Source organism: Mesocricetus auratus, unplaced genomic scaffold, assembly GCF_017639785.1.
Source record: "Mesocricetus auratus isolate SY011 unplaced genomic scaffold, BCM_Maur_2.0 Super-Scaffold_100001, whole genome shotgun sequence".
NCBI classification, from domain to species: Eukaryota; Metazoa; Chordata; class Mammalia; order Rodentia; family Cricetidae; genus Mesocricetus; species Mesocricetus auratus.
In genome coordinates, this window is record NW_024429187.1 from 2,342,593 (window position 1) to 2,414,681 (window position 72,089).

Here is a 72,089-nt window from a genome sequence, read left to right on the forward strand (position 1 = left end):
TACATAGATCGATTATTCATTCATTCATTCATTCATTCAGTAAAATATATTTGACAATTATTTCAATGTTGGCTACAAGAAGTAAAAAAATGGATGTGATTTCTTGTGTGGCAAGGCGTCTGATGTGCTGAGAGGGAGATATGATAAACATGAATAATTCCTGTCCTGAAATGATCTGTCTTTACTTTTGTATGACAATGATAAAATTTCACAACACCCCGATGTAAACAGACAGAAGATCACAGATTATAATACCTTAATATGGACCACTGTGCTAGGATCTTGAATCCTTTGTCAGAGCTTAATCTTCCTTGGATCTTTACACACAAAGCAGGTTAACATCAGAGACCAGGTCAGGGATGGAAAGCAGAGAATGGTCTCAAGAGTGAGAACAGTCAAATGTGAAAAGCTGTCGTGCCCTCCATTTGGTCTTTCCAGTCACATTGCTTTCATATTCACTCACCTGAGCAAACATGTCTATGTTCACCACAAAAATTAAACCTCAAACTAGCAAATCATATTCTCCAAAAAAAATTTCTCAAGTTTCTTCTTTGGGTGAAAACTAAATGTTATTTTAAAAAATAGATAATGAACAAATAAGTAATCTGTTGTCTAAAGACAAGTTTTAAAATGATTGGTCATCCCCGGGGAATCTGACCAACAATTCTTTCCTGCCGTGTGTGTGTGTGTATATGTGTGTGTGTGTGTGTGTGTGTTATACACACATTTGTCAATATATTAGTCCCACCCAAAGCAAGCCTCTTCCAGAAACAAGATCGTTGAGAATTCTCTCACCTGAGAGGACTGTTCACCTTTTGGATGCAGTCAATGCAGTTCACCAATGCAGCAAAGTTTCCCATTGCCAAATGTGATTCTTCTAGCTTACTTTTTATGTTTGTTAATGTAAATGTGTTTTTACAATGTGAATATTGTGCCTGCATAGGTGGTATATGCACACATGTGTGTTCTGGTGAGAGTGCCCATGCACACATGTGAAGACCCAAGGAAGACGTCAAGTGTTCTGTGCTATCATTCTGTCTTATTCCTTTAATACAGGTTCTCTCACAGAACGTGAAGGAAGGCTGTAGGCTTTCAAACCCAAGTGATGCTCTTCTCTACAGTTCTCTGCCAACATAGATACACAGTAAATACAGATTGGGGAACTTGAAAGGATGGCACTATGCATTATGTATATGCACAGCTTCTTCCTTTAAGTTCAGCATATTTATTGAAAACACTTTCATGATACAAATTTGTCATCAAATTTATAACTACAAGGATACAAATTGAATTATAAGACATGGTTCAGGAAAAGTAATGCATTGAAATCTATGCATCTTAATGAGTAAAAGAGAATCTAATGTGTCATATTCAACATAAAACATGAACAAACATGTCTACTTCCTGATAGAAAAAACAGATAGCACTGTAGAAGTTTATAAGGTCATATATCTTGATGAATTTCTTTAAAGTGGGTATTGAATATTCTTTAAATCATTGTATTGACATTCAAGTAATTTCCAATTAATTTTTATCATTGGTTATTCTTAAGGAATCACAAGATGTAATACAATATCTTTAAAGATATTTCTATTGTTTTTAATTATGTGGATGTGGCTGAATGAAGCTATATGTATATGAGAACAGGAACCCAAGGAGGTCAGAGGCATTGGAGACCCCTGTAGTTTGAGAAAGAGCTTCATAATTGTGAATTTTCCTATAGTTTTTTGCACAATATATTGTTTGTGTGAAATAAATAATTGTATGTTGCTTTGGGTGACATACACTCATACACAAACACAACATAAATTATATACTCTCACTTAATAAATGTAAACTAAATCAAGGTAAAGCTTTAGAAATCACTCAAGTGCAAAGATGAAAATAAAAATAATCCCTAACTGGAAAAGGTACAGGAAACAAAATTATAGAGACTTCATCAGTTTGATTACCTTGATTACTGCTATAAGGCATTTTGTAGTTTTATTGATTCTTGAACTTGAAGGTTTCCAGCCAGATTATTACCTGTGACTTAGCCAACACACAGGCCTCTTCTTCTGCTTCTTGTTTCCTAAATCAGGACAATAAATGGCTTAAAGAAACAAACTGATGGTAGCCTGGCATTGAGTAACCCAGTTCATTATGCAACTTACCGATCATACCTGATGTGATTACACACAAAAATATATGACAAATAGAAAGAGAAAGGAGCGTACAGATTTCAAGTTCTTCCCCCTGGACAACAGCACTAGGATCTTGGAACTATTTGTCATGAAGCCTCACATAATGGGGGAAATTTTCACAAGGGATATCTTAGCAGTGAGTAACAGAATAGAGGCGTTATGAGGATACAGAGTTTCCTAAAGTAAATACAATAACATTTGATGTATTTCCAGAGTTCCACATTTTGGTTTTACATGCATTGTCACATGCAAGATTAGAAAACATGGAATTTTGGGCTGAGGGGTGGCTCAGTGGATCAAGTGCTTGCTATATAAGCATTAAGACCTGAGTTTGTATCCCAGTAACCAAAGCAAAGAAGTTAACAGGGAAATGTCTTTAATCCCATCCCTGTGAAGCTGATTAATAGATTCTGGAAGATGAAGGCTCATGGACGCTAGCCAGCCAGTGAGTGCAAGGTTAAGTAAAATACCCTTTTTCAAAAATTAATATGTGAGGCTAGATGAAGACATTCAAAATCAAACTCAGACATACACATGTGTACACGTGTACCCATAGGAATGCTTCTGTATACACACACCTATAACACACACATAAACACACACACATACATACACACACATATACACACACACACACACACACACACACACACACACACACACACAAATACACATACACACGAAATGAAGAGGCAAATTTCCCCAACAATATCACCAGAGGACACTCTTCATCTCTCTTTTCAGATGAAGAAATTTGAGACTTCAGAAACTTCAACAAATAAAACAGGTTGAAACTAGCAGTAAATCATTGCTATAAAGGTTCCTTCTATCATAGGCAACCAAAGCAATCATCCTCACTTGTCCATGACATCAACCTGGGTAGACTACAGTGGAATATTAGTGTATGAGTTTCCACAAAGCAATTCTGAAATGGCAAAGGAGTAAAAATAGCATCACCAGGGTTATGTTTTTTTCTTTTGACAAAGTCAAAACAATTTCTAAATATAGAGGTATGAGCAAATTTTCTAAATACAAAATCTGCCATTAACTGGATGGAAAACATGCTCAGTAGTAACATCAAGTCTTTAAAACAAAGAGCAAAGCCCTATATCACTGGTTGTAATTTACTATCTCCTGACCACAAGCTTTATCATTAACTGGTTTTGGAGGGATATAAAGTTCCTGTTACTTTTACAGTCTGTGGCCAAGACGAAGGTAGAAAGTAACAGAAACTGTGATAAAAACCAAATCCAGTGTTAGTTATGAGAAACATTTTTATCTCAAAACAGTGCAAAATAACTCCAAATCATGGACTGTATGCCCTTACCACAAATAATAAATTTTCATTGCTGGTGCTAAGGTGGAAGCTGAATTCTCATTTGCTAGCATTCAAATAAGAACATATTCTCTTTCACTGTTTTGCAGGTTTTGCCTTGCCTAACCTCTTTTTTAATTTGAATTTATTGTTTAGAAGTCAAATAGTAAAACTTTAAAACCTAGTTTATGGAGGATGCAGGAAATGGAGAAAGTGATGGGTGATCCTTGGTCCTCATGAGATGACATGAGTGCTTCTTCAAAATCAATAGTTTATTCCAGCATAGGATAAATTTAAAGGAACTATGTCATTTTCCTTACTACTGCCACCTTGTTTTATGTGAGATTTCCCTAGATGTTTCATTCGTCCTGCAGAGGTGTGAAGATAATTAGTATGCAATACAGCATTATTATTTACAACCAAGAAGCACACATATAAATACACTTACCAGTCCAAGACAACAAAGCCTATGGATCACTAAGATAGAAATATATTCTCTAGGCCTGGCCATAAATTCTGCTCTGAGCTTGTGAACACTGCACATGGACAGATGTCTTGTCAGGGTGCTCTTTGTAGATTATGGAGGGCCCTCCAAAACAAAGCCCACTCATCATATGTTCTCTGGATGGCCCACCAGAACGTTGGAAGCCTGGCATAGAAAAGCTGAACACACTGTCATTCTAGGCGCCAAAACTGTACAGTTTAATCTGAGTTTTGTACCTTTTGTTGAAAAGTCATGCTATATATTTCTGTTTTTATTTCCCCACATACTATATTATGTTCTTAATGTTGTTACAACTTTAACTTTTATATATATTTAGCTTTTAACCTGTTTATTAACATTCATCAAGCCTATAAAACATTTAAAATTATTACTGTGTATTGTATATCAATTGTCAGTTTCAAGAACTGGATGAAGAAATTGTGATCCTAATTGTAGTATCTGATAATTCATTTCATACATTAACACAATTACCTCTAATTTTTCATGTCATTCATATTTCTAAATGCATCCATCATTATTTTTATATGTGTTGCCAAGAAGACTGAGACAAGCCACACTGAAAAAAATACCTATTAGAGAACCCAAGCTGTAAAGTGAACTTGGACACCAAACCAGCTGCCTGGGAGAGCTTTATTTATACCAACTGAGGCATCCATAAAGGATATTTCCCATCCTGTTGAATTGTGTGTATGCTACGCAATGTGTCTCAGATCCCCAGATGTGTGAGTTGTCACCCAGCTGGTATGGGTTTTGGTGATGCAACTGTCTCTGAGTCATTTATGTTCTTTTAATTAACCTTTCACCCATATTCCCTCAAGCAACCCCAATAAAACTCATTTGTTCAACAACATGGATTTTGGTGATATACATACTTTGGTCTGCCATGAGTTCCCTATGTGGTGTGAGTAGACATGTGTATTGAAGCTCCTCAGGCAAAATTTCATCACGCAACACTTACACACAGGTTTTTAGCCATTGAGTCACCTCGCCTGGCTCTATATATTTATCTTTGAGTGTTCTCATTTGAGAGTAGTGCTCCAAAAATTTTATTTAATTGGTACATTAAATATTAGTTCAGAGCTCACCTTTATACAATAAGAAACTAAAATAATGATCAAAATATCAAGAAATTTTTGAAATGAAAATTGTCTGTCTTCAATATGCAAAATATAGAAGTTTGGTCTCCAAACAAGTAAATAACACTAGGATTCTCTCACCAACCAAGATGGAAAGCATTAGATTAGACAACATTGGTTAGTATCTAGCAGTCATTTGACCATCTGTGAACTTTTTATGCTTCTCCTCCAACCCTTTTTTGGTGATACAATCTCACTAAGTTGACTGGGTAGACACTGAACTTGTGATCTTCCTGATTCTGTCTCCTGAGAAGCTGGGACTATGTCCCTGCACTACTGGACTCAGCTTATTTTCTTACAACTTTATTTGCCACTTTCAACTAATTTTCATTTCTTTCTTTTCCATAAGACATCTGTATATAAGACATAGTAAATGAAATATATAGCTAATTATATTATATACATATATTTATATAATTTGTATGTGTATGTATATGTAGTTATGTGCATAGCCATATATAGTTATATAACTTTAAAATGTGCAAAATATATAATTTTGTTTGATATAACATGTTACTTATAACAAAAATGTAAAGTTTAGTAAATATGTGCTGGTCTACAGACTTAGTAAAATTCATTTAAGGGCTTCTGTCATGTTTGATCAAATTCTATGACATATCAGGGGTTCAAAGTTGTGTTTTCTTTTTTATCTGAGAATTTTCCTATTCAGTCCTGTGCTAGATTGATAGAATTTCTTGTATTCCTTTTTCTTACTAAGAATTCCAAGAACCCGTTTATTTGTTCAATAAATAAGAAACAGGAGCACATATCCAACAGACATCATAGAATTTCATGTTTTATAAAGAAACTTTAAGGAACCCATGTGTACTTGTTTGTACACTGATAGCCTCAGCGGTTACCCTATGTTTGTTATACAATACCAACTGTCATACATGAAAACATTTGCACACAAGTAACATTATACAGACTGAGTAGATTATATCTATATATTTAGGGCTGTGTGTGTGTGTGTGTGTGTGTGTGTGTATACAACAACAATCAAAGTAAAAGTGGCAACTATTTTGAAAGACAACAAAGAAGTGTGTGGGAGGGTTTGGAAATGGAAGGAGGAAATTATGTAATGTAATTATAATATAATCTCAAAAGGTAAGAAATTATTTCAAAGTCATCAACTTAATTTTTGCTTACCAAGCTATTATTTATATATTTTCTCAACATAATCATATTCTATTAAATAAATAAACCTTATCATGTCCCTTGTATTTTTCTCAGGCTTCTACTTAAAAACAACTATAGATGAGTTTTAAAACAGCTTGGTCATGTAGAGAGACCTTGTCTCAGAAAAAAAGGGAAGAAAAGAAAAAAGGAAATAAAAATGAAAGAGAAGAGAATATAGACAGAAAGAAAGAAAAACAGAAAGGAAGGAAAGGCCATGTAGCAGAAAAGGAATTATGCAAGAAATAGAGGGAAATGTCCAGATTGCTTGTCCAAAGCCTCATAGGGATGGGAGATTATCTGACTGAATCAAAAAGAGCAGTTACATAGAAAGCTGAGAAACTGAAAGCCAGGAGTGAGTCAGAGGCTGGCAGCTTTAGAGGTAATGTGTGTGGAAGAAGCAGAGACAGAGTACCATGAGAGACTAATAGACAAAGTAGAAGAGATTAATTTTAAGGAAGCCATGACCAAGAATAAAAAGTTCAAAAAACATGAAACAAAGATGAAATATGTATTTCTTCAATAAGGAATGGGGCAGGCACTGCTTTCCAAGGAGCATCTGAGAAGGAAATAAATTACCTAAGTGTAGGCAGAAGTTTCCTGTCTTAATGCTAGTTGACCCCAAACACCCAGTAGCCACTTCCCAAATTACCACACAAAGGCTTAATAGTACTCATAAATGCTCAACCAAAACTCAGACTTATCACTAACTAGCTTTTACATTTTCAGTTAACAGATATTCTCTATTTATGCTCTGCCACATTTCAGTACCATTTTCCAGTAAGGCATGTCCATGCTTGCTGCTTGCTCTCTCCATGTCTTACAAGTATCTACTGACTCTGCCCTTCTCCACCTCATCATCCTCAGTTTGATCACCCTGTCTTTATTTCCTGCTTGGCTACTAGTCAGTCAGAGTTTTTAAAAACCAATTCTAGTGACAAATCTTTCCAGGGTAGTAGAGGATTACTCCACAGCACCCAAGTAAGCAGGAAGGGCAAGCAAGCAACTTCCAAAAAATGTGAGAAATGACAGAAACAGTTAGCTGCCTAGATAGTCACTGAAGGTTCCTTTGCAAATTTGGGACATCCTTGGTCTACAGGCCTAACATATCTGACAGACTTTTCTATGAAGCAGGGTTTTTGAAGGACTGTCCTGCCTTGTCTTGGCAAAGTTCAGCAGTCACTTTCTTCTGTGTCCTACTTATCCAAATTAGACAGCATACTGTCAGCCATCAAGGAAAGGGCAGTTTCTCATCCTGAGCAGTTTGTTGTCAAAACCAAACTTTGGGTGGTATTTGTCAGTTTAGTTGTGTTACCATAGTCCTGGTGGAATTGTCAATGTACGACAACATTCTCCTTTTAGAGACTTCAGTCATCACTATTAGGTATGGTCATGGTTTACTGCGGAAAACTGAAACATTTTAAATATCATATACATCAGATCTCAAATAAGTTAAAGGACATTTGTACATCCAGAGTACAAAAACTTAATTCCTATTTATCTGATAGAGATGAAAGCCCAAAATCATGTACATGAAACTAGATGAAAATTTTTATATAATTAGTTACTATTCTATATGACCGTTAATATCATGACAAAAAAGTTTTAAATACATACACATTCATTTTACAAATTTTGAAGTAATATTTGTACCTTAAGAAAAGAGTTAAAGATTCAAAATAAAGCCAAAGTAGTATGAGATCAGTGGCAATAAAATAGCCCTTAATTTTGGATTTTCTTCTATCCTGTATCAGGTGGGTTTTCTGACATGAGACAGTGACTTTCGATTTTCATTTAACAAGCATGCTCAAGTTTAAAGAAGAAGAGAGTCACACTCCAATTCCAAAGATAGCTTTGATTATTAATTGAGCTAGGACTGCAAGAAGACCATTTGTTATATATGTTTGTACAGTTATCTCCAAGATGGCCTTAACTTCTAGTAAATATGTGATTACAGAATCAGCCTTTTCAGAACTCAAAGTACATGCCAATTGAAATTCTGAATATGCATATATGGTATAGTGTACATATTTTAATTTTCCAAATTCACAAAATGAAACACATCCATTTGCCAAATTTCATTTCTTTGAGTACCTTTTATGTTATTTCCTGAAGGTAAAGGAGTTTGATTGTACGAAAAATAAATAGGACAATTGTTTATAATTTCCTTGGCTTGTTGCCAAATGACAGAACAAACTTTTTTCAACTCCTCACTATTGACATGATGTTTTTAATGAAATTCTGAGGCTCTTGGTAATCATTACCTTGTGCTAAAAGGCCTGGTAGACCCATACAGGATCTAATATGTGCAATGTGTAATGGATGATTTCTATTTCTGATTATGTCTTGTAACTGAATAAATAACAAAGTCAACTCTGTATCATCTGGAATAATTTCAGTCATTTCAATATGTAAAACAAATCTTTCTGCATATTAAGTGTCAGTAACTATGTTAAGAAATTGTAGCATGAATAATAAAAACTCAGAAACAGATATTGGAGATCAAGCTAAAATTCAGAGAAGCAAAGCAGCTAAGTGTAACACAAAAAAATAAAAAACCCAGAGACTGATGTTGGGCTTCAAGCTGAAGAACAGAAGAGCAAAGTAGCATGCCACTAGCTCTTACAGCTACCTCAGGCTGAGTGGGATGATCCTGCTGTCTTTCCACAATATGGCTGGAGAATCTTCAGGGTAGCTGGAGAATGAATGGTTCCTACTCAAGAAAACCCTGCTTCAATCTTTTATACGCCTATAGTTCTGGGATTAAAGGCATGTGTTTTGTTACTCTTTAGACTGATTCAATCTCATGTATCCCTGGGTGGCCATGAACTCAGATCGATCCGTCTACCTCTTAATCCTGAGTTTTAGGATTAAAGGTGTGTACTAACACCTCCTAGCTTCTGGTTATTGGGATTAGATGTGTGTGCTTGGCTTTTATTACTTGAGGCCGACTTTGATTTCTGAATCTTCAGGCAAGCTTTAATAAATCATAAATAGTATATCAACACAGCCAAGCTACCAGAGAGCTCTTACCTCTACCAGGGATAGGATGGTCTTGACCTCAATGTGGCTAGAGACTAATTGCATAAGACTGACTACTGAATGTCCTGCTTCTATCTTATATATCTCTCTACTTTAAAATTTTACTTATTACTATAACTATTACTGGTGTGTGTGTGTGTGTGTGTGTGTGTGTGTGTGTGTGTGTGCTTTATTGCAGGCACATGCATGACATAGTGAAGGTCAGAGAACAAGTTTTACGAGATGGTACTCTCCTTCTAGCTTGTTCTGAGGCAGGTTTTCTCTTGTAGTTTCTCCTACTTCATTGGTAGTCTGGGATGGCTAGCTTATGAACCTCCTGATAAATCTACTGTATCTCCATCCTATCTTTCCTGAGAAATGTTGAGGTTAGATTGGCAATTCATAGAATTCATTATTTGCATGTAAGTGCTTTTAATCATCTTAATTGGCTCTATATTTTTATCTTTGAGAGTATTTCATTAGATATTACTTTTTTATAAACTTTTGTCTCATTGTTATAGGTACAGAACTCACCTTCATATTAAGAAGCTATACAGGACCTGCACAATGGCAATCCCAACTGACACATTATGTGGGTAGTAGAAATCTCACAAGAGCCCATCGTTAGATGAAACACATACACATATGAGCAATACAAATTGGTGCAGCAGAATATATATATATATATATACTATTGAAAGAAAAATTAAATGTTATTCAAAAAAAGTTATAAATTGAAGATGGAAGGGGGATTTGGGAGGAGACATAGGAGAAGTAGGAGGGGGGAGGAGGATGGTGGAAATTAGGTAAATACTGCACTATGAAATTGTCAAAAATACTAATTAAATTTGAAAAGAAGCTTAAAAATTACAAAAGCCTCAGTAAATTTATTAAATGAAAAATTTATACCAGTATTCTAACAAAATGATCCTAAATATTGCAATGTGATCACCAACAATCCCCATAATTCTGTCATTAACCAAGGGAAGTATGGATACTGAACCATGCCTGCAGTCATTTCACTATTGTGTTCTTGTTTACCTTTATCCCACACGCCTTTTCAGAGAGTATTACTAAGTTCACCAAACAGACTTTGAAATCTTTAGCTTTCTGCTTCTTTGTCCTGAGAAGCTGGGAATTCTGTATTAGTTATTCTTGAGCAACTTATCAACTCTGGTAAGTTACAGAAATTGTCCAACATATCAGAATTCATAAATACGTTATATTAGTCAATGAAAAGTAGACACACAATGAGTTTAGATCAATACAGATTTATTGAACTTAATATTGCAAGTAATATTTTATACAGTACAAATTATATATTTAGATCATAAATTCTGACTCATTTATGATATTTTTAATTTTTAGGTATATTTATTTTCAGTGTATGAGTATTTTGCAGCATGTATGTATTCATGCCTGTTACTAAAGGAGGTCAGAAGGGGACATTGGCCCATCTGGAAGTGAAGTTAGAGATGGCTGCTGGGAGAGCTGACACTGTGATCCTAAGAATGGGAGAGCCATCCTTGACCCCCACCAGCTGCAATATTCGGAGAGCAGGCCCTGTATCTCATCAGAGCAGCACAATAGAGCCAACCTGCTAACAGAGGCCTGGGAAAGCTTTCCCCATCTCCCGTCTGATAGACCAGCCCTACAAGTTCCCAGGCCCAGATCCAGGGTTATGACTTGGCCTGCCCCAACATCCAACCAACTAAGATTTGCTGGAACACGTGAAAGGACCTGACCTAGACCCAAAGATTCAGGATCTCCACAACAGAGGGTGGCAGTGGGATGTTCTGAAACAGTCCTAGAGAGTTTCCAGCATTGATTGTGTAGTGCAGACCAGGGGTCTTGAACCAGACCAATGACTCTTTGCAATGAATATTTCAAGTAGAGATGTATGAACAAAGGAGTATGACATGTGAACTTGTTGAGTTCCACTGTAGCTTCCATGACAATTTTTTATTGTTTCCCTATTTTTATTTTTTTTTCATTTATTTTCTTCCTTTCTTCTCTCTAATTTTGTTTTGTTTGAGGTAGGAGCAGAGGGAAGATGTGAAGGGACATATATTTTAAAAGTATATAAACATTCTTTAAAAAGGTAAAAAAATGTAAACCTGATTGTAGACAATTTAACATCAATTGTTTTAATTATAAAATATCAACTATGTTGCCAATTGCACAAAGTTAAGACTTATTTTCTCAGCATATGTACATCCTATTAAATGGATATTTCACTTTCCCTCTTCTTCTTAAGCATCCACTTAAAAACTAATACATAGTAGATTTGTTAAGTGACAGACAGGTGGCTGAAGTACAAGGTTAAGTTTCTACTGGTTTTGTGTCATGGCAATGACTACCCTGCTGGGGTGTGCAAATCACCTTTCCACGGGTCCTTCTTCTGTGAGCTACCACACCTGCTTCTATGTCTACCTACTCCTCCTGTCTACCCCCTTATCATGTGGACAGACACTGATCCTATTAGATTACAGTTTCACTCTATGGTATTATTTATACCTTAGGATATCAGCAATTTGAGAAATATACAGTTTCAGAACTAGCAAATTGTCTCTTATATTCTTCCTGTGCCCCATCCACTAATATTATTCACAAGTAGAAGGTATGCATTAAATAATACTGATCTTTTTGTGTTTTTAATATGCAATGACACTACGTAGCTAAATGCATAAGACCAAATTTTGTTTACAAATTAAGTTTACAGTTACAGTCTTCAGCACTTTAGGAGTATCAGTCAGTTTTCCTTCCAGTATGCAACTTTCTAAAAAGATTTCTCATGTGAATATTCTTTCTACGACTATAACTTTTAGACATTTTTTTGAATTTGACTTTTACCTTGGTGGTCTTAATGCTGTGTAATATAACTTCTTATCTGACTTTTCCTAGTGAGATATCAACTGATGCCTATTTACTCCAGGGAAGGGGCACCCACAACAGAACAAAGAAACAACTCCATTCAAGTCCAGTTCAATGAACCATTGAAGTTTTTTGGATTACTTGCAGGGACATGGGTGAGGGTTACTTACAAGAGCATGGAGTCATAAGGGCAGTTTCATCCCTGAAAGTCCACCCACCACCCACCTGGGTGTTGACAACTCATAGAAGTTGCATCACTGCAGCTCTCTGAACATCCTGCAGACAGTTGAAGCAGTTCCCTCTCTTATCAACTGCATACAAATACTTAACACTTTGCATGTTTTTTTTTTTTTTTTGGTTTTTACGAGACAAGGTTTCTCTGTATTGTTTCGGAGGCTATCGGTCCAGCCTGGCCTCGAACTCACAGAGATCCGCCTGCCTCTGCCTCCCGAGTGCTGGGATTAAAGGCGTGCGCCACCACTGCCCAGCCCACTTTGCATGTTTAAGCCATTTCATACCATAAACCAAACAAAAAGGATACGTACTTAAGAGTATTATTTAGCTAAATAAGCCACAAGAATAATTATTTGCAGGTGGTATTATTGTGTATCCACAAAAGACAAGAGAACAAGCTTTAGGCACAAAATTCGTATCCTACTTTACTCAACAAGCATTTCTGAGAAGGTTGATAGTAACCGCCCTCTTGGCAGGATCTAGAAATCACCCAGGAGACAAATCTCGGGGCATGTGTAAGCGAGGCATTTTACCTCAGGTTACCTGAGGTAGGGAATCTCACTCTCACTGTGAGTCACAATATCCATGATTCTAGTTCCTGACCTAGAAAATGAGAAGGCAAGCAAAGCACCAGCATTTATCTCTGCTTCCTGGCTATGCATACAACGTGACCAGTTCCCTGTCTGTCCCATAGTCATGCCTTCCCTGCCATGATAAGGTGTACCTTCAAAATGTCAGTCAAAACAAGTTCTCATTTCTTCCTCAAATTGCTTTTGCCAGGCATTTTGTCACAGAAATAAGAAAAATAACAACACAGATACCAATGTATCCAACAAAAGTCATACCTAAGCTTTCCGTACAAAATTAAGTTATTAAGTATCACAGAAAGAAACCAGGAGGCATAAGTCAAGCACAAAGATTTATCATTCTTTTCTGTGTTTTTCCCACCAGATTTCAGCTATTACTGTGAGCAGCTTCTTCTCCTAGATACTTCATCTGAATTTGTGTGACAGCCTCCCACTGTAAAGATTATTGCTCTAATTAACTCCAAGGAAAGTTGGTTTCTATACAAGAGAAGCAGCATTCCGCCATTGTGAATGACAAATGATCTGTAAATTAACAATATAACATCTTAGCCGGTCAGTGGTGGCGCACGCCTTTAATCCCAGCACTCGGGAGGCAGAGGCAGGCAGATCTCTGTGAGTTCGAGGCCGGGCTGGTCCACCGGCCTCCAAAACAATACAGAGAAACCCTGTCTCATAAAGCAAAAAACAAACAAACAAAAAACAAATATAACATCTTCCTTTGGTAGATGCCTATGACTCAATTCTCATTTGAAATCATCTGTTTCTACAATTATCTCCAAACACATACACACACACACACACACACACACACACACACACACACACACACGAAATACATTCACATTTTTTTAAATTTATAGGTTTAAAAAGTTTTACTGAAGATAAAATCTAGGCCAAACATAAACTTAGGAGTCTAAAGGTACTTTTGTGTCAAAATAAGCATTGAAGAAACAATCTCACATTTTCTAAAAATTCTCAATGGTCCCTTACTAAGGGCTTGCAGCAAAAGGCATGTGACCACTCAGGCATGCTAAGCAATCTAAACTTCCCTTCTCTGACCCAAATTATTTTAAATAATTCACCTATTTGATTAAGTTTGTGTATATTTTGCCTACATTTCTATACTTATACATGTACAACAAAGTTTGTGTTAGTTAAATGTTAGTCACTTCTATATTAGTCTAAATTTTCATGCTTATGCTAACTTGTTTTTTGCCACCTGAGAAAAATTCAGTACATGATTATATAAAATAAAATACTACCACCAAATTCCTACCATGATATTTGACAAAGACACTATCATAGGCACACTTGGCATTTATGAGCATAAAAACTAAAATGTATTATGATACATACATAGAAAATTGCAATGCATTTCCCAGTGAAAAACATGCTTTAAGAATTCTTGATTACTAAGTTAAATAATATACACAGGAAACAGGATAAACTGAAAGTATTTTTATTTTTCAATTGGGTTGTGTGTGTGTGTATGTGTGTGTGTGTGTGTGTGTGTGTGTGTGTGTGCGTGCATGTTTGCCACTCACAGCTCTACTGGTACATGTGTATGAAGATGACAGAAAAATTTTTTGGAATAAATTCCATCCTCAGAACCTCTTGAAAGTGGAAGGAAATACTTTGAAAGGTAAAAGTGATTACTCACTGGTTCAGAATTTCTTTTTTAAGGTTTTTAAATTCTGAAAAAAATGAATTAAATTCATCTTATGTCTGAGACTATATTTTATACTTTATTATGTGACATTTTAGAAAATAAACATTATCCATATATTGACACAATTACAGTTTTCCATTTTTAGAGCTTCACTAAAGATACATATCTCACATGTTATTCATTGATCATTTTTAAATCTTTAAAAGTTTAGTAAAACTTTTAAAATAAAATAAAATAATGATTCCAGTACTTATGTTTAAGTGGTTCAAATTCATGTCTTTGTGTAGCAATGCACATGCTTGCATCTTTTCTGCAGAGCTGTGATGTGTGCTTAATCTACCCAGAATCTTCTAAATCCTAATGTTACACACACCTGAACAATTTTGAAAGTGCAAGTTTATGCATAAAAGACTTCCTTATTTTATGCCCCACACCCACTGCAGACTCTATTCCCTTTCAGTGCTGCTGATTAGCAGATGTGGGAACTACAGCATGCAGGCTTTCTTTCTCTCCTCGCAGCTCTCATAAGAGCCCAGTTCACCCCATGTCCTTGGAATTGACCATTAGTAACACCCTAGAAGAGGTGCAGGCCAAACAAATAGCAACTGTTACATCACATACTGATATTCTTAGATCCTTTTTCTAGCAGTGTCATTCTATCATACCTACTCAGCCAGAAATACAGAAAAGGATAATATTCCTGTCTAGTGAGTTAGATGGTGTCAGCTAATCCCAGGTGCACACATGCAAGATACAATGCTTTCCCGATTCCTTACTTGCTGACATGGATGTTAGCCACATTTTAGACTGGCTTGCAGTGTCTCTCATCATAATAGATACCTCAATACTATCTGCATCTCTAGCAAACCCTTTGCTTGAAAGAGTATCTCCACCCTTACCATTCCCAACACATGAGAACTATCCACTGATTTTTTTCTAGAGTAATTAGCTGATCCCCAATATGCTTTAGGGAGCAGACCGTTTTGGATCTTTGAGCCTGCACTTCAGCCACCTCAGCACAGAAAGCAAGGATTGACTCAGCTTCCTGTTCTCTAGAATCAGGACACATGAATGGGCCGAGGGAAAAGCCAGTCCCATTGACAGTAAAAACAAAACTATGAGACTTTTATGCTTAAAGTCAACATTCCAACATAGTGAAAGAAGAGACAGAAAGAAAGCTGTGTACAGTAACAGGAAGGCAACCACAGTTTGCAAGGCCTTTACGTGGGCTGTGGTGCTGGCATCTCTGGAACCTTTGGCATGGAGCTGCATGTTCTTCAGATGTCTCCACAGGGAGAAGATGAGGAGGAGAAACATTGTCAGGGTCACAGTGAAGGGAATGACTGTAAACATAGTGTTAACAAGTAAAATGAGTCTAGAAAACTGAACAGAGTTACTAGAGATAGCACTGTAGGACATATTTGCTTCATGTCCATCAATCCAAATATCAACACATCTGTTTATGACTAAAGTGTTTACAAACAAGATGAGCAAAGATACCAGCAGTGTCAATGATACCACTTTTTTTACTCTCCACTTGAGATAAAGAAAAATATAGTTTGAAAAATTAGCTATCTTGAGAAAATAAAAGATGCTGAGACATGTAGCAAGCCAGACGCTGAAATGATTGGTCACTGTCCAAAAAATGTTGATAGTTCTCATCAATTTTCCAGGTATCATTAAAGTTGTGTAGATGGATGAAACCAATAAACTTGCAGCTAATGACCAGAACAGACCGATTCTGGAGATGGCCAGACCAGTGAGAATCTGATCCACTGAAGAGATCTTTCTTCTCTTGACCAAGTCCATAATGTTCACCAGTGCCATGAACACATTTCCTAAATTTCCTATTATGAATTCCACACTTAAAATAAATGTTAATGTGGCATGTAGGATATAACTCATTGTCACTAGAAGGATGCTTCAGTTCATGATACACTGTTGAAGATGCATTAATTAGTCTTCTAAAGTGCTATGAAATTCTTGAACCCTCAAAGTATTCACTGTCATGAGCACCTATATACAGTTTCAATCAAATAAAGATTCACTAATAATTTGGTTCACAGTTTTCTGTACAACATTTTACAATTTCCAAGGCAGCTAAGCTAGACTTCATCCAGATATTATGTGCCTTACACAGGGCACCCTGGGGTCTCTTTTTGTAGCTGTGGAAGAAACACTGTGCTATCATCAAAATAAAGATGTACTTATATGTATTGTTTTTGCAAATTTTTCTTTATGCATACTTTAGTCTGAATATTTTATTTCTAGATCACATAATGCAAGAGAATTGTAACTCATAGCTGGAAATCAAATCCAGATGGACATATAGAAGAAAAACAATATTAAATACATCAAAATGATATTTGTCCAGAGAACTATGAATGTTTCCAAAGGTTCTTACAGCAAGCTATCAGAATTGCCAAAAAGTCTCATAGGTATCATTGTCGCTCAGATATTCTGTACTAAGAATAATAATCGCCTTACTTTTTACAGAGTCATGCATGCACACACACTGCTACCCACTAGAAGAAAAGCATACAAATGCCGTTGACTCTCCATTAAAAAAATGTTTTAACATTAGTGGTTTTGTGCATATAACTCATGATTATACTGCTGTAGTTGTCAAGATGCTATATAAAGTAGTTTCAGAGTAATAAAAGCATAAATATTCTCTAAAATTGTGTTTCTTTCATGTCTGTACATGTGCACATTTGGAGATTGTCCTATCATACTACCAAACAAAAAATTTCAATGAATTTATATACACACCAAGGATCTTTCCTATTTGTTGTATCTCCCTTTGTTAGTACATTTGCCACTCTTATCAACTAGGACATTCAGATATAATCATCTGTCTCCTCTTTGCAGCAATATCTGCTCCATTACCAACATCATATTCATGGAGGATGATACATGACCTAAAGAAGCAGGAAATGAAGCATGGCATTAAATTTCCTCAGGAATCAAGGGTAGTCAAAGAATCAATGACTCAAAGCAAATAGAAACAGCAAAAACAGCAGAAAAATAGGTGTCAAAGGCAACAGTAAAATTGGTATGGTGGTAGACAGTGGTAAACTTAACCTAACAGTGAAGAGATAGATGCATGAAGATAACTAATCCAAACAAGCCTGGGGTAAAAATAAGACATAGTTTAAAACAAAACCTTTATAAGTTACAGGCAAGACATGAGGTACTCCAGTGTGGAAAATGAAGCACAGCCTCATTCCCCTGGAGCAAATGCCCCCACAATTAAAGAACAGTTAAAGAACAAATAAAGACAAAGACCGGGGAAGATAAAGTATGTAGTCATGTGAAAAGTTTTAAGGGAAGGTATTATGAACAGAAGTGTAAGCATACCATCATTTCAGAGACAGAAATGTCCTCCTGACCTGGCTCCTTTCATACAACAACAACAACAAAAAAAAAAAAAAATAGAAAGGAGTAGAAGGAAAATGCAAAGCATTCTGAGGGTGGGGCAGTATGGAGAGGGTGCTGCTACCTGACCTACAAGGTCTTTTTAAAAGTGAGAGAACTTGTGCCTACTAGGAGGTAGCAACATGTACCACCCTAATGAGTGTCCCTGAGCTTCTCTCCATCTTTTGGTATGCATGACCAGTAGGGTTCCACATAAACAGCAGTTCCTAGGACTGCCAGACTTACTCAGACAAGATAACAACAGCACCAAGAATAGTCCCCACATATTTCATCTCAAGAGAAATATGATAGATTATTCCCTCAGAAAGGAAGAAGAATATAAAGATGGGTGAATAGAGGGTATGGAGGTTCGAAAAGAACTGGAGAGAGGTGAAAATGATCAAAATATGTTGTATTAAATGTTCAAAGACCTACCAAATAAATTTAAAGACTTCTAATGACTTGTTGCCATATCCTTAGATCACAGCATATCTCAATCCCCATCAGAGAAGCTTCTCCTTGCAGTAAAGGCAATGAATACAGAGAGCCTTACCAGCCAATATGTAAAGAACAAAAGACTGTGGATTTCTCAGCTCTAAATTAAGCACAGGCTTCCCCTAAAGCCTAGGGGATTTTCACGGAAGGGGACAAGGGAAAATTGTAAAAGACAGAAATAGAGAATGACAGAAAGAAAACTGATATGTCAGGACAAATGCATACATGAACTCACAGCAATTGTAACAACTTGCGCAAAATCTGAACAAGCTCAAGCCAGAAAAAAATTCCAACACAGAGGGAGGTAGGTGGCCACAAGATACCACCTCCAACTGAGAAGCTGCAGGCATTGATGCCTGCTGGGAGAAGAAGAGTCAGTAGTTTTCTTTTGTGATGTTGATGGCTCAACCATGAAAGGGGGCAGACCCCTTCTCACACTACTTTAGCAACAAAAAGTGGACTCTGTGTGTGGGGGTAAAGAGAAATTAAAGTTTGGGTGTCAAAATAGAGCACAGTGGAGAGGACAGTTATGGGTGCAGCTGGAGGAGTAAGCTAACATGTTCAATGTACACTGCATTAAATTTTCAAAGAATTAATAAAAATATTCTTAAAATAAAAGATTCAAAGAAAAGGCAAAACCAAAATTTCCTGTATGTCGTCAGAGCAAATTGTTATCCCTCCTTTTTAGGTAGAGAGATGAAGGATTGAAGAATTTGGCCGTCTTGAACAAACAAAGCAAGCTGAGGCTATTAGCACACCAGGTGTTACAAGGGTTACTTCCACCATGGGCTACAAGGACACCCTTCTTCACTTGTTCATTATTTGAACCCAGAAGAACTACAGTTGAATACAGTGTGTTAACTTGCCCTAAGGAAGCAATTCTGGAGATGGCCCAAAGAGTAACAATTCTATCACCAGGGACTTATTTTTCTAAAATCCAAGTCATTTTTGAATACTATGAAGACATTGGCAGATTTTCCAAAACCAAATTCTCCCACTAACTGGATGGAAAATATGCTCAGTAATAACCTTGAGTCAGGGGAAAAGTATAAACTAAGCCTATGTTACTGGTTATAATTGATAATTTCCTGACAATATATTCTAGCAATACCCAGTTTCTAGGTGGGCAGTGAAGTTCAGTGCCTTTTTATTCATTTTTTTCATTTACCTTTGAGGTTTTAGTATATTTATTGCATTTCTCCTTCCCTTTTCCTCTCTCTGAACTCTCCCATATACCTTTCCTTGTTCTCTTTCAAGTTCATAACCCATTTTCTTCATAATTTTTGTTAAACATACACACACACACACACACACACACACACACACCAAGACATTTCAGTATGAATAATGTTCTATTGACTTTTCTATACTGTAGACAATGTTAAGAAGGAAAGCAACATCAACTAAGACAAACCACAAGTTCAAGGCTGATTTCACAGAAAAAAATGTATTATCCCCAAACATCTCTAACCATGCACTGTACACCTTCACTGAAAGCTCTAGTCTGCAACTGCTAATGCTGAAGTTAGGCTGATTTCTCATTTACTAGCATGCAAATAAAGGCATACTCTGTTTCACTATTTTGCAAGCTTTTCCTCTTGTCTAGCCTCTATGAAATTTGAGTGCATGTAGTATGGATTTCAGGCAGCAAAGAAAAAGTTTTAAAGTTACAAAGTTAAAAAAAAATTAGTGTATGCCAGGTGGTGGTGGAATGTGCCTTTAATTCCAGCACTTGGGAGTCAGCAGCAGGCAGATCTATGTGAATCCTAGGCCAGCCTGCTCTATGGAGCAAGTGCCAGGTCATGTTCCAAAGCTAGAAAAAAAAAACAAGTGGTGAATGCAGGGATTGGAGAGCTTCAGTCCTCAGGAGATATCATGAATAGTCCTTCAACATCAGTTTATTTCAGTAGATATATTTTATTCAGGTGGAAGACTTTTTTCCTTTTTAAAGTGTCTTGTTGTCTCTGGGATCGCCTTGGAAAATTCCTCTTCTCTACAATCATCTGCTGATAATTAATGTCTTATAGCCTCATTATATACAGTCAAGAAGTACACACAGGCACGCAATCCAAAGCTGAGAACAAGACACTATTCAAGAAAACAGCTATCTATGATCACTGAGCTAGAATTCTACTGTTTATGTCTGACAATTAATCTAGTCTGTTGAAGTGAAAGCTACTAACAGACAGGCATTTTAAGTATTGTGTGTGAAGTTATTTGTAGTGTTTAAAATGCCTGTTGAATGCTGTGTTCTCTGATCCACCAGTACCATTGGACAGGCTCGAATATTGATACTAAAAATGTGCAATTTCTCTTAAATTTGTGCTTTTAGTGAAAATTGTGCTGTATGCTTTTATTTTTATTGCCCTGTGGATTGTATTGTGCTTGAAATGTTACCATTATACTATTTGTATTTCACTTTTTTATGATAGTTACTCTATTTACTTATTTTCACCAAGAAATTTATACTTTGACCCTTACCTAATCTGTCTTTTATCCTGAGCTTCATCTTCAACTATTAGTATTTCACATTCATCGGATCCATGTCGAAAAATTGATTCAACTGGAGATATTTTACAAATAAGAGCAATTTATCTCAGCACTGAATATATACACATTTTCTTTTATTATTTCTAAGCAACAGAATAACAAACAACTACCCACTGCAGCATTTTCTTGTTTCCTAATTCAGTCCTTTAACATTCTTTCAATAAATGAATTCATTCATACAATATTAACAAAATAAGCTGAAAATTTCAAATATCAATGAGCTATATATAAGCACTATCCCATCTTCCTTCAAGTAGCTACCCATTACACATGTCCACATTTTATAACGTGTGGCCCCATCAAATTGTCTCTGAAAGATATATAGAAAATACACGCAGCATTTTTACAATGAATAAATAAACAATGTTAGAAGGGAAAAATGTTGGCAAAACAAGCCTAGTAATAGTCTCAAGGATTTATTTCTAAATATTCATAGGATCCATATATATACATACACATGCAGGCCACATATATACATACACATGTTTTTTACATATTAACAGGAATCATTTTAAAATGTCAAAGTGGTTAATTCTAGGTGAAATATTATATTTCGCTAATATTCTGTGTTCATATATTTATTTAGTCCATATTTCATATCTATCCTGTAGAACAATATAGATATTTCCTTATTTTTTTCCAGGGCTGTCATAGTTTGGTTAGTACCTAATCTACACAAAATTTTGCCAAATTCACAATGCTGCAAGGGAAGTATAGAAAGTACAATTCTATAGAAAAATAATTTCTTAGGACTGATGCTGCTCTAAAAGCAAAAGATGCCCACCTTATGCTTTAGGAACCTGAGGGCTCCACCTCACTGAGCCTGTACCTCAGCCACCACACCATGGAAAGAAATGTCCGTCTAAGCTTACTGTTCCCCAGAATCATGACGTATGAGTGGCCTGAAGGGAAAGCAATTCCAGTGGCACAGAAAAATATAGCAATTGCATTTTTCTGATGAAATTCAAAGCTACAAAACTCCAAAAGGAGGGACAGACAAAAAATAGCATACAGTAACAGGAAGGTGACCACCATTTGCAAGGCCTTTACATGGGCTGTGGAGCTGACATCTCTGGAGCCTTTGATGCTGTGTTGCATGCTCTTCAGATGTCTCCACAGAGAGAAGATGAGCAGGAGAAACATTGTCAGTGTCACAGTGAAGGGAATGAGTGTAAATATAGTGTTGGTGAGTAAAACATTTCTGGAAAATTGAGTAGAGTTACTTAAGATAGCACTGGAGAATGCCTTTGCTTCAATTCCATCAACCAAGGTACCAACATGTGTGTTTATGACTAAGATGTTTAAAAACAAGAAGAGCAGAGATGTCAACAGTGTCGCTGAAACCGTGCTTTTTACTCTCCACTTTAGGTGAAGAAAAATAGAGCTTGAAAAAATAGCTATCTTGAGAAAATAAAAGATGCTGAGACATGTAGCAAGCCAAATGCTGAAATGATTGGTTACTGTCCAGAACATACTAATTTGTCTCACAATTCCTCTAGTTATTATTAAGGGTGGATACAGTTCAGATATGAAAAAACTTTCAATTAGTGACAAGAGCAAACAAATTCTGGAAATTGCCAGCGCAGTGAAGATCTGATCTATGAAAGATATCTTTTTCTTCTTTACCCAGTCCATGATGTTCACTAGAACTATGAATGCATTGCCTAAATTTCCTACTATCAGTTCCACACTTAAAGTAGTTAATAATATGTACTGTAGGACACCATGCATTGCTTCCAAGAGGATGTTCCAATTTTCACAATAGTGGTAAAGATGTGTTAATGCAGTCTTCTAATATATGTCTACCTGATTCTTGAAAATTCATAACACAGTAATTTAATAAACTTATGTACAATGTCAAGTACACATCAAGATTTGCTAATGAGCTGGTTTGCAGTTTTCTTCACAAAAGTCTTACAGTTTGCAAGACTGCACAGTTGAGCTTCATGCAGATGCTGTACACCTTACACATTATGGAATGAAGTTCTCCATAGTTGATCCTGGAGAAAACAGAATTCTCATGGGCTGACATCAAAATAAATACATGTATTTGCACTATTTTAACTGTTTGCATATTAAGTTTTAACCATTTAATTTCTGACAAGCACATTTTTTAAATTCTCACTCACAAATATTATCTTAAATTTTGCATAAGGTATGAATTTCATTAAATATTCCAAAGGATGCCAGTATAGGCACCTACACACATTTTCCTACAACTAAACAGTTACATAATAACCTTACATAGTTAGATATTCCTCAAATTCGTGGAACTGAGAAGACTAATAATTTTATACATATGTACTAGTTCATAAGTATGAATTTATTTACATCACGACCCCTTTCATTTTTTACCTCAATAATTTAGGTTTCACTTAGTTATATGACAGTTGTTAGGAGATGGTATAAAATTGCTTTCATTTGTAATTGATGCTGTAGTAATGTAAATATTCTAAAAAGTTGTGACTATCTCATTCATACATACAAATAAACTTGAAAAAATTCCTATTCTATTGTAAAGCAGATATTAAACTTATATAAATTCATTTGCACAAGAATCCTCTTCATTCTCTACGTATCATCCCTTGGTTGATGCATCTGATTCGTACACCAATATGAGCATTAAACACTATTCGTTTCCCAACATCTGTCCTGTAATGTTACTGTAGCCATCAAGGAATATGAAAGACAATATACATACTAAGCAAAAAGGGAATAGAGCAATGAGTGACAACATTGTTCAAGAACTAACATATAGTCAAAGAAAAAAATAACACAGAAAAGAAGTATCAAAATCAGGCAGCAGAAAAACATGTACCAAAAACTTTAGTAAACTTGGTATAATGATGCACACTGGTATACTGAAGGAAACTAGGCTAGTTGATGAGACATTCTATCAGAGTAAGACCAACAAAAATATTTAGATTGAATGAAAAGCCACAGGTTATTGCATGTGTAAGACAGATTACAACTGGCACCTGAAGCAACACTAAGCAAAGAAAGTGAGACACAATTAACACAATTATCTTATGGAGTAAAACATACAGGGAATATAGAACAGCATACGAAAAGTTCTAGGCAAAATTTCTAAGAACAGAAATCTTAACACACCTGAACACAAAAAGGTCTTTGTAGGATAGCTCTTTCTCTCTGTATAACAAAAAGTTGAAAGAAGACAAAGAGAAATGCAAAACACATAGTGGGTGGGGCTCTGTGAATTGTGTGCTAGTACAAGAACTTCAAGACCTTTAGGAAAAGTGACAGACAGAGCTTATATCCATGGGAGGGAGTAACATCACCCCAGGAGTTTCCCTAAGTCCCTCTCACCTTCCACTCTGGAGAGGAAACATTTGATGTTCCACTTGAATAGCTGTAGCTGCTGCAGTCTGTTGTCCAAGTTGTTTTGTTCAAAACAGCAATTGTATTAATAATGGCAAGATTGTTGTACAAGTCTCTGACAGTTGTAGGAAAAGGAAAGCCCAAACTCCTACTGAATTGATACAAGGGACTCCTTCATAAGAGGGGTATCCCATATTCAAAAGACAAATTAACAACAAAAAAAAAACAGGAAGAAAAAAAGAGCTACAGAGCAAGCATAGGATCCCATCCCTAGCCCAGGGTACTCAGCAAAGACATGAGTCATGTATTTATAAATTCACTGTTTGAGTGACACAGTCCATGAGTGAATCTGTGTGGGTCCTCAGATGTCTTGTTTTCTATTAAGGTTGTATCATCAAGGTTATCCTTCCATTTTGATGTAATGGAACATTAAGACATATGATTTTATACATGGCCATTAAGGAACTGCATGATTGCAGGAAAATAAATCCACTGAATTATATATTTTATTGCTTAGTTTCTATATGCTTACAATATGCACACTTGAAGAGTTTATAAATGTTAGGAGGAAAAAATGTACGAAAGTAACAACTGAAAAAGGGTGCTGGTAGGATTTCATTTAGCTCACTTGTCAGTCATGCACAAGACCCTGGGTTTAATCCAACAGCTATAAAAATAAAAAATAAGGAAAGGAATCTTCTTACTAACTAGATTTTATGTTAGATGGCATTTTTCTTATAAAAATAAGTAATAAGAAAATGGAATGAAAGTAACATCATCTACAGTCAAAAAAATAATGTGATTTTATTAAAATGTTTTTCATGGTTTTCAAAAACTACCATATTGTCACAAACGTCATCTACTTTGGAGTTCTCATATGCTGCAGTTCATACTTCTGGCATTTTAATAATCTACTAATATTTTGCTTAAAATTGTACAGTAACCAGTCTTTTGCTCAAGAAATGCTTGTTTGTATTTTGTAACCTAAAAATGAACCAAATAAAAACAGAATCAAAAAATTCATGCTACATGCAGATTTTATGTGTTTTATTTATTGTCATCTTGCCAACCTTCACATAATTCACTCATTTATTCATCCATTTATTAATTCTTTAAAATATTTTGACAACTATTTTGTTTTCATTTTTAGGTGCTAAAAATAATCAGGACACATAACTGACATAATTTTCCCTCCTAAGACTCTTTTTATGTATTTGAGGAGATGACGAACGTGAATAATTCTGTTACTGAAATGATCTGCTTTTACTTTTACATAATAATGATTTCTTATCACTCCAATTTAAAGCAACAGGAGCTCACAGTTTGTAGGCACCTTCATGTGGACTATATGCTGGGCTGTTGTCATCCTGTCTATGAAGCCGTATCTTCCTGGCTTCTTGCACAGGAAGTGGATTAGCCCCAGAGCACGGAGCAGTGATACAGTGCAGACTGTGAAGTGTCTACAGTGAGGACAGTCACACTTGAAAGCTGTCATGTCCTTCACTCTGGTCTTTCCAGTTACACTGCTTTCATACTCACTCACCTGAGCAGACTTTTCTGTGCTTACAACCATAAAAATAAAGCCAAAACTAGCAACCTTGTGTGTGAGGATGTATATGTGTAGTTATGTTCACACTCATGTGCGATTCTGTACACACCCCACAAAGCAAAGACCAGAGGAGGGTGTCAGGTGTCTTCATCTATCACTCTAACCTATTTCCTTGAGCTAGGATCTCTCAATGATCCTGAAGCAAAGCTGGTGCCTAGTAGGCATCAGTGATCCTCCTTTCTCCACTTCCCATCCTCCACAGCACTGCTGCTACAGACACATATGATCATGCCTTGATTTTACGAGTTCTGTGGATTTGAACTTAGATCTCTGTGGTTGTGCTCTTACCAGCTAAGTCATCTTCCCTGCCTCCCCCTTTAGTATATCTACTTGATATGTGCCTTTGAACTGTGGATGTATAGTGAAGTCAATCTTTACAATTCCTTGAGCAATGTCAAGCAAACAGCATCACAGGGTTAATAGGTGAACTCAATCCTATATTTCTACAAACAGTACATTCTTATAACTGCTCAAATTAAGTGTTGTTCATATACTCATGTCCCTCCTATAGACTTCACGGTTGACTTTGGGTTGAAGCTGCATTCTTGTTTGCTAGCATGTAAATAAGGATATATTCTGTTTCAACATTTGTAACCATTTTCTCCATTATTTATGTTAAACAACTTTAGTTTTCTGTTAAGAAAATGTTGGATTCAAGAAGTAGAGTATTCAGAGTCTCTTGGGAACCCCAGGGAAACTAATACTCCTTCCTTTAACAGCTAGTAACTGTGTGTAACTATGTTTAAACGTGTGTACTTGTGTACTTATACGCAGCTGCATTCACGCCTCAAAGAAGAATCACTGTCCTATTATCAGAAATGAGTGTCTCTTGTAGATAACCAAAGTTTAAAGCCCCTTTCATACCATTCAGGTTTTTCAATCTTTTATCAATGTCTATCAGAAATATTCCTCATGTTTAGAACTTTGGTAAAGTTATTGGTTTGGATCCATTTGGTTTTAATATAATTACTTTTTAAAAATATATAATTCACAGCATCAAGATTTAAACTTTTCCTGTGATTTCAACACTGTAGAAACACAGTAGTTAAACTTGCTTCTATAAATGAACCAAAAATTAGAATAAAGTGTCTAGTGACAGACTCACTTATGCAGTCCACACACTTTCAAGGAAAACAACAAACATACTAAATTGAAAGCAAAATTCTCTTCAATAAATGGCACTGAAAAACAATATGAAAAAATGAACTTCAATTTCCACACCAAACAAAATGTTGAGTTCTGTCACAAACCTAAATGCAAAAGGGTAATAATAACTCTACATAAGTGATAATATTCTTATAACCTTTATAAACTTCTAATTGGCAAAGATTTCTAACCCAAACTCGTAGCAATCCTCCTGCCGCAGCTTCCGAAGCGCTGTGGTTACGGGTTGTACCACTGACGCCTAGCTTCTAGGTCTATCTTCTCACCTAAGCATCCCTGCCAGCACTATGCTGATGGAATTTACTCACATTGCTGCATGCGCATGCACTTCCTTCCCCTGCATTTCTCCCCAGGACTTTTATCATGAAGACATGTTGGGCTTTGTCAAAGGCCTTTTCTACATCTTGCGGGAGGATTTTGTGATTGTCTTTATTTCCATTGATATGATTTATTACACTATTGACTTATGCGTACTCAATTATTCCTGCATCTCCAGAATAAACCCAACTTGGTTGTGGCAGACGATCTTTTCGCTATATCAAACTTCGTTGTTAGTACTATAGCATGTGTTCATCATGGATAGTGGCCTGCAATTTTCTTTATTTGATGTGTCCTTACCTGGCTCTGTATTAGAGTAATATTGGTTTTGTCGAAAAAGTTTGGGAGTGCTACTGTGTTTCCTTTTTTTCTCTCTTGCTGTTTTACTTTCTTCCTTTCTTCTTAATAATTTAAGAAGTATTGGATGTAAGGTTTTGAAAGAGTAGCTGGAGTGAGGGAATGGCTACAAGATGGTCATGTAGGCTTTGAATTGTATAGTAAGTGCTGTAAGTAGAGACTGAGGGATCCTGTGGCTAAGGATAGGGCCCACAAATTATATGTTACAAAGGAAGCCAAATGTCCTATTGGTGAGAGGTAAGGGAAATGACCCTTTTGGCAGACAGGAACCCACTTCACAAGTTCCTGGAGGGATGCTGGCTTTTATGTAACCACCAGAAATCTTCCTACAGTTCAGGTTGAGTTCATTTTTGGATATTTGGACTTCCCTTAGAAGTCTGGGGAGTTGGGGTGTCCTTTCGACCTGACACTTTTAGAGCACAGGGAGGCTTTGAATATGTAACACATATATGCAGTTTAGGGTTAGATATGGAGCATTTTTAACAGTGATATGTAAAACTACACTGTATTCGAAAGTCATGATCAGCGACTAAATACATGCTGTATGCACACATGCAGCTAAATGGGGGAATTACTAAAAAAAAGTGCATCATATAAATGAAAAAAAAAAGAGAAAAGAAAACCATTGTGACTAATGGAGACTCACTTCTATAAGGATGCTAAGAAATGGAAATAGATAAAAGTAGTGCTCTCGTTCCTAGAGCTACTTGGGTTTTTCACCAGCGCATTTCCATGCAAAAAGCTGGATTCTATACTAATCTGAATTTTTTATGGGTTTATATTAAGGGGAGACACACCCATATATACACACTCACACACATCCTGAACAAAAAGGACATATGTATGTTTGCTTGTCATTTGCAATCTAAACAGTCCTAACACACAGGTAAATCCATAACTTAATAATGATGAACTTTCCACAGTTACAGCGTTCGTTACAAACGCAGACTCTTCTGCCTGTATCCGCGGTGGTGAGGTGGTCACCTTGCCTCCGCGTCACCGTAAACCTAACAGAATCCATCACAAAGCGGACAAACTCGTTGCAATACACCTTTGACCCTTGAAAACTGTGCGCCGCGGGCTGAACTATCAGCTTTGCTGAGCCAGTTCCTTTAAAGCGACAGCGATCTCTGCGCAGCCGTCCCCTCACAGGTTACATAACGGCCTGCGGCACGGCGGACCTTCCCCGGGGAGGCGGACAGGAAGGGGCGGAGCGCACGCAGCCCCGCGCCACCGGGGAGGGAGCGGCCGGAGGGCGCTGAGGCCGCGGCCCGCGCAGGAGGCAGCGGGAAGCCGGGTCGCCGAGTGGGCCAGCGCCCGGCCTTGCTCGGGAGCGCGCGGAGCAGCGGAGACCCCCGGCCGGGCGGGACAACGCCATGGCCCCCGCCGCCGTCCCGTCCGCCCTGGCGCTCAGGGCTGTGGGCCCCGCGGCCGCCACCCCGTACGGTGTCTTCTGCAAGGGGCTCTCCCGGACGCTGCTCGCCTTCTTCGAGCTGGCCTGGCAGCTGCGCATGAACTTCCCGTACTTCTACATCGCGGGCTCCGTGCTCCTCAACATCCGCCTGCAGGTACACATTTAGAGCCGCGCCTGCGTGGCCGGCCTCCGGGGACCCGGGACATGGCCGCCTCCCAGGCCGCCCCGCGCGCGCGGCCCTGCCGAGATGCCCGGGAAGAACGCGCAGACTTGCGAGAGAGCGCGCGCGCACGCGCGGACCGTCGGCTCCCAGCAGCCCCTCCCCGGGGTTTGGAGGTGGGAAAGCTTGCCGAGGCTGTTAGAGCCAGGATGACCCAGCAACAGAGAGACTGAGGCCCAAGGAAGTACCTAAAGAGTACACATCTGTAAATCCCTGGACAGCCTTAGGATGTGACAAAGGGCACGGGCTGCGTTATGAGGAAGGAAAACTTATAAGTTTTTCAAGAACTCATATTTACATACAGCTTATGTTCCGAATCAGTCTTTGAGAATATTGGACTGTGAGAAATTCTGGACTGAGAGCTAATCATTCAGAGGCCTCTTATGTCGTGAATGGGACCTGAAAAGCGTGTGTCTCTTCCTTCCTCAAGAGGAGACATTGAAACTGTGTGTCAAAGCCAGACTGCAGGAAAGCTTGTCCCCAATGCCAAATGTGACACAACGACTTTGAACGAATGGTGGGCGTGTGTGAAGATGTCCCTGTCAAAGACACATTGGAGCCAAAGAAAAGTCCAGTCATGGCGAAAGAATTGACTATTCTCTGATAGGAATGCAAATGGACCAAATGTGGCTTCCTTCTTTAAAGGGAATACTTAATTTTGGTTACACAGTAAAATGCAGATGTTACAAACCTTGTTGTGAAAATACAGTTGACAAGTGGAAGGACAAGAAAGTGCATGGATTGGTGGTGCCCTCCTGGAGTGGGAGGGATGGAAATGTATACATTGTTGGGAATGATAAGGATGTTCTGTGGATTATGGACAGCCTAAAGTTTAATACCTGCTAAATGGATGAAGTAACCTCATGAAGTAAACAGGAAATGCCTAAAGATGGAGTGGTGTGAATGTCCAAAAAAGATTGAATTCCTGGTATATGTGAATGTATGCTAGAGCTTTCCCCAAATGCGGGGTTAGTACTTACATTTTATTTTGAAATTAAAACTGAAGTCATTATAAACCCCATGAGAAATATTCAAAAATTATGCTGCTGTACCTCATGTGACTAATACTGTACTTGTAATTTAAGTGCTTGCTTAACAAGAAATGATTATGTAACATTGGGGAGCTTGAAGAGGAAGGAATGTTCCATACACACACACACACACACACACACATATATATATATATATATATATATATGGAAAGTCCATCAAGAACTGTTACAGAGGACTGAACATAAGGTTTAGTTGTAGAGTATTGCCTACCATGTATGTGACTCAAAGTTTGATCCCCAACACTACAAAAAAGATCTAAATATAAAAAGCAGCATAAACAATGATGAGGAAAATCAATGCAGACACATCTAAGAGTTAAAATAGTTATTTCTGAAAAAAGAAATGGGACTAGGGAGAGGAAATATGTGATTCACTTTTAATCATGTATATGATTTTCAATTGAAATCTAATTTAAAATATCTCATTTTTAAAAACTCCCTAGGTAATCATGTCTACCACAGGTTAAATGACATGGAAATCTGATGGGATTGAAATTCTAAAACATGCAGAACATGGTTAGTGCTTGATAATATATATTAATATAGAAGTATTCCACCAACTCTAGCTGGGAAGTAATTTTCATCTTATTTGTGATTTTCCTCATGTATAAATGTGATTGTATTCTTTTTAAATGCATGTGAGATGAATATACACTGTTGTAGGCGTGACATGGAAGTGGAATTGTCTCCGTTATTTCCTCATGATGAGCACATGTGAAGATAGTGCATGCTGTTTTAAAACCCCTCTGCTAGCTTTGTGAGCAAATTGCCAGCTTCCAGACTCTTCTGGGAAAATCTGATATTCAAAGATATTTGAAAAGATCCAGTGAGAGCCAGACATAGTTGTTCACAGCTATGATCCCAGTACTCAGGAGTTTGAGTTGGGACATCATGTGTTCAAGAGCAGCCTAGGCCACATAATGAAAAATCTGTCCCAAAGACACGAAAGCAAGAGTCCAGTGATTAAGAACAAAATATTGGCCGGGAGGTGGTGGCACATGCCTTTAATCCCAGCACTCGGTAGACAGAGGCAGGCAGATCTCTGTGAGTTCGAGGCTAGGCTGGACCGACAGCCTCCAAAATAATACAGGGAAACCCTGTCTCATAAAACCAAAAAAAAAAAAAATATTAAAAGGAAATTGAATGTTTCCTCAGTTTAATTCTAGGAAAGCATGAAGAAAAGCATGTGAACCTAAAGCTTTTACTTTTCTTTTGTTGTTGTATTTTGTTTGTGATTTTTCTTCCTCTACTTTTTCTTTGGTTTTCTTTTGTTTTTAATAGGGTTGTTCAGGAATTTGCTGTGTATCCCAGGCTAGCTTAGAACTCATGATCCTCCTGACATGTACCAGCAGGCGTTACTCTTGCCAGGTGGCATTTTAGATGTCACAAGAGTCGCAAGGCTGTTTGCGTAAGCTGCCTGTTGCCAAAAGTTTAGTCTAAATGAGTACTTTGAAGAGAAAAGTCGTCATTGTTTAATTGATAAAGAAATGTACCTGATGTGTTAAAGTATCAGAAAAATCCAGCTGTAATAGAACAGAAAAAGAGTGACTGCAGAAAGAGCTAGAAACATTCAGCTAGTAAAGTACATTTTGTAAAAGCTTGACCTAAGTTTGGTCGTCAGAGCCTTCATAATAATCCATGCTTGGTAGTATGCTTGCAGCCACAGTGCTAAGGAGAGGCAGAAAGAGATCCCTGGGGATCTCTGGACAGCCACCCTAGCCTACTTGGCAAGTTCCAAGATATTGAACGTCACTATCTTTAGCAATAAGGTGGACATTATACTTGGTGTTGAACCTCTAGCTGCCTCCTGCCCATCTCACATCTTCCCTATTTGATATCCTCCTTTTAGTCAATTTTTTAATCAGTTGAGTCCAATTCGTGTTACCCATATATGCATGGGTGTTGGGTCATCCACATTCCTGAAGAAAAAGTGATAATAGCTTTCTGCCTGTGACTCCTCAGCTGGGCGTTTAGCCTCAGGATCCCCTCCTTACTCCATGATGGAATCTTTGAACTGGCTTGATCTTGTGCTGCTCTAATGTAATTAATCACAGTTCATGTGTACAGTAGTCAAGTCATATCTAAAAGTTTGCAATTCATAGCACTCTTCCTCACCCTACCTTTTACATTCTTTCCTTCCTTTCATGATTTTTTAAACATATCTGTCAAGATGAGGTGGAGAATAACTGATATTCTTCTTTTGATTAATTCCTATCTTGTATCATAAATGTTAATTCACCATACAAAAGATTCTATAAGTTTAAGTTTCTAGTATAATCAGCCTCTATCTTGACTGCAGGCTATAATTAATTTGAGAGCTTTAGAAAAATATTAGGCATGTCATTACATGCTGCAATTCTACTACTCAAAAGGCTGAGTCAGGAAGATTTTCAGTTTGAGCCCCGCAGAAGTTATGTAGTGAATGATGGGCTATCCTGAGCCATGTGATGAGAGCCTTTCTCAATGTGCATTTCCTTTGAGCTTCCCCAGCACATGTTACTTCATTAGTGTGGAGCACACTGTCAGTATTCTGAGAGTTTATTAATGGGTACCTTAAAGCACCTGTCAGGCCCACATGCAAAGGAATTCTTTCTGGTTCCAGAATTGGAAAGAGCTAGATAATCCTAGATTTCATGGTATGGAAATCAAGAGACCTAGAAGTTACTAGTGCTTGAGAAATACTCCAAAGGTTATATAAAGGCCACCAGAAACAGAGTTATTGGTAGGCATGGTTTAAAAGTGACCAAAACATGGAAGTTATATTAAAAAAAATAAGAAAACAAGTCTAGTGATACTCACTGAAGAACATTTATGTTCAAAAGTACATTAAAGAGGAAACTCTATGAAGAAAACATACAGAATAATAATATATTGTCTGTCATAAACTATGAGTATATGAAAATGCAAGGGGATATTTGCATTTTTGAAAAGTTTATATAACTACAGATATTATTTATGATCATATGCTGAGCCACCTTTCATAATTTCTTTAAATGGTTGAGCTATATATGCTGCAGAAATTGTTACTGTATAAATATAATGTGTATTATAAAATGTTTCTACAGGTAACTTGATTAATCTCTATGCTGTAGTTGCAATCCAAAGTAGTCTAAGCATCTAATGATAGCTATAGTTAAAATCAGAAAACTTGGCTGTAGAGATGATTCAGCAGTTAAGAGCACTTGCTACTCTTGCAGAGACACAAGGTTCTGATCTCAGTAGCACATAGTGGTTCACAAGTATCTCTCACCCCAGTTCCAGGGGTACTGATCCCTCTTCTAGCCTCCACAGGCACCAGGAATATACATGTTGCACATACACACATGCAGGGAAATATACACATGAAAATAGAATTTAAAAATCAGAGAAAGATCATCATTGATTTCATGGTGTACTAGGCTAAAAATAAATAGCATTTCTCACCAAGGAATAGTGAAAAGTGCTTATGGAAATTCACTCTGATCTAATTAATACAAAACAATAAGAAATTTAAAACAATTGTCACAAAAAAACTGTTGCATTTGTGAATGACTTACCACCTTTTCTCACTAACATATTTCATTCCATTTAAATCACATAACCTTTTAAATCACTGGTGTGTGTGTGATATTCAAGTGAAATGATTTGCCCTTTTCTGTCTCCCCCACCACCTCAGCACACATCTGTAAGACTCCCAATGAGCTCTGTGGCCAACAGTGCCCAGTGGCAAGTGTACCCAACCTGTGACACTCTCATGTCCCATTAATTGCAAGATATTCATGAGTAAATAAATATGCCCACTTCTGTTATAGCTCTAAGACACTGACCTTGCCACCTTTTCCTTTGATAGACACTAAATTAAAGCCTTTTGGAGCTTTTTAGTTGTAAGAGATCTTAATATTTAAGGGAAAATGCTAACCCAAAGAGCCAGAGACCAGAACCAAAAGGTAAAGTGTCACATGTATCACCCTCATTTACAAAACAAAGGACTACAGTTGTTCCTCACAGTTCTCAGAGAATGTGGATGGTTAGTGTTAATTGTCCACTTGACAGATCTAGTATCCTCTACGAGATGGGCCTATGGGTGTGGCTGTGGGTCTTATCTTGATATTAATTGATGTGGGAATAACTATCTTAGTTGTGGGTAAGACCATTCCCTAGACAGGGGATCCTGGACTGTGCATGGAAGAAGGGAGCTGAACAACAACTGAATTCAGCTGTTTCCCGCTTGTGGGTGTGATGTGACTGCCTACTTCAAACTCCTGCCACTTGTTTTTCCTGCCATGATGGACTGACTATGCCTTGAACTGTGATGTAAAATAAGAGGCTTTAGTTCTTTCACCAGAGTATTTTATCACAGAAAAGGAGAAACAAAATTAAGATAGAGGAAAATACCCTTCCCCGGGTCTTCCTCACAACAAACGTAAGGTAGAGCTAACCTATGTTAGAAGGGCAGGCAAGGACCAGAGTTTAGGTTTAGAATGAGAGTGGCTAGGCATCTCCTTAGTCTCAGAGAGTATATTAGTTGTTTTATAACACACACACACACACACACACACACACACACACACACACACACCAGAAAATAACTAGAGAAGCTCTAAAATGAGATTTGGTGTACCAAATGCTTTTAACAAAATTTCATGTATTTTTTCTTGTGAATATCATAGATGGGCAGCATATTACCTGTTGTCTAAGGTGAGAGAATTTGGAAGGACTTTGTCATAATGTGAACAACCATTAAAATGGTCTAGTGAGATTTTGCTAGAAGTTACCCAAAAAGTAGCATATGACCCACCTGAGACTCATGTGTAAACCATTCTTGGTAGTCAGTATAGATACAGGTTTTTATCTGGTATATGTTTCCAGAAATAAGAAAGCATGCCTTGATGTACCTGATACCTTTAGAACTTGGCCTCAGAGTTTAGCCAGTTTCATTCCCAGACTCAGTTATTCCTCACCTGTCAACAGTCTACCTCTGTGAATGGAAAGAAGAAATCATTGCAAAAAATTTTTCAAAATGAACATTTATTTGTCAGGTAACAGGTTAGTAGTGAAAAAGAAGTAGTGAGTTCCCTGTTTCCCCAACATTTATTTAATCATTCCAGGTTGCATGCATTAGCCTGGGGTTGCATGTTTTGGCAGACGGTCTTATGCTGCTGAGAGACAGGGAGGATGGAGGCAGATGGAGACAGTGGTGGCACAGGGCTTGAGTTCAATTGACATTCAAACATGTGGATTACAAACTATTCACTGAAATAACCTAGCCTGTGGTCTGGGATTCATGTACTGATATTTTGACATTCTTCTACTGTCAAGAATAAGATCCCATTCTTTATATTTCTCTCTCCTAAAGTTTGCTTACGTGTAGGTTACTCTAGATGTACAGTAGCTCATTTACCACAAAAACCACTTCACTATAATCAAAAGTTGCTCACAAATTTACTTAATTAGCTTCTCTTAATTACCATATTCCAGTAACACTAAATACTAAATAAAATAAATTCTTCAAAATAAGAACAACATCAACATCTAAGGCTGATTTTACACTTTACATTTTCAATGCAAGATAATTAAAATGTAATTACTGAAGAACGTTTTGTTTTATAAAATGCAGATTATTAATAAATATATGCCATGTTATCATTAAAGACATCATCAACGTCATTCTTGCCATCTATTAGTAGAAGAACAACACAACTCAGATGTACTTGCGTAGAAAATATGAATAGTTCTATACCATTACCTTACTTATAATTCCACCAAGCCAAACCAGTAAGTGTGTATCATCATTTCGTTGCAGCTTGTTTTACCTTATGACTATATAAACAAATATAATGCCTAGTATACTGTGTGTAATGTCTAGAATCTGTACAATGTTATAATTCCTACTATCACAGTGCAAACATTATAGTAAACTTCCCCCACTGCTTCATTTGGAATTTACAGCTATCGTATCTACACTTAAATTACAGCTTTGTAAATACAACCATACATCCACAGTCCCCATTAAACTTGACATTTATTATAAACTTTGCCCTCTTCATCTAATATCTGTGTCTTGTGCTAAGAACTGTGGTGATCAGATTGAAATGAAATGAGTGAACAGATACATTGTCATTCCCAGACTTGCTATCTTGTAGTAGCAACATGTGATTCTGAAGTAAAGGTTAATTTTATTTTTGGGAGACCATAACAAGACCATAACACGATAGACATACTGATTTCTGCCACTGTGAATATACTGCCTGTGTATTACATGCTGCTCTAGAATTAAGAAAAATTAGAAAAGGTGTAGAATCAGAAAAAATATTTATAATACTTCTAAGGTTCCTCCTGTTCTCATATAATCACCTTATTCCATGAGTATCAACAATGCTTTAATAACAAAGATATGCTTTTTTCATTTAAGAAAAATGAGAAATGAGACATGGTAGTGCAAGTCTTTAATTCTAGAACAAACCAGCCTGGTCTATATAGCAAGTTACTATTTCAAAAAACTAACACTTAAGTATTCAAACTGTTCCATATACCTTCCATACAGATACAGGTCATCCAAACTGTTGGGGCTAGAAAGATGGCTCAGCAATTAAGACCACTTGTCTAGCACAAGACCCAGGTTTACTTCCCAGAACTCACATAGTCACTCACACTGACCTGTAACTCTAGTTCCTGGGAATTCAATACCATCTTCTGACCCAAATGCACACCAGGCATACATGTGATGCACAGGAACACATGCAGACAAAATACTCATACACACAAATAAATCTAAAAACATGAAAGGAAAACTAAAAATAATCTAAGCTGTGAAGTGATGTTTTTCTCTCTAATTTTAGATTTTTTTAAAATTTCCTATCAACATTTCGCGTATCGTCTGCCTGTTTAGGTTTACAAGCTACCTTGATATTAGATTTTTGTGAACCTACCTTGTGAATTATAATGACTTCTTGCCTGTGAAATTAACTCTTTGATTCCTGTTAAAATGTTTGAGACTATTAGTTTTGATTACCAGTGCTGTAAATAGACAACGAAAAAGATAGATTTGTGTTTTCTAGCCCGTGTGCCAATTATCATAAAAACAAGATGCTTAAGGAGCCTTTCATGTATGTTCACTTAGTCGTCTGCTGTGTTCTTTTAAGTACTGACACGAAATGTTGATAGGAGATTAAAACCTTATGAGGTTTCCCATTTACTTACTCACTTAGTAAAGATTCCAGAAAATCTATGAAAGGAGAGGATCATCTCTTGCAACTGACTTTTAGCATGCTGAAGGGCCCTCAATGCTGTATGCCGAAGCTTGCTATTCCCCAGGATCAGAATAAATGAATGACTTAATGGAAAGATAATTAATGTTATCAAAACAAAATTAGTTGACCTGCTGGTTGGGAAAAAAATAAATAACCAGCGTGCCAGCTGCATGAAAAAAATGTGAAGCATAAAGAGAATGAGGAAAGACAATAGCATTTTCATAGCCTTCTTGTGGACCTTGGTTCTAGAGTCTTCAAAGCTGGTGGAAATGAGGTTGAGGTTTCTGGAGTGTTTCACCAAGGACAAAAATAAAAGGAACAATGATGCCAGGGACACAAGAAATGGGACCAAGTACATCAGGTCAAAAGCAATTAGGCTTTTAACAGCAATAGCCTTAGTTGTGTCTGGAAATAAAGTCAGATTGCTTTCAATGATCATGTGAATTTCCCTCAAAATAGGAAGTGTTTCAAGCAGTAGAAAATAAAAAATCAGTAAGAACAAAGAAAATACAAGAAAAACAACAACCACAATTCTCATTCTCCACTTCAACCAGAGGAAAAGTGGGTGAGAGAAGTGGGCAATTTTGAGGAAGTAGAAAATGCTGAGGCAGGTGGCAAACCATGTAGACAGTTGATCAGTCACAACCCATAATATGTCAGAACATTGTATTAGACTGTAAGAATGATAGGCATGAGGATCTACTTGTAGTATGACTGCATCAGTAAACACCACAAGCAGAGAGCTGATTCTGGAAACTGCCAAGCAGATCAGGATGAAGTTGACGAAGGTGATTTTCTGGTTCTTGACCCAGTCAGAGCAGTTTATCAATCCAATGAACATATTCCCCAGTATTCCAGTGGTGAATCCTGCTGTTACCAGTATCATATACATTTGATCCAGTCTGGCAATCAGCCTTACAGAAGAAAGGGATCCAACTTCTATGGCTTTGCTTTGCTGGTCAGCTCTGAATCAAACGTGCATGGATCTTCATCTTCTTTCCTTTTTCTTAATCATTTCAGCTTTGATCAGAAATCCTTCCTCTGGGTAGTGCTTCACAGATACTTGAGGAAATTCTAAATCCTGGGTACTTGTCTTTTATTTAACTTTAATCCCACTCCTAATCCATAAAGATATGTTTATGAATACAGTCTCATAAATTTTTATTCAAAAGTATTTTAAAAGAATTTTAAAATTCTAATCCAAATGGTCACTATGCCTAAATCACTGGCGTGGCTTAAATTTCCCCCTGAAATAGTGATTGAAAAAATATAGTCAAATATATTAAAATACAAATTTGAATCAGATTTTTTTCATTGATTTGTATAATGCTTTCCTCCTTACCTGAAATACTACACTCTCTGTAACTAGATATCTTTGTTCTTATTCAAAGAAACCACTTTAGAAAGTTCTCAATAATTTAGTTATGGAGTCCACAACCTGTATTATATTTGCAATATGCTTGATTTTATAAAAAAAAACAATTAAAAAACAAAACATTAAGAAATACATAGAACAGTGGCAACTGGGAGAACTAATAATGTAGTGTATAGACAGAAAAAAAACTATAGTCAGCAATCATCCTTCTAGGAGAAAAGAGAGATATGACATTTGAATCTTGGATATACTTAGAATTTAAGAAAAATTAACAAGTTAGATTTTGGGCCAGCTAAATAGTCTACAAAAAGATATGCACATCAAACTACATTTCTGAGAATAAAGCCTTGCAGCTGGTAATTTGCTGTGGCTTCCTTCTAGATGTTTCTCAAGTATCTCTGAGTGATGTTCACAATAGTCTTCCAGGTGTTGCTTTTTACCATTGTATGTAATGTGTTTGTTTTGACCTGAGGTATGACTGTAGGTTTAGCCTTAAATGACAACTAAAGAACTGCTTTACATGACATTTTTAAAGGGAAAGAAGAATCACACACAGGGGTGGGGGGGGAGAATGAGAGGTATATTAGAGCAAGGCTAAATAAAAAACAAATCTGGTAGTTCTACCTTTAAAAGGAGAATGATAGCATGGATCAGAATTACTTCTAGAGAAAGAAGAACTAGTAGCCATGACAGCCTTTGAGAGGAGGAATCAAAGAACTTATGTGACAGATTGAGGATTAGTGGCAGAACCAGCTATAGTACGCAGACTTCTTATGTACCTGAATCCCAGGGAATTGTGAAGGAATGAGCATCTTTGGGAGAAAAAAAAGTAGTAGGAGAAAGAAAAAAAGGTACAGGATGGTGAGGTCTGGTGTAAGCATTTGCATCCCTGTAAGCCATCTATATAAAAATCAAGAACAGGCAGTTGGATACCCAGGACTGCCCTTCAGAAAAGGAATTTGTACAAGGCAACTGAAGGATCATTAGTACATGCTTGGTACCACTAAAAGTAAACTCCAAGGATTCTGAAGGATATCAAAAAATGAAAACACTAAGAGGTCATCAAATGAAACCAAGAGGCTGGGGTTTCAGGCTAGGGCAATCACTGTGATGAGGAAAGTAATCAATACTTCATGGCATTGCCAGGGGTAAGAAGACAGACACCCTGCTCCATACACTGTCACTTCCTGCTATCCAAGGAGTTCCCTTTGACTTCTGGGATCTCCATTTAGACAACCCCAGGATTAGAGACTTTGATGGAGAAAAGAATTTCAGAACTAACTAGCATGAAATACAGTTGGTGGTTTATTGTGAAAAACACTCAGGAAAAAAATAAGACATTTTCAAGCATACATAGGGATTTCTCCATGGGAAATCACAATTAATTGTCTTAGCATTAGTATGTGTTTCATGGCCCTAAAGCTACCTCTCAAAGAAAACTCTTGGTTTTTCTGCCTTCTTTTTCTAATAAGTGAGAGTATGGGATAGCTCCAAAGATGCCTTCGATGGGCTTAGAATGTGATCTGGTCAAACCCCATTCCTATTAATCTATGTATCTTCACGTGGCCTTGGGTGACCAGAGAATGCCCGGGCATCCTGTCTTCCCAGTAGCTACATGGAGACTTTCTTGTGAGCCCCTGTATGCATTCCTCTTCCAGAATCCTCCTAGTCTGGCCACCTGCCTATATTTCCTACAATCTGCCTGTCCATTGACTGAAACATCTTTATTCAAAAACCAATAAGAGAAACATATATTCACAGCATACAAAAGGACATTACCCATCATCATCTCTTTTCTGTCTAAATAAAAGGGAATGTTGGTGGGGGAAGTTCTGTGTATATGTTTGTCTGATTGGGTGAGAAATAAAGCACTGTTGGCCAATAGGGAAGCAAGATAGGTGTTACTAGGAGTCAAGGAGAAATCTGGGAAATGTAGTCAAGAGTAGAGAGTCATCATGTGATTCCTGGAAGAGAGGACATATGAGGTTGCATTTTCAGGAAGATAAGACCTTATAAATATATATGTTAGTAATTATGGGTTAATAATTAAGTCAGAGCTAGCCATTAGGAAACCATAGCAAACAACCAACAGCTTCAAAATTAATATAGTGTCTTGTGTGTTATTTGGGGGAAGAGACAGTTGCAGGACCCAGGTAGCTTGTACAAAAGAATACATGTTACATATGGCACCGGCAACATGGGTACTAAGAATTTCCACTTAAAACTTGACAAAAACTTAAAAGGGATTTTAGAAACAGAAGAACAGAAAGAATCATGGCTTCTTGGTAGCAGTGTTACCTCGGATGGGCTCTGTTTTGCTAGAGATAAGCAGAGACTTGTGCATCCAGTGCTGGCGGTAAACTTATGCCCACTATCTTGGAAAGACAGTAGTTAAAACAGAAACATGTCCAGAAAAACATAAAGATTCACAGGAAAATCAGATTCGGGTAAAGTAAAACCTCTAAAAGGTTTAGAGTGAGTTAAAAATATACGTAGGCATGGAAGAGAAAAAGAAACAGGATAATGGCTGTGTATGGTGGCACAAGCCTTTAATTCCAGCACTCCAGAGACAAAGAGAGGTGAATTTCCACAGAGAAACCATGTCTCAGAGAAAATAAATAAATAAAACTAAAAGAAATAGAGTAATAATAATAAATAAATAAATAAGACATTCACGAAAAGATGAAAAGTACAGAGGGCCTGGATACTACATGCTATTGAGTTGTCTTTGATTGTTTAACTGCTGAGAAAATAGCAACAACTGCTAAAAGAAATGGTACCGAATTAATCCAATTTATATATTTTGAAAATACTTTGACTTCCAAATTTAATTATCAGGACAGGTTACATGGGAAAAGAATTTCCACTTGTGTTTCCACAGAAAATGTAAAGCTATGGATTCCTTCCATACTAGTGTGGTTTAATGAAGCAAGACCCCCTAAAATGGTGTTTCAGGTGATCTAACATCTAAGAGAGCTGACATGATACAGCCGTGCAGACTACAAAACAAGGACCTGGCCAGTTCTCTGTGTTTTATCATGATCCCCATGGTATCGACAACGCCCCCAACCAGCATGACGCATTTTGGAATGAACAATGCCCAAATTCCCAAATAGTGTTTATAAATTTTTGTTTTCATTTAAATGAGGTTAGTTATAAATGGTGGTTAATCAATCTTTCTCTTTTTAAATGTAAGAGGGAGATAATGGTATATAAATGAATACTTTGTATTGGTATGGATTTTCATTTATTGATACAAATTTAAGATCAATTTTGGGATATATATATTTCTCCTCTTGTTTAGATATTGTGTTTATATAATTCTTTTAAAAATGTAATGTATAATTAAGTACAAATTATAGATACTTACCTATAATAGCCAAAACTTACAGTTAGTTTAGTTGGGCTTTCTAGAAATACAGAGATATATTTGAGATGGATGATTGTCTTCAACCCTTTCAAAGACCTTCAGAAAATTGGATTTAAAGTGTTTAGGGTTTTTCATGATAGTGAGATACAACTACTCATGGCAAATTGATGGGGGAAGTCCTTCTGTGTATATGTAAATAAAGCACTGTTGACCAATAGGGAAGCAAGGTAGGCTGGACTAAGAGTCAAACAGGATTCTGGGAAATGTAGCCAAGGGTGAGTCATTGCCATGTGATCACAGGAAGATGATGCATGAGGCTGTGTCCTTGAAAAGATAAGTCCATATAAAAATATATATTAGTAATATATATTAAGTCAGAGATAGTCAATTAGAAACCATAACAAATGACCAACAGCTCCATAATTAATATAGTGTCTTGTGTGTTATTCAGGGACTTAAAATCAAAAGAACAGGCAATCACAGCTTCTTGGGAGCAGAATATTTCTCAGGAGACCTCTGTTTTGCTTGAGACATGCAGAGAATCACATGGCTCCTTTAAAGGAGATTTCCTGACTCAGCATAAATGGAAAAACCACAAGACTCTTTTAAGAGGCCTTGTTAACAATTGAATTGTGAGTAAAAGCAGCTGGCAGTGGCAGTGACCATATCTCCAAGCAGGCAGCATGATGCTTGTTAGCAGCATAGACTACGGTGGTGAGCACAGCTCCCAATTCTTGTGGCAAACTTATACCTGCAATGTTGGTAAGCCAGTGGCTGTTTCCACTTTAACTTTAGCAATATTTTATTTGGGTTCCTACAGAAAATGGAGTGCTGTTGATTCTTTCCAAGCTTCTCTGGTTTGATGAAGCAAGACCCCCAGAAATAGTGTCCCAAGTGATCCAGCTGAGATGATGCAGCCTTCCAGACTACAAAATCATGGACTTGGCCAGGTTTCTGTATTTTGTCATGATCCCCATGGCATTGACAGTGCCCCCATCCAGCAGGAATAAGTTTGCAATGAACAACACCCAATTTCCCAAATATTGTTTAAATGTTTCTTTTCATTTATATAGGATTGGTTATAAATGGTAATGATAACAGTCAATATCTTTGGTGGAGTTGAAGACAATTATAGTTTTCCTTGGTTATGATAAAAGATAAGCTACATATAAGACTTTAGACTCACACAGATAGGATAGATGATAAAATACTTTCTTTAAATCTCACTAAATGTTAATGGACAAAATATTGTTACTATAGTTCTTGCTTGATAACTGTTCTGTTATATGTAATTTGACTATGTTAAAGTTAATACCTTTCTTTTTATGTAGACAGAGAAGAGGAGATGATGGGGGAATTCCTTCTGTGTATATGTCAATAAAGCACTGTCTTTAATATAATGTCTTGTGTGTTATTTGGGGACTAAAATGGCCACAGGACCCAGGCAGGATCCCTCAACAGCAAGCCAATTGCATCTGAGAGGAAGATGGGCATTGAAAAAGCTCGTTATGGAGTTTGCTTTCAACATGGCAATATTAGCCATTTGGGGAAGAAACTGCTCTTGTCTGGACTATTTTACTGTTGCTGTATAAACTGAGCATGCAGGACCCACAAGAAAGTGACTACTGAAATTACATGATAAGATGGACAGTCCTACAGGGGTTGTGAATCATGGAATAGTTTGCAAGACACACACAAATGACTGACAAACTGCCAAGACAGCTGGACAATTTAAAATTTCCTACTTTGCTGAGAAGTTTCCAAGAAACACTGTGGCCTACGGACTGAAGATGGATGCCCCAAAGTTACAGAGGAACTTCAGGTGACTGTATAGGTACCAAAATGTTGCTGTCAATTTTAGTGTTATATATTATCCTTCTGTGGTCTCTGATGGAGTTGAAGACAAATACTTATAATTATAGTTTTCCTGAATAAACTTAATAAAAGATAAGTTACATATAATACTTTAGACTCACAAAGATAGATTAGATGATATTTTCTTTGCAATCTTGCTAAATGTTAATGGACTAAATATTGTATTCATAGTTCTTGCTTCATTACTGCCTTGTTATATATTTTTACTATGTTAAAAACTTTATATTTAGACAGAAAAGAGGAGATGATGGCAGAAGTCTTTCTGTGTATATGTTTGTCTGATTGGTTGATAAATAATGCACAGGTGGTCAATAGGGAAGCAGGATAGATGTGACTAGGAGTCAAGTAGGATTCTGGGAAATATAGTCAAGAGTGGTGTGTCATCATGTGATCCAGGGAGGAGAGGGTGCAAGTCTGGCGTTCTTGGTAAAATAAGACCTTATAAAATATATATATTAGTAATTATGGGTTCATAATTAAGTCAGAGCTAGCCATTGGTTAACCATATCAAATGGCCAACAGCTTCATAATTTATATAAAGTCTTGTGTGTTCATTTGGGACTGATGTGACTCTGGGACTGGGGTGGAAGGGAGAATACACAGTACAGAATGTTTTAAATTTAACATAGTAAAATCGCATATAATAAAACAGTTATCAACCAAGAACTATAGCTAACAATACTTAGTCTACTAACATTTGTCAAAATTTAAAGAAAATATTTTATCATCTATCCTATGTTTGTTAGTTGAAAGTTTTATGTGTAACTTACATTTTATCATAACGAAGGAGAACCATAACCATAACTATCTGTCTTCAACTCCATCAAAGACTCCAGAAGTATAATATATATAACTCTAGAATTAATAGAGACATCTGGCTGCCTGGACAGTCACTCAGAGTTTCTCTGTAACATTAGGCCATTCCCTCTTCAGCCCATAGGTCCAGAATTTCTGGCCAACTTTTTGATGAAACGGCAACCTTCATGGACCATACTGTCCCTTGACAAGTTCACTAGTCACTTTTCTTTGTAACCTGCTTGTCCAGTTTGGATAATGTGTTGTCAAGCACTCCAGACAAGAGCGGTTTCATGTCTATTGGCTATTCCTGCCATGTTGAAAGCAAAATTCCTAATGAGTTTCTTTGATACACATCTTCCTCTTTGACATAATTGGTGTTGCTAGGAGCAGTTGTATCTCATTGTTATGAAAGCCCTAAGCTATCAAAACATCTTAAAAGCCATATTCTCTAGATTGTGAAGAACACCTATTCACCTAAGATACACCTCTGTATATCTAGAAAAACTAATATAAGTTTTGACTATTATAGATGAGTATCTATAATCTGTGTTTAATTATACATTATATTTTTAGATGAGCTGCATAAACACATTATCTAAACAAGAATATCAATATACCTATAACAAAATTGACCTTCAATTTTCAATAAACCAAAATCCTTGCAAATGCAAAGTATTCATTTCTCTTTACATTCATTTTTATATCATATTCCCTTTTTCTCTTTAGAAAGATATTGACTGTGATCAGTAACCATTTATAACACACCCCATTTAAATTAAAACAAACATTTATAAACAATATTTGGGAATGTGAAAGCTGTTCTCTTTAAACTGCTTCCTCCTATTTGGGGGTACTGTCAATCCCAAGGGTTCCTGAGAAAACCTAGAACCCTGTCAATATCCTGGCTATGGTAGTCTATGAGGCTGCATGGTCTCTGCTGTTTTTGATGTTGTATTACCTGGGCCATTAATTCAGGGGGTCTTGTTTGATCAAAACATATTGGTCTGGAAGGAATCCACTACTTTTCACCTTCTGTAGAAACAAAAGCAAAACTTCTTTTCCAAAGCAACATGGACTTAGACTTAAACTTTGAAGTCAAGGCATTTTCAAAATATTTAGGCTGGATTAACCCAGCAGCATTTAAAATCCAATGTCTTTTAGCAACTGTTACTACTTCCTTAGTAAACAATTCAAAACCTACAAAATAGCATATCTTATCTAGACTCTCTGTATTTTCCATCTTCCCATGGCTTTTTTATTATTCTAATTCTTTTATTATTTATTTTTTGTTTAGGCTTGTTATTGCCTAGGTCTCTCTTAATTATTAACCAATTTCTAGTACTCTATGTAACTCCACGTGTTCTTGGCTTACTGGAGAATGTCCAGGCATCCTGTCTTCCCGGTAGCTATATGGAGTCTCATTCAAGACTCTCTCTCTCTCTCTCTCTCTCTGTGTTCCTCTTCTCAGAATCCTCTAGTCTGGTATATCTGCCTATACCACCTGCCTCACTACATCCTGTCTGACCATTGGCCAAGACAGCTTTATTCATCAACCAATAAGAGAAACATATATTCACAGCATACAAAAGACAACCCCCATCAAGAAAACAAAGTTTCATGACAGAATCTAGAAAGGAAAGACTCTGTCAAAGAAGCATTGATCAATTTCACAATGTCTTTTTATAACATTCTTAGCAAACAGAAAATTTAATTACTTTTTTTCTCTGATAAAAAGTTTCATTCAACAAGGACATCTGTTCAACTATGTTCATAGCAGCATTATTTGTAATAGCCAGATCCTGGAAGCAACCTAAATGCCCCTCAACTGAAGAATGGATAAAGAAAATGTGGTACATTTACACAATGAAGTACTACTCAGCAGAAAAAAAATAAATGAAATCTTGAAATTCATGGGCAAATGGAAGGAACTAGAAGAAACCATACTGATTGAGGTAACCCAGTCATAGAAAGACAAACACAGTATGTACTCACATATATACGGATACTAGACATACAGCAAAGGGTTGCCAGCCTACAATCCACACCACCAGAGAAGCTAGGAAACAAAAAGGAACCTAAGAGAGATATGCATGATCCCCCAGAGAAGGGGAAAGTGACAAGAGCTCCTGAGAAAACTGGGAGCACAGGGGGATAGGGAAGGGAGGAGAAAGAGAAGGGCAGAAGAGGGTAGTGGAAAACCTGAGGGATCAAGAAGAAAATAGATGCCTTAACAGAGGGAGTCATTATAGGTTTAAAGAGAGATCTGGCACTAGAGAAACATCCAGAGATCCACAAGGATGACCATATCTAAGAGTCTAAGTAATAATGGAGAGGCTACCTTAAATTCCCTTCCCCTATAATGAGATTGATCACTACCTTAAATGCCATCCTAGAGACTTCATCTAGTAGCTGATAGAATCAGAAGCAGACACCCACAGCTAAGCAATGAGCCAAACTCCTGGAATTCAGTTGTCGAGAGGGAGAATGGATGAGCAAAAGGGTCATGACCATGCTGGAGAAACCCACAAAAACAGCTAGCCTGAATAAATGGGAGCACACGGACCCCAGCTGTAAAACTGGGGAACCATCATGGAACCAAAACAAACCTTCTGAATGTGGGTGTTAGTTAGGAGGCCTGGGCAGCCTATGGGACCTCTAACAGTGGAGCCAGTATTTATGCCTAGTGCACAAATGGTCTTTGTGTGTCCATTCACCATGGAGGGATACTCTCTCAGACTAGATACATGAGTTAGGGCCTAGGTCCTCCCCCAAATGATATGACAGATTTTAATGATCCCCCACAGAAAGCCTCACCCTCCTTGGGGAGTGGATGAGGGTAGGATGCAGGGGTGTTAGTGTGGGACATGGGAGAATGAGAGGAAGTAGGAACTGGGATTGATATGTAAAATAAGATTGCTTCTAAATTAAAAAAAAAGCTGTCTGAGTAAAAAGCTGAGAGTAAATATGGTGCTTATCTATGAAACACGGAAATAGTTTCCCTTAAATTTGGGTCAAAATTTGTGATAAACTGTCTTACCTTATGTATTGTTTTCAGTGTTTCACTAATTGCAGTAGAGAAAAAAAAGACATAAAAGATTAAAAATGAAATAAAACCAAACATAGTAATGGTGGAAGGACTGAAAGGGAAGGCATAAATGATAAAAATCACAATATCAAAATAAAAGCAATGATATAAAAATGCTCATTATACATGGAATGGTATGTGAGATTACATAGAAAATTACTCTCTAGGTGTCTTAGTAGAATCTAGTCATTTTAGCATGGTTTCTGAACAAAGTATTAATGGCTGGCTCTTTTTTCATGTAAAATGATGGGACACTGGGTATTCATATTTTATTAAAATGTATGCCTTGTAATCTATTACCAAACAGAATGGCTTGGTGATGGGGGAAGCCCTGTGTATATGTCAATAAAGTACTGTTGGCCAATAGGGAACCAAGATAGGTGGGACTAGGAGTCCAGGAGGACTCTGGGAAGGAGAAACAGAGAGAGTCAAGATGTAACTCCATGGGGTAGGAAGCCCGGAACTATTCTCTGGTAAGAGAAATACTTAGATTAACAATTATCAGGTAATTACTTAAGTCAGAGCTAGCCAGTAAGAAACAAGCAAGGCCAACAGCTTCATAATTAATATATCCTCCTTTGTGTTCATTTGGGACTGATGCAGCTCTGGAACCAGGCTGTAGGGAAGGCTTTCTCTTTACAGCTTGGCAATTTGAAAATATTGCTAACTAGCTGACATTCTATTTTTGCCCACAGTCACCTGAAGAATCTATGTGGTACATTATTTTAGTCAAAGTGTAAAACACCTTCAACATTCTCTGTACCCATGAAATCTAAAAACTTATCCTCAAAGAAAACTCAGTCTTGTGGAAATGTGCACTAGTGAATGGAAACATGGATGCTCCCTCCAAAATATTCACTCATACATTACTCAGAGAAGCAATATTAGTGTGAAAATTCAGAATATGGGACTGGTGGATTAGTTCAATGGATGATATACTTGCCATATGGCATATGTTTATACAGACTAGATTTCAGATCTCTAGCATCCACATAAAGCTTGTATGTAATTTGACCACTGGCAGCTAAATTAGTGAGCTCCATGTTCAGCCAGAGACTTTCTCAAACAATAAGTTAGAGAATGGTTAAGAAATATACTAATGTCAGCCTCTGGCCAACACAAGCAAATGTAGTAATTTTTATGTTATCCCCATGAACACAGTATATACAAACATGCATACACATACGCAGCTGCACCCACCCACACTCATGCAAATACACATATACATATGTACCCAGTATATGCAATCATAAACATGAAGCCAACACAAACAAACACACATATATGTCCAACCATATGCATAAACATCAGAAATTTTCAGTAAAAGCTTCATTGATTTTGCACATATCTCATTCATGCAAAGATATAATTTACCGAGATATTCATTGTGGCACACAGCTGTAACTCCAGTACAAGGAAGACATTGGGGAAGAAGGATGAGGCGTTAAAAGCACAGCCTTGAACACACAGTGAAGGATTAGTCCTTTGATTAAATCATTAGTCCCTTGATCAAATCAGAGCCCTAAGGTCTCAATGAATTCTCAAAGGCCCTTCAGTTAGGAACTCAGTCCCCAACATTTCATATTTATACCATAGAATGAGACAATAACACTGATACTATAACATCTAATGTGTATTAATTCTTTGAATAGAGGACAAAGAACTGTGAGAAAATCCTTTAAATGAATGCTAGAAGACATCTTAAAAATTGCACCCCACTGCTGAATTTGAAAGAACAATTCTTCTCTATTTTTTAACGGGCCCCAAGAGCAGCATAGTCATAACAGGTTTATTTAGGGACATTAATAGCCTTAAAGTCCAAAGCATTTAAGACTTGCCTTCATCCTTGTTACCTCTTGTGCTCTCAACACTAAGTCTGAGCCCCAAATTAAAGGTCATCTATTCTTAACCAGGAAATAAAATGCCATAAACACACCATTGTTGATTGTAACTATCTTTGGCAGAAGGATTTCCCTCTGGACCCACCTCAGTATCCAACTTACTTTCATCTGACAGACCCAAGCCTGAGTAATAATACATCACTCAAAAAAAACCCAACATTTTTCTACCTAAAAATTAATCTAGAATCTGAGCAAAAGTTGTAAAAATATTTCTCATGCCTTACTCGCTGTTGATGACTTTCTATAAATAAGTTTAAAATAGACCTTTTTAGTATTGCAGTTTTTATTTCTTCTTCAATCTTCTATCCTAGAACTTTAAAAAAGTGTAACCTTCAATTCTTTACAATTGTCTGTACTACCCATTGTGAAGAACACATCTGTGATCTTTGAGTTTCCATTTTCCTTTCTGTTTACAGCTATATATGAGTTCAAACATGTTTGCAAAGTGTATATATTCACTACCCATAAAATAGCTTTCATTTCTGGACTGATAATGTGAGCAGTTTATTGTCTCTCAGTCACAATTATGGTAAAAAGAAAAAAGAAAACTCATACTCACCATTTTAACTTCATGGCTACCAAAGGCTGTAGTGTCTTCAACTTAGTATCATAAGAGCAAGCAAGCAGTTGTAGCACAAGACCCGAAAATTCCATGTATTTCATTTAATCATCCCTTCTTTTTCTCAGGGCCACCTCCTATTCCTGATTCAAACTGAACTCAGTGCTTCAAGATCAAAACCATTCTAACCTCTCCAGCTTTCTGCAGTCTATGTGTGCTCAGTTGTGTTTCTTGTCATGCTGTTCCTTTGTCAATCCAGGCACTGCACTAGCTACCTTTAGCAATACTCCTTAAATTTCTAATCTTCAATTGAATACATCTGCATTAAAACCAGTATAGACTGGATGTACTGTGTAGTATGGTCAAAGACATCTATCAACTTTACAATTTTGTTTGGACTGCATTGAGTTAGGGGAGAGTTTGTGCTTTTGTTTCCACAGGAAATGAGAGGCTGTGGATTTCTTCAAGTTAATAGAGACCAGATTTGATTGGAGGAGATCCCCTGAAAATATTGGCTACAGACATAAAGAAATAAACATACAAAAACTACAAGACAGGTGACATATATGCTGATCTCTTGATGGCACAAGATAAATCTTATTGGTTACAAAGTCCTCATGACTTATTATTATATACCATCCTTTCATATGACATGGATAGAGGTTTGGTTATACTACAGTCCAAACAAAGGATCTGGAAATATTTTTTCTGTCATAAATACTAATCATTTGGCAAGCTTTTTAAAAAAAATGTTCATGACCAGCAAATCTAGTTGAAATAGGAAGTAAGGTGGACAATGCTAGAGGAAGACACAGAGCACTAACCTTCAGGTTATACAAGTCCGTACATCATGATTGAGCACATCTGCAGCTGCATGTACGCATGTGCATGCGCACACACACACACACACACACAGAGAGAGAGAGAGAGAGAGAGAGAGAGAGAGAGAGAGAGAGAGAGAGAGAGAGAGAGAGCATTTTCCTTTTAGTTCCAGGGATGGAACTCAAGTTTACCTGGTGATACATTAGCAGTGCCTTCAATAAGGAATCTAAGAACAGAAAAATGGCTTGAAACAAAGAGGAAGTCCCCAGTCCTTCCAAGCTCACAAATGTCTGGTGGTGAAATATGACTTCCAGCCACTCTATACATAAACTGTACATGATCTTTCTTCCCCCATGAGGTTCTGCTAGAGAGAGGGTCCATACAATGTGGCAGGGTTACCATTATGCTATTACCTACCTGTTAGCTCTCACATTTTTGTTGTTTTTGCTGCTGATTTTGCTGAATATTCATATTTCAGTGTCATATTACTGTTCTTTTAAGTCATTTTCATTAAATATTTGGATTGCATTAATGTATTTTTCAAGGAGACCACCTAAATGTAAACATTTGGACAGTATCTCAAAAATAATTTGAAGTACCTTAAAATAGTGAATATATAAATGAACATAACATAGAAAATGGGTGTTGCCCTTCTCTCTGTGTATGCAAAGAGGACAGAAGCATCACCTGATTCTGTTACTGACAGGTGGAGTACGCATGTACCTGTCCTGTATCTATAGCTAGGCAGGCCAGGTGCACTGTTTACTTTATGACCTCACTGGAATTTCTTATCTCTTAGCAATTTCTCATGCATCCTTACATTATAAAGAAGTCATTCTGTGTATGAAACAATATTTTCGCTCTTCATGTTAATATTTTTTTTGGAATTCCAATTGTACATCAGCTAGGATGACCTGAATGTGTCATGGAGACAAAATTAATCAATGCATACGATCTCTTCAGCCTCCCCCCCCCATCTATTCCCTTCCTTCTTTCCTACTTAGCAGTGTCTTCTAAGCTCTAGCAAAGTTTACTTCTATGTTGTCTTCCAACTGCTGAGCTCAGGGCCAGTGTTACAGGACAGCCAGAATCTTGGAGGAGGCTCTGGAGTTGTTCCAAGTATGTTCTGGAATATGCAAGGCAATTGTATTTATGAAAAAATTATTAGAATGATTAAAGCTTTGAATCCCTGCTGAGTGACCTCATACCTGCAGATTACCATCTGTGGTTCTACTTTGGGAATTCAATCCTAAAGTTTAGGGTGGAGAAGAAATTGTCAAAATGTCTTTTTCTCAAAGGTGTGAAAGATGAGTTTAGCTATGACATTGTAGGAGCACTACAAGCAATCATTTTAAACGTTAGAATTAATGTTTAAGTGTAATGCTGGTTGTGAATTATATTTCTACAATGACTGTGATATGTATTTGTGTGTGTACATGTAGGTACCTATATTTTTCTAGGTTGAAAAATTACATTTCCTGTCTCTGCTTGTTCCAGCCTTGTACAGGCCAAGTTTGTACATTATTTCTCCTAGAAGACATTGTTAATCATTGAAACTGGTGTATGTCTAAGCAGGTCTGATACATCATTTTAATTCTCCATGGCATTGTTATCACGTTCAGCTTTATACTTGTTATTTATTATTGTAAATAATTTCATGAAATACATTCTGACCATGCTCTCCCTTTCTCTAATTCCTCCTAGACTTTACCCAAACACCAAACACTGTGCTCTTTCTTCCTCTTTTTCTATAGCAAATAAAGAGTTAAAATTGAAACTGTATTCAAGATACTAGAAAGCCCACTAATTAAGTTTGACTATTACACTTTGTATGCAAGTACTTTAGTATCAAGTTATAGTGCATGTTGTATTGTGTGAAGACGACATATGTCAGTAAAAACAATATAGACAAAGAAAATTCCAACTATAAAATGGTGGACAATGTGGTGCCCAAATTTCCACATTGGCTCTGAGAAAGCTGAAGAAAGGAAAAAGTATGTGCCTCCTTTAAGAGGCACTGCTCCGGACACTGAAGAAATCCAGAGAATCATCAGGTCATAATTTGAAAACCTGTACACCACAAAATTCAAAAATTTAAATGAAATGGACAATTTTATGGATAGCTATCACTTGCCAAAATTAAATCAAGAATAGATAAGCAATTTAAATAGACCTATAACCCCTATGGAAATAGAAGCAATCATCAAAAGTCTCCCAGCCAAAAAAACCCAGGGCCAGATGGCCTCAGTGCAGAATTCTACCAGAAATTCAAAGATCAGCTTATACAAATACTTCTCAAAGTATTCCATCATATAAATAAGCTGAGAAACAAAAGTCACATGATCATCTCTCTAGATGCAGAAAAAGCCTTTGACGAAATCCAACATCCATTCTTGATGAAGGTCTTGGAGAGATCTGGGATAACAGGAACACACCTAAACATAATAAAAGCTATATATAGCAAACCAACAGCCAACATCAAACTAAATGGACAGAAACTCAATGTGATTCCTCTAAAATCAGGAACAAGGCAAGGCTGTCCACTCTCTCCATACCTTTTCAATATTGTACTTGAAGTTCTAGCCAGAGCCATACGACAACAAAAGGAGATCAAGGGGATACAAATTGGAAAGGAAGAGGTCAAACTTTCACTATTTGCAGAAATGAAAAGATCTCCCATACTCTTGGATAGGAAGGATCAATGTAGTAAAAATGGCAATCTTGCCAAAAGCAATCTACAGATTCAATGCAATCCCCATTAAAATACCAACACAATTCTTCACAGTGCTTGAAAGAACAATAATCAACTTTGTATGGAAAAACAAAAGACTCAGGATAGCCAAAACAACCTTATTCAACAAAGCAACATCTGGAGGCAACACCATCCCTGACTTCAAGCTCTATTATAGAGCTGTAGTCCTGAAAACAGCTTGGTATTGGCACAAAAACAGACAGGTAGACCAATTAAATTGAATTGTCCAATTGGATCAAAGACCTTAACATAAACCCAGCCACACTGACCCTATTAGAAAAAAAAAGTGGGATGTACTCTTGAATGAATTGGTACAAGAGATCACTTCCTGAATATAACACCAGTAGCACAGACACTAAGGTCAACAATTAATACATGGGACCTCCTGAAACTTAGAAGCTTCTGTAAGGCAAAGGACATAGTCAACAAGACAAAAAGGCAACTCAAAGATTGGGAAAATATATTCAATAACCCCACATCTGACAGAGGGCTGATCTCTAAAATTTACAAAGAACTCAAGAAGCAAGCATCCAAAACACTTGGACAGCAGATCAGTACCCATCCCAAGTATACCCACGGTCTCTGGACTCCCATAGAACAATGTGAGGTGCACTCTCACCCTGAACTCTTGGGGAAGGGTCTAGGCCCTGCCCTATATGAAATGACAGACTATGGACACCCCCATGGAGGGCCTCACCCTCCCTGGGGGAATGAAGGGATAACGGGGGGGGGGAGATGGGGGGAGGGCACGGGAGGAGGGGAGGGAAAGGGAGAGGGACCTCGTACTGACTTGTGAAGCAACCTTGTTTCTTATCTAAATTTAAAATGGAAAATAAAAAAAATTAATAAAAAAAATGTGGGCTACAGAACTAAATAGAGAATTCTCAATAGAAGAGACTAAAATGGCTTGAGAATGTGCTTAACATCCCTAGCCATCAGGGAATTGCAAATCAAAACAATTCTGAGATACTATATTACTCCTATCAGAATGACTAAAATCAAAAACACCAATGACAGGTTATGCTGGAGAGGATGTGGAGAGAGAGGAACACTCCTTCACTGCTGGTGGGAGTGCCAACTCATACAGCCACCTTGGAAATCAGTATGGAGATTCCTCAGAAAATGGGAATCAGCCTTCCACAAGACCCAGCAATTCCACTCTTAGGCATATATCCAAAAGAAGCACATTCATACAACAAGGGCATCTGTTCCACTATGTTCATAGGGGCATTATTTGTAATAGCCAGAACCTGGAAGCAACCTAGATGCCCCTCAACTGAAGAGTGGATAGAGAAAATGTGGTACATTTCAACAATGGAGTACTATTCAACAGAAAAAAACAGTGGAATCTTGAGATTTGCAGGCAAATGGATGGCACTAGAAGAAATCATCCTGAGTGAAGCAACCCAGTCACAAAAAGACAAACATGGTATATACTCTCTCATATATGGATTTTAGTCATGGATCATGGGAGTGCCAGCCTACAATCCCATGGCCAGAGAGTCTGGGAAACAGAACCTTCAACCATGACTGATGGAAGCAGAGGCAGACACCCACAGCTGTAGGGGTCAGCCCCACAAAGCTAGCTTCCCTAAGTGTGGGGATAAGGAAATTTATGACAGGTTGAGATAAAAGGAAGTGAAAGAGAAACGAATCCCTCTTCTCTTCTCTTCCTCTGGAAGCCTGCCACGCTTCTGACTCCCTAGCCTTTTGTGTGTAAGTTCTTATTCTGGTAGATAAATATATTATATTCCATATTGCATTGACCTTCCACATCACACAGCTAAACACTGAGCTTAACTCAAGGAACCTAGTGACAAAGAGGGAGGACTGATGAGCAAAGTGGTTAAGACTGGGCTGGTTTAACCCACAGAAACAGCTGACCTGAACAAGGAGGAGCTCTTGAATCCCAGACTGATGACTGGGAATCCAGCATGGGACTGATGAAGACCCTTTGAATGTGGTTGTCAGTGAGGAGGTTTAGGTAATTAATCTATGGGGCCTTGGTAGTAGATGAGTATTTATACCTGGCATACAAATGGACTTTGGGTGCCCATCCCACAATGAGAGATGCACTCTCAGCTTGGACTCTTGGGGGGGGTTAGGCCCTACCCTGGATGCAATGACAGACTCTGGAGATCACCCACGGTTGGCCTCACCTTCCCTGGGGTAAGGAGGGAGTATTGGAGGGGTTGGTGGGAGGGTGTGGGAGGAGGGGAGGGAAAGAGAGAGGAACCTGGGATTGACATGTGAAGCAACCTTGCTTCTAATTTAAATTTAAAAGTAAAAAAATAAAAATAAAAAGAAGCACTGCTCCATAGCAGAACACTTGAGCAGCCTGAACACTAAGTAGAAACAGCAAGCTAAGTAAAAACTCCTGCAACAGTGCAGGCACAAACACAGCTCTCAATTAAACACAGTTCTTGGCCAGACCCAGACTTAAGCATCAGTTCTCATGGTCTCAAGGAGCTCAATGGCAGAGAGCCTTGATGCCACTTATCAGTTTAAAGTTTGGCTCACAAAGTTAGAGAATGCTACAGGTGTATGGTAAAATAGGTCCAGATGTAAAAAACCTTTAAACAGGTTATAGTGTGCATAGGTGCTTAACAAAGAAAAGAAAATGGTTATAGACAATCAGGAAAAATAAATAATTTAAAATAACTAAATAAAGTCTTTAAAGAAAGATTAAAGTAATACAAAATGGATAAGCCAAATGAAGATAGGAAATACACAGAGAGTCTGCGTCTTGTATGTTGCTTTGGTGACTTTGAAGTTTTAAATGCTGGTGAGCAAGGAGCAACTGCTGAGAGCCCTGAGGTTTAAAAAGGAATTGATGAATTAAACCAGCCTGGATACTTTAGGAATACCTTAACTTTAAAATGGAATTCAGAAAGTATATTGTTTTAGAGGAGAGTTTGTGCCTTTGTTTCCATAGAAAATGAAAGGCTGTGGATCTTCAAAATCAATAGAGACCAAATTTCCCCTGAAAATCTGGGCTAACAGATATAAAGAAATAAATCTAGAGAAACTACAAGACAGGTGATGTATATGATGATCCCTTAGCATGGGAACAGCTCTGAGACTGAATGAGACAAGATAAATCTTGTAGGTTACACAATCCTCATGACTTATTATTACATAACATAATTTCATATGAAATGGATATGTGCAAACAAACTTACAAGGTTGACAGATATCTTTTACCTGCTCAAGCATAAAACAAAAATCATCTTTGGCCAGTTTATGTACAATGCACATTCCATACTTGTATTAATGCAGATATGGGTGTTACTTTTGAAAGTTTGTGTGTTTTCAGAGAGAGAGTACCAGAAACCAATGAAAATTGGTGGTCCATGAACCAGGGCCCCTGAACGTGGATGGCAGTCGGGGAGCATGGGCAGTCTATGGGGCTTCTGGCAGTGGAGCCAGTATTTATCTTTGGTGCACTTATGGGCTGAGGAGCCCATTTCCTATGGAGGGATACTCTCTCAGCCTAGATACATGGGGAGGCCTATGTCTTGTCCTTAAAAATTTCTGCTTCACAGAAAAGTGTGTGAGATATTCTAGGCCTATATGTCAAAGATGGATGCCCCAACATTGCAGAGGAATATTGGATCGCTGTCCAGACAGGTCCAGGTAATCTATCCATGTTGGCGCCAGATATTCGGTGGGAATCAAGATTTACTAGACTCTGTGCAGGGGAAGTGAAGCTTATTCGGGGAGATTGCATCTACACAGGAAACAGATGACTGCTACAGGTTCTGCTCCAAGGATGCCGACCCTGCCACCTTGATGCTCTCTGTGACCTGAGCAGGAGGCGAGAGAGCTTCAAGCCCCAAACCTAATCCTTATCACCTGTCACAACCATACCTATGACCACATCTAAAGGGGCATGTGCAGTGCTACAGGTGTGGAGGTGGACATCACTACACCAGATGTCATTGTAATTTCTACAGTTTTGGAAGTGGCTTACTCTGCACTTACTGTTTATTCAGGTAACATTATATCCTTCTCCTGTTGCTGAAACAGTTGAAGATGAGATACGTATAGTTACAATTTTCCCTGTTACCAAATTCTGAGAAAAAAAAACTTATAAAAGTGGTATAAGGTGAATAAAGTTGAGAGACACAAAAAACTTAAATTGTTTATCTAAGAAAAGTTTTTAAGGGTTAACATTATAGTTTTGGGTTGGTAATAAAAGTTAGGATAGAAAATAAATTATGTACAAAAATTTGACTCAACAAAATAGGATAGATAATGGAATATTTTCTCTAAATTCACCAAATAGAGATAGGCTAGACATTGTAAATGCAATTCTCACCTGGTAATTGTTCTTACTGTATATAGTTTCACTATGTTAAAGTTAAAACCTTCCCCTTTTAATTAGACAAGAATGGGGTAAAGTGAGGTATTTATATACTGTATGAATACATAGTACTGTGATTGGTTTAATAAAGAGCTGAATGGCTAATAGTAGGGGAAGAGGTACAGGTGGGACTTCTGGGCAGAGAGAATAAGTAGGAGGAGGAATTTAGGCTTGGAAAAAAAGAAAAAAAGAGATACCAGGGGCCAGACAAACAGACACAGGAAACAGAAAAGTAGGATATACAAAAAGAAAAATGGTTAAAAGCCCTGGGACAAAACATAGATGAATAGAAACAAGTTAAATTAAATTAAAAGACCTAGTGGCGTATGCCTAAGTTAAGGCCAAGCACTCATAATTAATAATAAGTTCTCATGTCTTAATTTGGGTATTGACGGCACAAAGAAAATTCTAACTACTTGTAACATATATATGTGTGTATATGTTTTCTTAAGTACAAATGTATTATATATAATTTAATATGAATAAATTATGTATGCATATATATTCCTAAATACAGCCTGCTCTGTCTGTACATTGCTACCAATTGGTTATCCAACACCAAATGGTCAGCTCTGAAAACCTATAAATGCAAGCAACATTATACAGATTGAGATATGGAATTTTAAATTGAAGTCCTTTTGATTGTTATAGAGATTATAACTAATATTAATAACTTGAGCAGGATTGTTTGAAAGTACTCATACAATCTTTAATTCAAGCAACTGAATATTTATTTAGAATACATTTTCCATATATTTGTTCTAATTATATTATTTGGTATCCTTCAAACCATAGTTTGGGTGGAGGAAAATATATTAGTCAGAGTTCCCTGAAAGAGCAGAACCTTTAGAATAAATGCATGAATCTGTCTATCTACCCATCTATCTAGAAAAGGGATTCGCTAGAAGTGGTTTATGTATCCTTTGTTCCTGCTAGTCCATCAAAGGTATTCATCAACAAAAATTACAAGTATCTAGTAGTTGTTCAGTCCTGAAGACTGGGTTTCTCTGCTGTTCATCGTATAAAACTGAATCCTGAAGAGTAGGTTCTAATGCGAGTGAAGGGATTACTTGCTAGTTGGAATCAAAAGAAAATGGAACTCTGCCATAACAATTCCATGTGGAAAACCATTTCTGAATTGAGCTTCTTGGTCAGGCAGTTTACAAATCTACCATAAAGCTAAACTAAATACAGTTTCAGACACAAAGGATCTGGGAATATTTTTTTCTCTCATGCACTTACTTTTAAATTTTAAAGGATATGCTGCTTAAAATTTTTAAGTAAGTAAAATACCATTAATTCAGAATAGGAATCATCCCACTTAATTAAAAGCAAAAAGAATTTCCAGATAACATTCAGATTGAGAAAAATAGTATGAAATGCTTGTTATTATTATTGGAGATTGCATTGGGGCATGACAGTTTAAGTAAATCTAACTATATTAAGAAAAAAGCATAAATATTAACTCTATTTGGCAGGCTATATGTGCTGGCCCTTGTGACTGTGAAGTGTGATATTTAACAAAGGACAAGAGATAATCTCATTCTGAGAGTAAACTCACTCCTTCAAGAAAAGTTGTACAGTTAAGCAACCTGTGTTCAGATCCCCATCCCCTTTTAGCATCCATGCAAATCCCAGGTATGCTGGTGCCTCCCTGTAACCCAGGCACTGGAAGGAGTGAGGGAATTAGGTAGATACTTAGAGCTCATGAGTAGCAAGTCTAACTGAAATATGAAGCTCCAGGTTTAAAGAGAGATCTGGTCTCAGGAGGCAAGTTAGTCGGTGATAGAAGAAGACACCAAGCACTTACCGTTGGCTTCTACAAGCTTATACTTCATTGGGGAGTGCATGAACACACACACAAGTGCATGTGAGCACATACACACACACACACACACACACACATACACACGTGCGCACGTGCACACAGATGGAGACAGAGAGAGACAGAGATGGAGAGAGGGAGAGAGAAGCTGAACTTGTGCTATGGATTCCAGGAGGGAAAAGGTAGGAATGTACACAAGGAGAGATGATTGTTGGCCACCACCATGACAGTTGTAGGGTTTTATGCTGTGTGCTGATACTGTGATAGGTTATGTTTTTGTGGACCAGAATGAACATAGTGGAACAAGAATTATTTTAGAAATATAAGAATTTAACATTTTAGAGACAGTTGTGTGTATTACTACTTACACATGAAAATGCTTAGCCAATTCATTATATACAAAAATTATTTCAATTAACATAATCTTCACTCACATTCAGACTAAGTTTATTTACTCAGCACAAAACCCTACAACTGTCATGGTAGTGGCCAACAATCATCTCATAATTTATATTGTTTGAGCTAGATGTTGAGGACCCTGTTGCTGCACAGAAAGTATTTGAAGCCTAGAGAGAAACACAAGATGTTCTACTCAGGATTTTCAGGGTATTTAAATCAGTGTTTTGATGAGGGAAGAGATGCAATTAAATACACAAACAGAAAGTAGTTAAATACAGCAGTTTCTACATATTTGTACAAAGCAGTTTAGATGTAACAATGAGTAGTAGAGAAGAAGGAAGCCATTCAAGGATGTGCAGTACCACCAAGGATCCAATATTAGTATACTTCCAACTTCTGCTTCATTGTTCAGTAGTCCTTTCTTATTGAAGAATAGCCAGATATCTTTATGATCATTGAGTCATACCTACACTATTGTTTTTCTATTCCTGACCTTGCTCCCCTGTATCAAGGTTTGGGAACCTTTGTCTGTGTCTTTAGTAACATGTGTTCATTCCAAAACGTAAAAGTGACAATAATGATAATGGAGAACTGATAAATTACGGGGGAAATGGTAGGAGCAGAATGAGGTTGAATTCAGCTTTACTTGGTGTTACAACAGCAGCATCTTCAAAGAAGGTTTCCAGAACAGAAAAAAAGAATACTGAAATGAAAATTTAAGTCCCCAGTCTTTCAGAAATCACAAATCTCCCATGGTGAAATTCAACTTCCTCCCACTCTCTACATAACCAGTAACTAAGTTCTCACACCAGCCTGAGATTCTCCTGGAGAGAGGGAAACATGCAAAATGGCAGGGTTCCCACAGTGATGTAACCCACCTGCACCAATGAAAAATTGTCCCCCATATTAGCCCTTGCCTTTTGTTTCTTTTACTGACACCAATCTTGCCATTTGTTCATATTTCAGTGACAGCAATGGTGTGCATTAATCTCCTTCGGTTGTCCTTCATCTACTGTACAGCAACGCTAGCCATATGTGTGATCACTTTGTCCTCACTGGGCTTCTTTATCTTAGTATTGGCATCTTCCAATATATCCTTACAATATGAAGATTCATTCTGCAAAAGAATCTTATTTTCTCTTAATGTAAATATCTTTTTTTGAAATTCCAATTTTGCATCAACTAGGATGACCTGAATATGTCATGGAAATGGAACTAGTCTTTCACTTGAGAACCAGTCAACCTAACTTTTCTTTTCTCATCTGCGTCCTTCCTCCTTCTCCCCTACTTAGCAGTGTCTCCTGAGGCCCAATGAACTCTGTTCCCACGATGAGTTGGCTTCTACCTGCTGAATTCAGGTACAGCAAGGCTCTGTGAGCATGACTGCCAGCATTATGAAGGAGGCTCTGGGGTCTTCCCAAGTGTGTACGTGGACTTGAGAAGTCATTCCCTTTATAAAACATAACAATGGCACCTTTGAACACAAACTGGGTGATCTTACATCTGGAGTCTATCATCCTTGATCCCTCTTTGGAAATTTAGCCCAATGGGACAAGGTGGAGAAAAAATATCAATGTGCCTTTTTTCAAAAGTCTGAAAAATGACTTTAGCAATGATATTGAAGGAGCATTCATTAGGATTATAATTTGCTTATTGTTTTAATATAAAAATGGTAGTTAATATTGTGAAGTATAAATCTATGGTGACTATGAGTTGTGCTTGTGTATATGTGTGCATGTATGCTTCCATATATGTGTCCATACTTGTGACTGTGTGAGCATGAGTGTGTTATAATGGGAGGAGTGGTATTTGTATATGTATATGTATTTGTGTCAGCTATGTTGCTATATGCTACAGAAAATGTCATGAGTATTTCCATTCAGTATTCTAGCTTCAACAGGTCACTATGTATTTGTACTCATATATATATATATATATATACATACATACACACATATACATACATACATATATACATACATACACACACATATATATATATATTTTTAAACTAGGTTTTCACTTTGCACAGATCATTGCTGTTATTCAGTATAACTATCTGGTACAGAAAATGCATACAAAGAATGTTCAAGATTCTCAGAACCTGTAGTGTTCAGGAACTCATTTCCTGAAGAAGTAGATTACTTAAAGCAAACAGATGAGTTTAACTTGCTGAAGGGTATTGAATGAGGCCACAATGTGCTTTCCATATCAGAAAACCACAACTACACATTTCCTAGAACAAAGCACTGCATTTCCTGTCTCCACTTCTTCCAGCCTTGTGATCTTTATAGATTGTGCTTGCTAGAAGACAATGTTGATCATTGAAGCTGATGTTTGACTGAAATGGCTTAATAAAGCATTTTAATTTTCCATAACAGTGCCACAATATTCTGCTTTGCACTCACTTTTATTATTGAAAATAATTTCATAGAATATATTCTGATCATTTTCCTTTCTCTGACTACTCCTGGACTTTCCCCACCTACCCAGTTCCAGGCCATTTTGTTCTTCTTTCCCTTAGAAAATAAACAGGTACCAGGCAGTGATGACACATGCCTTTAATCTTAGCAGTATGAGGAAGAGGCAATTATATCTCTGTGAGCTAATTCTGGCCTACAGAGTAAGTTCCAAGACAGGCAGGACAACAAAGAGAAACCTGGTCTTGAAAAAAATGGAAGGAAAAGAAACAGATAAACAACAACAACAAAACACAAACAAGGTCAGGAGGTAGTGGTACATGCCTTTAGTCCCAGCACATTGGAGGCAGAGGCAGGCAGATCTATGTAAGTTTGAGTGCCAGTACTGGCTCCAAAGCTATACAGAGAAACCCTGTCTCAAAAATAAAAAAAAATAAATCAGACTAAAAGGGAAATAATGAAAAAGAAGAAGAAGCCTAGGTAGGCACACACACAAACACACACACACACACACACATACAAAATCAGAAACTGTAACATTCATGTAATTTAAAATGTCAGTAAGACTATAAAAAAGCATTCAAAGCAACATGAAACAAAATATAGTAAGACCACTGAGTTCCTTTGTACTGACTGTCAACAGTTAGGCAATGGGCATGTCCTTAGGTTACAATATCATTTTATGTTATTCTTTCAGATTGGTCTTCAACACATGAGATTTTTCACTATATGATTCTGGGCTTTATTATTTAACACATTTAAGAAACAGGTAGATTAGGCAGACAGACAGACAGACAGACAGACAGACAGATAGATAGATAGATATAAAGAGATAGAGAGAGAGAGAGAGGCAATGTTCTGTTCTGAATAGACCTTTCCTCTATTTTCTTCACAAGCCTGTCTTTTTTTCTTATTTGCTTTGAGAAAATTTCACTTCACCTTTTATATCCAGAATAATATCACCTTACACTGTCATTACTTTGTTCTTCATTATATTTTTAGAGAAATATTTTCATTTTATTTGTATGAACAATTTGGTTCTTTCTCTGTATGAATACTACATGTGCACCTTTACCTGCAGAGGCCAGAAGAGGGATTCACATCCCTTGAAACTTGAGTTAGAGGCAGTGGTGAGCTACCATGTGGGTGCTGGAAACCAAATCTGGGTCCTCTACAATTGTAATAAGTACTCTTGCCTGATGAGCAATCTCTTCAGTACCTGCTCTTAGTTTTAAAGGCAGTAACAATGTAGTGTGTTTCCAACATGTCCTCTTTGAGTCCCTAGACTGGGCATTGTGACTGTTATACCCAACATCTGTTGGGTCTTTCCTTGGGAGACCTAAATAAGTCAATTGGATAACTGCCTCTTATCATTCAAACCTTGTTAAATAACATTGATTTTAGTTCAGGCACACATAAAGAAAAGTCTTTAAAAACATTTTTAAAATTAAAGAAATCACTTTGTCTCTGTCATGTTTATGTGTGGCTGTCTGTCTCAGTGCATGCCACCTGTGCATGGGGGGCCAGAAGATATTGTTGGATCCACTGGAGCTCACAACTGTCTATCTGTAAGCCACTAGAGTTGGGTGCTGAGAGCAGTATCAGATCCTCTTGAACAGCAACAAGTGCTCTTATCCTCTGAGATGTCTCTCCAGCCCAACAGGTGCACTGTTATTTCTCTTCGTTTTTGCCTCATTCTAACACCCTAATTTAATTTTCTGAGATTATATTTACTTTTATTTTATGTGTATGGGCATTTTACCTATACTTATGTCTTTGCAAATATGTTCAGTGCCCTGGAGGACCACAGAGGTTGTTGGAACCTCTGAGACTGAAGTCACAGATCATCTTGGTGTTGAGAACTGCACATGGATCCTCTAGAATTCCAGCAGTGTTTTAAGAGCTGAATCGCCTCTCCTACCACTTATTTTTTATTTGAACGTGTGTGGTATACATGTTGATATGTCTGCATGTATTTGTGCATGTGTGTGTATGAGTGAGTGTGTGTGTGTGTGTCTGTGTGTGTGTTTACATGGAGGCTAACAGTTGGATGTTGAGTATCTCCCTCAATCACTTTCTATTTTACTTAAGACAGGATTTCCTGCTTAATCCAGACCTCATCACTTTGGTTAGTCTAGCTAGCCATTTTGTGTGAGGGATCTACTGTCTAACTCCTTGAATGCTGGGGTTACAGGCAGCAGATAGGCCTCCCTAGATTTTCTGTGGATTCTGGAAATCTGAATTAGAGTTCTTTCGTCCACTGAGCCATCTGCTCAGCTCCAAAACATCCTCATCTTTAAAGGTCAAATGTCTTAGCATAGTGTAAAGGAGCTTCATACATAAATGATGTTTTGCTTGCTAGGCATTTACACCATTAGTCCCAGAGCTTGGGAAACAGAGGCAGGTGGATCTCTGTGAGTTCAAGGCCAGCCTGGTCTACACAGTTAGTCCTGTCTCAAGATACCAAAATAAATGGTCATTTGCTTGTTTCTCCCTAGAAAATAACTACAAATTATTTCACAAGATTTCAGTTTTAATATAACCACATACATGATGACCTTTATTTGTTTTCCTTTTTTTTTACTTTTTGTTGCTGTTGGGTTTTTTTTGGTTATTTAAGACAAAAATTCTCTGTGCAATGGCTCTGACTGTTTTGGTACTTACTTTGTGGGCCAGACTGGCCTCAAACTCACAGTTTCTGTCTCCCAAGTGCTGGGAATAAAGGGCTATGCCACCACACTGGACTTTACTTCTTAAAACCTTAGCATTCCTTATGTATAAGAATATTTTCTCATTAGGTTTAGAATAAATATTGAACTCAGGTTATTTATGGTAACACTTTATGCAACTGGTAAATGGTAGAAATCACAGACATCCTTGGAAATTCATTTTGTGAAAAGCATAAAATTGTCACTAATAAATTCTTGACAAGTACTTGCTCCAAGCATAGATTACTGTTATAATTGCCTCATATTCTTGTCATCTTTACCTCTGTATCTGCAGCATCACACACATTTCTGATGAATCCTACATAGTGAATGAAAACACAAAGCAGAACTATTTAAATAATTAAATGTCTGTGTATTTATATATGTGTATGTATCTTAGAAGTGTGTATTAATGCATGACATGGTAGTTTATCAAAGACAACTAGAGTGTGTAGGATTCATCATATCATCATTAACTCTTGATGAATTTAAATTATGCACATGTTTTAAAACAGAGAAGGCATTTATCACAGTAAAGACACAAAGTTGAAATATGTAATTATATAGCTGAAACTAATACCAGAATGTGAAATGATGTGAGTTCTTATTTTATACCTTTGTTGGGATGAATATTTAATTAATTTGTTTTCTACTATCTAAAATTAACTTATTTATATGTGAAATAAGAATTTCTGCAAGGCAAAGGACATAGTCAACAAGACAGAAAGGCAGCCCACAGAATGGGAAAAGATATTCAATAACCCCACATCTGACAGAGGGCTGATCCCTAAAATTTACAAAGAAATCAAGAAGCAAGTCTCCAGAACACCAAAGGATCCAATTAAAAGGTAGACTACAGAACTAAATAGAGAATTCTCAATAGAGGAGTCTAAAATGGCTGAGAGCACTTAAGAAAGTCCTCAATGTTCCTAGTCAACAGGGAAATGAAAATCAAAACAACTCTGAGACACAGTCTTACTCCTGTCAGAATAGCTAAAATCAAAAACACCAATAGCAGCTTATGCTGGAGGGGATGTGGAGAAAGGTGAACACTCCACTGCTGGTGGGAGTGCCAACTCGGATAGCCACTTTGGAAATCAGTATGGAGATTCCTCAGAAAAAAACGTGAATCAGCCTACCACAAGACCCAGCAATTCCACTCTTAGGCATATATCCAAAGGAGGCAAATTCATACAACAAGGACATCTGCTCCATTGTATTCATAGCAGCATTATTTGTAATAGCCAGACCTTGGAAGCAACATAGACATCCCTCAACTGAAGAGTGGATAGAGAAAATGTAGTACATTTACACAATGGCGTACTACTCAGCGGAAAATAACAATGGAATCTTGAAATTTGCATGCAAATAGATGGCACTAGAAGAAATCATCCTGAGTGAGCTAACCCAGTCACAAAAAGACAAACATGGTATGTACTCACTCATATATAGATTTTAGACATGGATCAGGGGAGTGCCAGTCAACAATACCACTGCCAGAGAGTCTGGGAAACAGAACCTTCAACCAATGACTGATGGAAGCAGAGACAGACACCCACAGCTAAACACTGAACTGAACTCAAGGAACCCAGTGACAGAGAGGGTGGACTAATCAGCATAGGGGTCAAGACAGGGCTTGTTTAACCCACAGAAACAGCTGACCTGAAGAAGGGGAGCTCTTAAATCCCAGACTGATGGCTAGGAATCCAGAATGGAACTGATTCAGACCTCCTGAATGTGGGTGTCAGTGAGGAGGCCTAGGCAATCTACGGGGTCTTGGGTAGTAGATCAGTGTTTATCCATGGCATACAAATGGACTTTGGGTACCTATCACACAATGAGGCATACTATCTCAGCCTGGACTCTTGGGAGAAGGCCTAGGCCCTACCTTGCCTGAAGTGGTAGACTATGGATAACCCCCATGGAGGGCCTTACTCTCCCTGGGGAAAAGAGTGAGGATTGGGAGAGGAGAAATGTGGGGGGTGTTGTGGGAGGGCGTGGGAGGAGGGGAAGGAGAGGGAGAGGGAGCTGGGATTGACATGTGAAGCAATCTTGTTTCTAATTTCAATTTAAAAATAAAATTAAGACAAAGAATTGACTTTAATTTCATTAACCTGTGTATGACAGTCTTTATTAGATTTAAAAATTAATCACTAAAAAACAAATTCTGAAAAATTCATTTTAGAAAAGATTCATTGCTTAAGGGCAACTAAGGGGAACTTGGGAGGAGGTAGAGGTGGGCAGAAATGAGGTAAATATACTGTTTATGTGTGAAACTAACAAAAAATATAAAAAAAATATGAATCATTATGTTTGAATGGAATTGAAAACACGCTTTACATAACAGAAGAACAGGAGTTAGTAGATTGGAATTAAAGTTAATGTTACCGTCAGATGCTGTTTTCTGGGTTCTCCCTTCTCAGACCATGAACAGTATCAGTTTCGTCTAGAAACACACTGCACAGACTGGGTACCACAATAGGTACCCACCTGGTAACAAGATATCATCCTACATGATTTCAAGGCAGATAAAGAAGCAAATAGAATGAAGGTTTGTTGCTCTAGTTAAACTTTCTATGTTCTTATTCACACTTTTCAATACTGACTTTATCGTCCACTGTCAAAGTGTCATCTCATCCTGTCATTTTCCTGAATTCTTTAAATAATGGAAATGAGTAGAACTTACTAATGTACCATAGCAGAGTAAATTCTGAGAACAGTATCCTTGGTTTAAACAAACAAACAAATCAAGCATAGAGGAGATATCTTGTCAAGGATGAAGGTCAAGGTTAAAGGAAGGTGGAGGACACTCCATGCTTAGCACCACCAAGCACAGGATGCCAAAACATGTAGCTTTAATCCCCTATTCAGTTCTGACTACCCAGTCCTCTTGCTTGTCTATCTGAAATATTAGTAACATGTTGACTTAACTAGTAGTTATGAGAGTGTCTATGAGACAAAGATATGGAACTTTATAAACTTTTTAAATTAATTTTTAATTTTTGAGATCATGATATATCATTTCCTCTATCTAGACCAAAGGTTCTCAACCTTCCTAATTCTGCTACCCTTTAACACAGTTCCTCATGTTATGGTGACCACAACCATAAAATTATTTCATTGCTACTTCACAAATGTAATTTTGTTATTCTTATTAATCCTAATGTAAATATCTCATATGCAGAATGTCTGATGACATATCTGTGTAAGGGTCGTTCAACTCTGAAAAAGGTCATACCCAAAGGTTGAAAATGGCTATTCTAAACAATACTGTATACCTCTCCTTTCTCTCTTTCAAAGTCTTGGCCTATTTTTCATTAATTGTTGAATATATGTATATGGATAAACAACACAAAATGGTAAGCTCTAAGAACATATACAAGCAAGTAACACTATACAGACGGAAATATGAAATTTTAAAGTGAAATTCTTTTGATACTTATAGAGCTGTGTAATGAACATTAGGAATTTTAGCAGAATTAAGTCTACTGAACAGGACTTGTTTACTATTAGTTCAAACAATTGTTATTTGGTTTAGATTACATATGTTTCTTAAATATTTTTGTTTTAATTATATTGTTTCTATCCTTCAAATCATTGAATGGTGAAGAGTGTAGTAGTCAGGGTTCCTTAAAGGAACATAACATATAGAATGAATGAACGACTCTATCAATTTATCTGCCATCTAACTACTTATCTATCCATCTGTCTGTCTGTTTATCTCAAGAGAGTCTTTACTAGAGTGGTTTACAGGTTGTGGTCCTGCTAGTCCAACAATGACTATTTACCAGAAAAAAAGTATAAAAATCCAGTAGCTGTTCAGTCCACAAGGATGGATGTCTCAGATGGTCTTCAGTATATACCTGTGTAACACAAAAAATGTGAGACCCAGAGACTGATATTGGGGATTAAGCTTCAAACTGATGATCAGAGAAACAAAACACCCAGCTGCTAGTTCTTACCTCTACCTCAGGCTGAAAGGTGTAATCCTGTGTCCATGAGCTCTTGACCAAGCCTCACAGTGCTGCTTCTCCTCAACTTGGATGGAGATTATTCTTTTAAGACTGAAATACTGAATTCCCTGCTCCTATCTTATATAACTCTCTAGAGCTGGGATATAAGGTGAGGTATCCCAAGTGCTGAGATCTCCTATGTGTGAGCTGTTTCTCTTTTAGACTGATTCACTGTAATGAAAACCTGGGTGGCCTCGAACTCACAGAGATCCATCTGCCTTTGTCTCCTGAGTCTTGGAATTAAAGTTGTGTGTCATCACTTTCAGCTTCTATACCTAACAGTATGGCTGCTGGGATTAAAGGTGTGTATCATCACTACCAAAGCTCTATAGTTTGTGGCTGGTTTTGCTTTCTGAATTCTCAGGCAAGCTTTAATAAATCATAAATAATATTACAATAACTAAGCACACATAGACCAAGGGATAGCTGAAGAGGTAAGAATGGTTCTGTCCCTAGAGCAGAGATCTATGTTGAATCAGGAATAGGAGGTGGCCCTGAGAAAAACAAAGGATTAAAATATGTTGCATGTCTGAGCATAAAGTTCTCCAACTGTTTGCTTTCTCTTCTGTTGTTGAGTTGTAGACTCTAGAGCCTATGATATCAATAAAGTTAAAAAGAGTATGATTTTTTTAAATCAAAGTTGTTCCTAAAAGACAGTACACTGTGCAGATTATCAGCCCAGAAATGAAGGCTATTCCGGGGACAGTTATTATAAACACTTTGCAAATATGTTTCGACTAATATATAGTTGAAAACAGAAACTAGCATTGAAACTCAAAAATCACTGTTATGTTTATCACAATGAATAGTACAGACAATTATAAAGGAGTTGAGGGGGTGGGGGTAGAATAGGGGGAAGAGGGAATCATAGGATCGAAGACAGATCAGGCACCAGAGTGACCTCGAGTGATCTAAAGGTATAACATCAATTGGCAAGCTAAGCAATAGTGGAAGGACCACCTCGAATGCCCATTCCTGATAATGAACTTGATGTCTATAACTATCCGGGAGCCTTCATCCTGGGACTGATGGAAGCAGAGGCAAACACACAACTAAGCACTGAACTGAACCCAAGGAACCCAGTGACAGAGAGAGAGGAATGATGAGCAAATTGGCAAAGAATGGGCTGGCAAAACCAGCAGAGACAGCTGATCTGAACAGGGGAGTGCTCTTGGACCCCAGACCGACAGGGGGGAGGCCAGAATGGGACTGATCTGGACCCCCAAAATGTGAGTGTCAGTGAGAAGGCCTGGACAACCTATGGGGCTCTGAGCTGTGGATCAGTGTCTATCCCTGGTATACAATCTGTCTTCATGTGCCTATAGCACAAAGAGAGATGCTCTCTCAGCCTGGACTCTTAGGGGAGTGCCTTGACCCTACCAAGAGTAAAATGATAGACTCTAGACATCCCCTATGTGGAAGGATTTGGCAATAGGGTGGGAGGGAGGGTGGAAGGGGAGTGCGGGAGGAGGGGAGGGAGAGGGAACTGGGATTGACATGTAAAACAAGCTATTTAAAATTAAAAAAAAAAGAAAAAAAAAGAAAGAAAACAAAAAAAAGAAAAAAAAGAAAAAAAAGAAAAAAAATAAAGGACTGATGACCACAATTTTTGAAGTTCCACAACAGAAGTTTGAAGAAGAAATACTAAAAATGTCTATTTTTAACTTGTTTACAGGAAATCATCAACAAAGATTAAGACATGGGAAATATTTTTACAGCTTTTTACTCAGATTTTACATTTGTTATCTGGGCACAGTTTTGTGTACAGTGTTGAATTACACTTTAAGCTTGGGCTTGCCAGATGAAATTAAGTTAAATATTTCACAGGAAAGCTCTTCTGCCAATGTTGATTGCAAGCAACAATGGTGTACTTAAGGTATGATATTTCCTGGTTGAGAAAGGATGACTTGGAACTCAAACGTAGTGTTGATAGCACCAGAGGTGACAAAGAGTCAAA

The 72,089-nt window shown here is 37.3% G+C and overlaps 4 protein-coding genes across 4 annotated transcripts; 1 reads left to right on the top strand and 3 right to left on the bottom strand.

Annotated features, from left to right (window-relative positions):
- Positions 1-15,666: 15,666 nt before the first annotated feature.
- Positions 15,667-16,605, bottom strand: LOC101825929 (taste receptor type 2 member 140-like). Its single transcript, XM_005072972.1, has one exon. The coding sequence runs from the start codon at positions 16,603-16,605 to the stop codon at positions 15,667-15,669; it is 939 nt and encodes a 312-aa protein (XP_005073029.1).
- Positions 16,606-21,954: 5,349 nt separating this feature from the next.
- Positions 21,955-22,893, bottom strand: LOC101826185 (taste receptor type 2 member 140-like). Its single transcript, XM_005072973.1, has one exon. The coding sequence runs from the start codon at positions 22,891-22,893 to the stop codon at positions 21,955-21,957; it is 939 nt and encodes a 312-aa protein (XP_005073030.1).
- A 6,255-nt stretch (positions 22,894-29,148) lies between these two features.
- Positions 29,149-31,304, top strand: Smim10l1 (small integral membrane protein 10 like 1). The gene has a single exon (XM_040743741.1). It carries the CDS (start codon positions 29,326-29,328, stop codon positions 29,527-29,529), a length of 204 nt encoding a protein of 67 aa, XP_040599675.1. The 5' UTR covers positions 29,149-29,325; the 3' UTR covers positions 29,530-31,304.
- Positions 31,305-36,408: 5,104 nt separating this feature from the next.
- Positions 36,409-39,107, bottom strand: Tas2r42 (taste 2 receptor member 42). Its single transcript, XM_040743740.1, has one exon. The coding sequence runs from the start codon at positions 38,754-38,756 to the stop codon at positions 37,815-37,817; it is 942 nt and encodes a 313-aa protein (XP_040599674.1). The 5' UTR covers positions 38,757-39,107; the 3' UTR covers positions 36,409-37,814.
- Between the last annotated feature and the right edge of the window lie 32,982 nt (positions 39,108-72,089).

Coding starts and splice junctions, on each gene's coding strand:
- LOC101825929 (XM_005072972.1), bottom strand. CDS start 16,605: ATGAGTTATATCCTACATGCCACATTAACATTTATTTTAAGTGTGGAA.
- LOC101826185 (XM_005072973.1), bottom strand. CDS start 22,893: ATGCATGGTGTCCTACAGTACATATTATTAACTACTTTAAGTGTGGAA.
- Smim10l1 (XM_040743741.1), top strand. CDS start 29,326: ATGGCCCCCGCCGCCGTCCCGTCCGCCCTGGCGCTCAGGGCTGTGGGC.
- Tas2r42 (XM_040743740.1), bottom strand. CDS start 38,756: ATGTATATGATACTGGTAACAGCAGGATTCACCACTGGAATACTGGGG.